Source organism: Erythrolamprus reginae, chromosome 1, assembly GCF_031021105.1.
Source record: "Erythrolamprus reginae isolate rEryReg1 chromosome 1, rEryReg1.hap1, whole genome shotgun sequence".
NCBI lineage: Eukaryota > Metazoa > Chordata > Lepidosauria > Squamata > Dipsadidae > Erythrolamprus > Erythrolamprus reginae.
The window spans coordinates 186,519,666-186,590,143 of NC_091950.1; the positions used below are offsets into that span (position 1 = coordinate 186,519,666).

The 70,478-nt window shown below is 41.0% G+C and overlaps 1 protein-coding gene across 1 annotated transcript; it reads left to right on the top strand.

Moving 5' to 3' along the window:
- The first annotated feature begins 1,289 nt into the window (after positions 1-1,289).
- On the top strand, positions 1,290-53,050 carry CSRNP3 (cysteine and serine rich nuclear protein 3). Its single transcript, XM_070737212.1, has 5 exons — positions 1,290-1,321; positions 22,955-23,125; positions 39,350-39,609; positions 47,233-47,529; positions 51,895-53,050. Exons 2-5 carry the CDS (start codon positions 22,978-22,980, stop codon positions 52,990-52,992), a joined length of 1,803 nt encoding a protein of 600 aa, XP_070593313.1. The 5' UTR covers positions 1,290-1,321; positions 22,955-22,977; the 3' UTR covers positions 52,993-53,050.
- Positions 53,051-70,478: the final 17,428 nt, after the last annotated feature.

Genomic DNA, 70,478 nt, shown 5'->3' on the forward strand with positions numbered 1-70,478 from the left:
TATACACACACATATATATATGTATATATGTGTGTATATGTATGTGTAAATACATATATATATATGTGTGTGTGTGTGTGTGTGTGTGTGTGTGTAACATGTGATGCATATATACAAATCCAAATAATAAATAAATAATAATAAATATATATATGTCTGTCTGTCTGTCTCTCTATCCATCCGGAGAGGGGCGGCATACAAATCTAAATAATAAATAAATAAATCCCGTTGAAAGATTAGCCTTCTCAAACCAAACGTTCAGCAGATTAAAGGTACCTGGTCACTTCCGAATATCTTTTCCAATTTTGATGGATGCAAAATGGTTAATTTTTAATATCTGCTATGGTAGGTGAGCAGAATCTTTGAACACAGCTGATATTTCTTGCCAGAAGCAAAATGGGAATAAGCGGGGAATCAACAACCTTACTACACCCCCCTCTCCAAATTAAAGCACCCAGTTCCAGATGCAACATTTGACACAATTAATCAGTAACACATTTGGCGCTTCAATCCTCTCCGCGCATCCTGTTGCACATCACGCAGGTTCACGGAGGGTTTGCCGTGCTATTCACGATCTGTTATTTTCCTGAACGTGAAAATAAAGAGGCACGCGTTTTCCTTTTCGTTTGGATCTCTTTCACCCCTTTTCTCACCCTCACTGGCTAATGCCAGGGGAGCCTACAAAACGTAAAGACAGGTTTGGGGGGGGGGGTTTGGGGGTTTTTTGGAAACGAAACGAGGCTCTCCTTTGGGGGGAAAAAAAAGACCGGCTTTAGCTGTTTTTGCATTTACACCAGCCCAGACCGAGGGTCGAGGCGGGTGCCCCCCCCCACGCATCTCCCCCCCCCGGTGTGTATATAGGAGGTTTGACTAGTTGGATGGTCACCTAGGCAACCACCCCCCAGAAACCAGAGTTGGAGTAGGTTGCTGCCCCGCTCGGACGGCGGGGAGCCCGCGGGCCTTTCCCCTGTGGGCCTTGCGGCTCTTTCGCCTCGCGGGAGATCCGCGGATTCCGAGGGAAATCGCGGCGCGCCTCAGCTCTCCTCCTCCTCCCCCCGGCGCGGCGCTGCTTGACAGGCCTTCGCCAGCCTTATGCAAATAAAGACGGGCAGAGCCGCTTTGCCTGCAGAGGGACGGCGAAGAGGAACCAGTTCAAAGGTCACCCAGCTAGTGGGAGGCTGTGTAAGACTTGAGGGGGAGGTGTGAGGAGAAGTGGAGGGGGGGGAGATACACCCAGGCTACTGCAGTGAGTACAACGCGGTTTTGTTTCCTATTGTGGGAAGAGCGTGCAGCAAACCGGAACAGGACTCTCATCCTATAGGTACGGTGCCAGAGACCGACTTTGCTTCATTGCAGAAAATGCAGGGTGGTCCATGTATATTTGTAGCGGGTGTCCTTATTCCACTCGAGGTACGGTTCCTTTTCTTGCAAATTGCAGCCGCGCTGTGAATTCTTTGCAACGAGGAGGCTGACTCTCTTAGTGGGTGGCTTTTTTTTTTCTTTTTCATTTTGCAAAATGTCACGGGAAGGTTTCAAACGCGTAATGATGGGAGAGTTGGCGCTGCATTTGGAGAGGCGGGATGAGTGGCTTATTGTGGAAGCGGTGGATTTTTATTTTTTTAAAGAGCGACAGACCTAAATATGGGAGTGCGTCGAGCACTGGCTGGTATAGATGGTCGCCTGCAGCTCGCAAGCTTTCCAGTGCAGCATTGGGCTTGAGGTGTAAAACTCCATTGAAATGTGTTTGAATATTAGTATTTAAACTCCGTCATGGGCAGGTTTTTACAGGAGCGATCACCTGCCAGCCTCTGTTGTAAGAGGTGTGCACGTGAACTACAAAAAATCCAGATTCAGATTCATTTCTATTCTTGCAGGCTAACTGTGTAACCTTGTATCATCCACATTATCCTTTAAAATGAAAACCCAGCAGCATCGAATCCAGTTACTTTGTAAGCTTTGTTCTAGCTTTTTACATGGTTACAATCTTAAGTAATAGTTGAGAATAGTGAGTAAATCTCTCGTGTATTTTTACACTTCTGATTGGTATTGACACTTTCTAATTATCTCAAAAGTGTTTTCAATAATGTTTGTGACATCACAGTTTACAAGTATTGAAATAGGCAAACTAAGAGTAAAAAAATTGTTCTCCCTTCTGTGTGGTATTGTATGTTGCTCTGATTAATTAGGGTTTGTTTTAAATATAAAAATGTTTAAACTGGCATATTATTGAAATTAGGCATTTAGGTTGTTATTTTGGCATTGACGTGCTCTTTCAAACAGTATTACTTCAATATATTTAACAACACTCTGAGTATGTGATGTAAAATAATGTTAAAAGTGTATAAAATTCAAAATTGTCAATACCTTCTAGTAAAAAAATAAACCCCACTGAGAATGTTTCAACATTAAAGACTTCCATTGAACCAGAAGATATTTAAAGGTTATATGATGGGATCACAAGAGTAATTTAGAAATGCATACATTATTTGTCTATTGAAAGTGTTTTTTTTTCTACAAAAGCTACTTTGCTGGGATTCTATATTAATCCTTTAAAATCAGAGACCAGAAACTGGAATGGAAATCCAGAATGGAATTAATGTAACAATATGTTTATGCAACCATTTATAACAGGAGTCAAATATTTGTACTAAAAATTGATCAGCTTTCAGTAATCATCTACCAAATGTTTTAAACAGATTTTTGGGTTTTGGTTATCCTGCCACTTCTATAGAGTTACCATGATGTACTGTAGATTAGATTATACATTAATCATATTCCGCGTAACAGATAAAGAATAGAGATGTAAATAAACAACATTCATTTACAGGTTATCTAATCTTACTAGGTTACATTTGCATCCTGAGCCTTTCCATACAATAGAAAATAATAGTATTATGCAGTTATAACTTCAGAAAAATATTTCAGGCAAATACCATTCAGATTTTCTTTAAAATCTGAATGGTATTTGCCTGAAATATTCCAAATCAGTTACTTTTGGAGTTGTTATTTCCATTGGAACTTCTCTAGGGAAAGGGGCTAACAAGGACTATGCCTCTAGAAAATTTATGTTTTGAATCAAATGTGAACATTATATAATAATTTTGCAAAGTACTGTATATAGGGAATGAATAACATGCCATTAACCATTTTGATAACCATGCTATTGGAGAATGTAAATGGAAATTTTAAAAGCACAGAAATGATGGATAAGATTGTTAGAATATTGTAGGAGAATGTCATTTCATTATTATTCATTGTCTCTTCTTTGGATTCTCTTTATTTTAAACCTTGTGCTTATGTTTACTGCTTTGAGACCATAAATAAAGACATTCCAGCCTAAGGAAAAGTATGGCAAAGACTAGTGTCTTAGGAACATACAAATCCATTTTTAAAGTTTAGTAGTCACTGAGTACAGATTTTCACCCTGTTTTTCATTACAGGAGGTTCAGGAACACCCATTCACCCACACACAAATGTAATCAAAGCCTCTAAAGGGTATGTGATGAGCCCCACTTATACTGGTTAGCTGTAATTTTAAATGGGGAGGGGCATAATTTTGAAAGTCAACAAAGCTAATTTTCCATTCAATAAATGGAGGTCTTTCCCCCCTGCCTACTATCCAAGTGATAAAAAACTGGCAGACTGCCTACACTTTCATTTTATTAAAGTTTAGCTAATAATTAGAGTCTCAGGAAGATTTTAGCAGGGGTTGGGCAAATTTTGTGGCATCAAGGACTCTAGTTGCTTGGTTACATGCCAAGGATGACACATATGTTACATATACTTGTGAATACACTACACATTCAGACTCAAACATATTGCACACTACCCTTCTCTAGCAGTTCTGTTCTGTATTGTTGAGTATCAAGGTTAATGGCGGTGGAAATCCACAAATTTTGATCATAATGTGGGCCTTTGTTCAATGAGCCCATCCTTTCCTTGAAGACCCAATGCAGATCATACAATTGTCTGGTTTCATAGAGCCATTAAGAATGGGCAACCGACAGTTTGCTGACATTGAGAGTAAGAGGAAAGCAGTAGCTTCCTTCTATTAACAGGGACTCCTCTGTAGATAGTATTTTCATGCACCCATTAGCAGCCAATAACTCATGTATTTTTCCTGGCAAGCGAATCACATTGATTTCCCCAATCATTAAGGAGGTCAGCAAGGGACTCCATGACTTTGAATTGCAGATGATCCATCATATTTCAGTAGTATTCCCAGTTCCTGCCTCGCCTAACAAAAGGATTAACAAATGTTTAATCCCAATAGATCGTCATGGCAATTAGGAGCAGTAATCTCAGAATACGTTTTTCTGATTGGCTTTTTCATGATTTCTGCCTTGAATCGTGTTTTTCTAAGACCATCTGATTGTATCAAGAAGGGGAGAATATAGATACAGGTAGTCCTCAATTTACAACAATTTGGTTAGTGACCATTCAAAATTACAGAAGCACTGAAACGTGACTTTACGACTGTTTTCATAGTTATGACCTTTTGCAGCATCCTCATGATCACGTGATCAAAACTCAGATGCTAGGCGACTGGTTCATAGTTATGACCTTTGCTTTGTCCTAGGATCACGTGGTCACCTTTTGCAACCTTCTGACAAGCAAAGTCCATTGGGAAGCCAGATTCACTTAACAGCCAGGCCACTCACTTATTAACTACAGTGATTCACTTAACAACAGTGGCAAGAAAAGTTGTAAAATGGGGCAAACCTCACTAAAAAAATGCCTTTCACTTAGCACATAAATTTTGGACTCAACTGTGATCTTAAGTCAAGGGCCATCTGAAACACTTTATTCAATTCCAGAGGTTGAATTTTTGAAAACAAGGAGGATTGGAGGATGTTTCCAATACTGTATATCTTTCCTTTTTGGATTTTTTTAAAATGCCAGTTTGGATTAACTCCAAATTGGTGCTGATCTTGAACCATAGCCATCTTGGAAACTGGAATGATCTGAACAAGATGTTTGAAGCATTATGACTGAGATTTAAGTAGTTAGAGTTATAGTAGTTAGCATTTTGAAGCAAATATTAGCGGTGATTTACTTGGAAGATCATATGGAGACAAAGGAGGCAGCAAGAATTAGCTAAGATATATATAAAATAATATAAGATTTTTATATGTCTGTTAAGATGTAATTAAGGTTTCTGATGTTATATGTATGTTTTTATGGTGGGAAAAAATATTTTAAAAAATTTTGAGCAAATGGATCAATAAAGCAGATAGGTCCATCTCTGCACAATCACAGGGCAAAGAAAAATGATACCCTGTTTTCCCCAAAATAAGACATCCCCTCCTTGATAATAAGCCCAATTGGGCTTATGAATACATGGCAGTAAGGCCAAGTGCTTATTTCAGGTTTAAAAAAAGACAGGGTCTTATTTTCAGGGAAACACGGTATTCATTAATTAGATGAAGAAAATTATTTTTCCTGTTATCTTTTCTTTCCATATGATTTCTTACAAATAAATATTTTTATCTAGTGAGGTAAATTGCTTCTCAGTTTGAATTCTGAGTACATCACCATAAAAGATATAGTCTGGTTTTATCTGAGAAATTCAGACAGCACACATGCCTAGAGGGATAAAAGAAAGATAGCCATACACATTCTGATGCTGATTGCTGTTCTTAAGTTTTTCAACTAGGGAAACTTTAGTTTATGTGAATCTAAGGAATTGGTAGAAGCACATTTTTCATCCAGTTTTTTTCTCCAGAAACATTTTCTCTGTATTTCACCTTTTTGTGTTTTAACTGGCTCCAATCTCTGTAGATTGGGAGGAATCAATGCGGCTATTTTTTTATGCAGGTGAACCAGCTGTGAAATGTAGGTTTGATTTGCAAGATGATATTGGAATCAAGAAAGAGGTGAAGTAGATTGGGCCATTCATGCTAGAAGCTTTCTAGAAGCCCACAGCCAGGTTTCTCTTCCTCTTTCCATTCTGGAATTTTCCTTGTCTCTGAAATTGACTGGTAGGATATTTGGGTTTGTACAGCAATCACACATGTAGTGCAATCTCCATTAACCTGCATTGGGTCCTTTAAAAGCCATTACACCTGATATCCAGAACAGCTGTTGGTATTGCTGGTTCTAAAATTATGTATTCTGTAATTTTCCAAGAAACAAACATTTACATGTTTGGAATATAGGAGCTAATAATTGGTTAAATCTGCTGCATTTAAAACAGAAGTAAAAGTATCTATATATTAAATAATCCAGTGTATGGATTTTGCTATTGAAATGCAATTTCTCGTTTACATTTCATGTTTTGTTAAGCTTGCCTTATGTCTGTAATGGGAAATCTGGAGCACCTGCCAATACAAGTATCAAAGGTTGCCCAGGTTTGCTGCCATCTAGTGGATATGTGGAATTTTGCAGCTTAGAAAGAGTAGCTGTGATAATAATTTGTCAGCCAGAAAAATTATGAACTTTATTTCATATTTGATTTGAGTAGAATGGGGTGTTACCTCAATTTCCTGTCTGTTGTTGAGTAGAATTATATTCTCTGTTTTGTACAGGTACTCAGAGTGATTATTATAAAGTCCCTTTTCATTTTATCTTAATGCTATGTGACAGGTCGGCCCGAGTCACCCAGTAAATTTTTGAGGCTCAGAATGGACTTGAATGTGAATATTCCCAGGTCCAATCCAATGATTTAATCTCTATAGTAGATCTTGAATGAAAGTCTTTAATGCCCATTGTCCTAGCAGTTCAAACAGGTTTTTTCTGTGACCTATTGTTAGAATCAACTTTAGTACCCAGAAATAGTTGCTGTGTGTTTTCAGTAAATATCCATATAAATTGAGGAAGAGATGCGTGAAATATTTACAAGGTCATGGATTCATTAAATTGTGACTGCACCAGTTTGGAATCTTCTGGCCTAGATGATATGAAAACAATTTTAAAGGAGGGAAAAGCTACAGAATAACATCAGAATAATAGAAGAAGTTCTTTTATTATTTTACAATTAAAACTAACTGCTCTATCTTAAAAAAAACCTTTTTCACAGAACGAAAATAACCAGTGGCAAGCCTCTGCATAACTACTAGTAGTACTTACTTAATTATCTATCAATCAATCCATCAATCAACCAATAATGTAGATTTCAGCCTAAAATATATATTAGCTTGTTAAATTCTCATAATAAAAGCATACTTCAGTGGTCCTACTGTTAGAAGAGCATTACACTACAAGAGCTAGATGTTGCTACTGTCAGTGGATCATAGTAAGAAGCATAATCAAATGCATAGGGGTTGTGGGAGTGAACGATTTTGAGGTTGAAAATGACTCTTTAGATATGCAGCTTATTTATCCACAGATTTGTGGTAGAATCTGTAAGTGAAAAGTTGAAAGGTATTTGGCGAAATTGGGAAGAATGGCTAATGCAAAACAGATTGCAATATTAATTCTGCCTTTCCTTTTTATGTTCATCTAGTTGCTAAATGAATGGCGCCTCATAGGCTCTCCGGGTAAAATAAAAAATAGATTTATTCTGATTCAGGGACACATCTATTTGCTGACAATAACAACACTCAGCTCTCAATAGATACTTAGAGGAGTCAGTTCTTTTGAAAGCTTCTCCCAAGGAAGGAGCAGATGGCTGCGTGTAGTTCATGAAACAGGTGTAATCTGTTTGGAGATCAAGACAGGTCTCTAGAAAAAAGAGATTTGTTTGCTGTTTGTCAGCTGTCAGTCTTTGTCTTTGCTCAAACTCAATTATAAAGCAGAGGAAAATTACATTATAAGGATGGTACTAAAGCAGGGTGAAAAAATACATACATTTTATGAAAGTTGTTTAGTTTAACATTTCCAGTATAGGTGGATTAGTTTTTTAAAGATATCTGGGAACCTTGATTTCTTCTAAGCTATAGAACTATTATTTATCAACGAAATAATAATTTCCTTTTTTGTTAGCCACCATATACTGTCTTTGCAATTTAACCTGATTGTAATATTCTGGCATTTGTTTTGCTGACCCTAACTGAATAAAGCTGCAGTCTATTAATTTATGTTGATAATTTTTACATTAATTTTTAAAATCATTTTTAAAATGTTTTTGGCTTCTTGTATATGTTCCATGGGATATATTTTTATATTCTTTTTGTTTTGTTGATTTGCTCCATTTTTTTTTAAATGGAACTCTACAAATGAATAAAGTAGAACAAAAAACCATAATAATTTCCCTTTTTTTCTACCTCAATATAGCCAGATATGAGAGCCTGTTTGATGTAGTGGTTAAGACAGAGGTCTCCAAACTAGGCAACTTTAAAACTTGTGGACTTCAGCTGGCTGGAGAATTCTGAGAGTTGAAGTCCACAAGTCTTAAAGTTGCCTAGTTTGGGGACCCCTGGGTTAAGGCATCAGGCTGGAAACTGGGAGGCAGTGAGTTCTAGGGCACAAAGTCAGCTGGGTGACTTTATGTCGATGTCTTTTTCTCAGCCCTGGGAAAGAGGCAATAGTAAACTACTCCTGAAAAACTCTGCCAAGAAAACTACATGGACTTGCTTGGGTACTTTCTGAAAACCAGACATGATTCAATAGAGAAAAAAAGTTAGATACTATATAATACATGCACAAAAATTGTCCGAATTGGCAAGTTAATTTAGATTTAGGTGATATTATGAAACAGTCTTTGCTTTGTTATCCAGTAAAGAGCCATTTTAGGAGCAAGGGGATGGCTATTTATTATCTGTGCTCTTTAGTTTCTGCCATCTGAGGCACCTGCTTTAGCAAGTAATTAATACTAGAAAAAAGCCCCTAAGTTTTCAGAGCTATCAGTATAATTATCATAATCCATGGATCTGGATAAGGATGTGCACCACTGGGAATCAAACGAGACCAAATTTTCAAATGAACGGGAGCTCAGATTCAGAGAAGGTGGAGCTCTAATGTAATCAAATTGAAGTATTAGCTGTCAGTCATGAGGAGGAAATTAAATGAACCAGCTGCATTCCATTTTCTTCATTGGATCCAAGTATAAATGCATCCAATGGAATTTCAGCCACCCATGCTCTTATCGCCCTTGGATAGACTATTATAACTCTACATGGGCCAGTCCTTGAAGACTTTTTAGATGTTTCATCTGGCTTAGCATTTAATTATTAGTGCACCTATATAACACCATTGCTGCAGAAGCTGCATTAACTATGTCAACTTCCAGTGCAATTCAAGGTGCTGGTTATGGTGAAAGCCTTGTGCAGGAAATATAGATTTACAACTAGATTTGGGATCAGAATTTCCAATAGAAGAGGAAGAGGAAGAGGAATAGCCTAGCCTAGCCTAGCCTAGCCTAGCCTAGAATAGAATAGAATAGAATAGAATTCTTTATTGGCCAAGTGTGATTGGACACACAAGGAATTTGTCTTTGATGCGTATGCTTTCAGTGTACTTAAAAGAAAAGATACATTTGTCAAGAATCATGTCAATTGGACATTGAAAAAAACACATCCTATTTTCAGGTACTCCTCTGGAGAATTTGACATATCTTTAGCATGAAAGGCATTTCCAATTATGAAGGAACATTGATGATAACTCCTGCTGCCATCTTTGGTGCTCCCTTAAGATTTTGGAGTGCGTGCAGTTAATTCAATCTCAAGGCCATGTTGTCTTCCATCACTGTTACAGATTTATCCTGTTATAATAAAGTGTCCAGTAGAGGTTGGTGGGAGCTTGAGGAATTGTGCGTAAAATATTTGTGTTCTACCAGGAAGTTGCAACATATAATTATTATATAAAATGTTTTCCTCATTGCAATTAATTTGTCTACTGGGTAAAGATTTAGAGAGAGACTGAGTTGAGCATAATGTGAAACTTCAGATAAATTGGAAGGAAAACAGAGAGTGAAGGACAAATTCTTTAGTAGTAATAGACTTTAACCAGTGACAATATTAATTTATACTTTACCCTTCTCCTCCTTTCTCCAATCTTCTCTGTTGGTTTTATCTCTTGTTCCTACCCATATTCTTCTCCCATCCTCAACTTTGAAATAAGACATCCTGAAAACTATTCAGTTCAACTTTGTGGAAACATGTCCTGAGGACTTCTCAGTCCTTTAGCTCACCTAATTGTGAACACAAGAACAAGGGGACACAATCTGAAGTCAGTTGGGGGAAAGATCAAAAGCAACATGAGAAAATATTATTTTACTAAAAGGGTAGTAGATCCTTGGAATAAACCTCCAGCAGATGTGGTTGGTAAATCCACAGTAACTGAATTTAAACATGCCTGGGATAAACATATATCCATCCTAAGATAAAATACAGAAAATAGTATAAGGGCAGACTAGATGGACCATGAGGTCTTTTTCTGCCGTCAGACTTCTATGTTTCTATGTCTAATTCAGTTAGTTCCTCTTTACAAACATCTTAGGGTTTTGCTTTATTTCTGGCTCTATTTTAATTTTCCCTTTGGTCAAATAACTTCCAATGATGGCTATAGGTTGCCCAGTATAAAGCCTATTAAATATCTCTTTATTTGAGAAGCTGTTAAATATAAGCCTTTATTAAGTTACTAGAGAGGTTTTGTTTCAACATATTTCACATATATGATTGCAAGTAAGCTAAAATTATTGATATAATTGAATTGTAAATGAACTATATAGTAGTATCAGAAATCAAACAATATTTCTTAAAAGATATAGTTGAATAGAAGGTGTTTGTAATATCTGTTTTGTAAATGAGCAGCATTCTGGTACTTGGAAAACATACCAGATGGTTTCTGGTCTACCAGGTTTTATAGCAGGGTAGGACCAATCCTGTAGTTAGTTGAATTAAGGTAGCCACCTCAGACAGCAAAAAACGAAGGCCAGAAGCCCAACTCTCAGTTGTTCGTCCTAGCATGAATGATGTGTCTCTGTCTTGTATCTCTTAAATGAATGGGTGGATTCCAAGAATGATGGCACCAACTGGAGGGGTTGGTAGTGGGAGGCACCATAATACGGTGGTTCTCCTCCTACCTCTCCAGTCAGTTGCAGTTGGTTTTGACAGGGGTTCCTCTGTGGGGTTCCTCGGGGGGTCTGTCCTCTGCCCCCTGCTGTTTAATATCTACATGAAACCTCTGGGTGAGATCATCCGATGACACGGAATGATGGAAGCCACTACCAAATGTTAAGTACAATCAGTTGGCAGTTCTGAGGAGAAACTGCATTTTGCTCTACCTTTCAAGCAGTGAAGTGTTTATAGAGGCAGCTTTGCAAACAAGGAAGCTGAAAATTTGGAATGGTGTTCAGCTCCAATGGTTGCCATTCTAAGTGCTTAATGTAAACCAACCTGACGTTGCATAATAGCATGTGTGCAAAATAGGAAAAAGCTTGTATTTAAGCTCCCTCCTGAGCGTAACCTGAAGATCAGCCTGTGTCTCCTTCCACTAGTCTGAGCAGAGGATTTCTGACCCTGTCATCATCCTTCACTGCCATCCTGGTTGAATAATTTTACATAAATGATTTTACCATCCCTGGAGAAGCTCATACCGGCATGCTTCCTTAAACTAATAAATGTTAATGTAGGTGATACATTAATAGTGATACTGATTGATTGGCAGAGCCTTGGAAAAAGAAAGGAGAAAGCAAATTCTTTAAACAGTCTGAGTTTAGAAAGTCTAGAAATTTAATACATTCAGGTGCAGTCTTGGCTTGTGAACTCTTCTTTGTCTTCTCTGTGTGTGTGTCTGCTGTGCTATGAATCACAGGGGTGTGCGATGACTCAGTGGTTAAAGACACTGAGCGTATCAGCTTACCTGGGTTTGAGACCTGAGCGTGACGGGTTGAGCTCCCATTACTTGCCCTAGCTCCTGCCCGCTTAGCAGTTCGAAAGCATGCAAATGCGAGTAGATAAGTAGGTACTACTTTGCTAGGAAGCTAACAGTGTTCCATGCGCCTTGGTGTATAATGCACCACAGAACATTTCTTTGGACAAGAGTGGCTTCCTTGGCTAAGAAACGAAGATGAACACTGCCCCCTAGAGTTGGAAATAAGCGTAGAGGGAAAACCTTTATAAACCACAGTGAAATGTTTCTTCTCTCTCTCTCATTCTCACCTCATATATTGCTTCTCCCATTGTATCTCTCACCACCACTCTATTCTATCAGGAGGATATGTTTTTATATTTACCGGAAGTCAGAAAAAATACTAGGGTTCATGGTCAACTTAATGCTCAACCATGGATTCAGGTTTCCGGCTATTGATTTGGAATGTCATCTTGATTTATGCACAAGGAACCTTGAGTGTTATGCCTCTAACAGGGAAGCCTTGCCTTGCCATAATGATCTGTAGATGATGGTGATTGGAGGGTGAGGAATGCCAGCGATAAAATGTGCAATCACATTGCGATTCAATTCTGTGATGTTTTGTGCTTATATTGCATGCACTTATGGGATAGAGCTTGTGTCATGATGTCACAATAGACACTTCATCATTTAATAGTTTGACAGATCCCATCTTCCCTACCCCCATCCTCTTCTTTCCCTCACCATTGTTTAATTTGGGGCTTAGTAAAACACTTTATAAACACTTTACAGTGTTTTATTGATGTCTTTTGTATCGTTTTTATCTTTTTAAGATTGTAAGCCACCCAGAATTTCCCTTTGGTAAGATGGATGGCAAGTAAATAAATCTATAATGCCAGAAGAAAAATACAGTTAAAGACTTGCTTTTCCTTTTACAAATAATTTTAGCCCTAAACATAGACTATTTTAAAATTTCCATGCCATGTTTTGATTTGGACCTACCGGGTTTTGTTGTTCCTGGGTGGTATTGAGAATGACATGGATGAATAGATTTTTGAGCTCTTATCTTTTAAATGTGAAATGGATTTTTAAATGACAGTGTTCATTTAGTGTTTATCGTAGAGCATCCTCAGCTTACAATACATTTTATACCTTCTGCAAAATACCAGAATAAAATATGAACTAATGAAATAACCTTTCACTTTATTTCCGTAGACTGTTAGCAGTTAATAATGCTAATAGCAATGCTGAATATGCTATAATAGGATAATGAAGAATTCTTTTAATACTCTGAAATCGAGATATGAAGCAGCTAATGACCTTAAAATGTCCTCCCGTCTCTCATACTTCTGTTTATAATTTACTACGTGAAGATTCCTCTCAATGTTTGACTAGAAAGGATTATTCCAAATTTGTTATTACAGAATGTTCATTATAGAAATAAAATGAACATTTTAATCTATAAGCAAATGCTTTATATAAGGTTTGGGTTGGTTGGTTATTGTATATTTTTGAGACAACTGTAGGGGAAGGAGTAGCAGAACCTGGAGACAAAATTAAAAGAGGGATCAGCCTAGAATCTCTACTTAGCCACAAGCAAACTAAGTCCATCCTTCCTTGAATTCCATTGACCCATATCTAATGCCTAACAGGTGTTAACTGTTAGTTGAGAATATTCCTCTGCATAGACTGAGCAATAATAAATCAGTTTAATTGGATTTTCATGTGTGGCTTGATCTTCCACACCTGACAAAACCCAGTATTGTTAGAATTCAAATATTGAAGACTTAAAATTCAGTCATGAACTTAAGGTTAGAGGGAAAGAAGTGGAGCGGGAGAATGGGAAAGGGAGAGAGAGAGAACTTATTCTGTTCAGTCACCATTAAGTCCAGTGCCACCTAGTGGATATGCAGTAAAATGTTGTTATCCACATAGATTGTGCCACTCATGATTTGGCCACTCATGATCTGCATACAATGTATTAAAAGAGCTGCAATTTTTCCACATTGCATTGCTTTTTTTAAATTAGAAGTTTGATATCTCTTATCTAGTACAGTAACTTTTATTCACGTGGAAACATGGCCATTCCAATTTTAATCATGATCCAGACAATTATAGCTTGGATGGTATTCAATGTTATAATATATAAATTATATTCATATTTATTGACATATATGTTAAAGATAATGTTTATATGATGGCACAAACATATCCATGCAGTTTTTTTGGCAACAGCATGGAATTTTGCCTTCTTCCATGTATTTGATTAGACTTGAGTTGATAAGAGAAAGGCAGAATTTATAGATATAGCAATAGCACTTAGACTTATATACTGCCCCATAGTGCTTTACAGCTCTAAGTTGTTTACAAAATCCTTATTTTATCAACATTGGAAGGATGAAAAGCTGAGTCAGCCTTTAGCCGATGAGCATTGAACTGATGGCGGTCAGCAGAATCAACCTGCAATGGCTCTTATATTATGCCCAAACAGTTTTTATCTTGCCAGTAATCCACCTGGTTATGTTTTACCTCTGTGGAAGTGAATACTAATTAATTTCCTTATCTTTTTCTGAAGAAGCTGACCTAGTCATGATCCAATATACAATTTAAGGATATTGTGATCTATCATTGTTACTGGATTCTGGGTAAAATTATCTTCACAGAACATCTGGATCGACTTTGAATGCAAAGTTGATCCAGAAAGTATTTACTACTACCAATTCATTTCCAGATACAATTTAAAATGCGCTCTACATGGGGCTACCTTTGAAAAGTGTTCAGAAACTTCAGTTAGTCCAGAATGCAACCGCAAGAGCCGTTGTGTGTGTACCTAGGTACACCCACACCACACCTACACTCTATGTGCTGCACTGGCTACCAATTGGTCTCCAGTCACAATTCAAGGTGTTGGCTATTACCTATAAAGCCCTACATGGCTTAGGACCAGACTATTTACGGGACCATCTCCTGCCACATATCTCCCAGTGACAGATTAGAGCCCACAGAATCGGCCTTCTCTGGGTCCCGTCGACGAAGCAATGTCGGTTGGTGGGCCCATGGGGAATAGCCTTCTCTTTGGCAGCCCCAGCTCTTTGGAATCAACTACCCCGTCCCTGAGGTCCGTACTAACACACACACGACTTTCTGTAAGGCCCTAAAGACCTGGCTTTGTTGGCAGGCCTGGGACCCGTGAGATTGACACTTTATTCCAGCCAAGATACAATTCGATTTGGGATGTTTGATAGTATGATTACAGTGGGTTAATTTAGGGTTTTAAAGTACTTTTAATCATTATATTTTAATTATTTAATTGTTTTTTATTTCAGCTGTAAGCCACCCGGAGTTCCATGGGACTAGGCGGCATATTATTAAATATTAAATAAATAAATAAATAAATAAAGTAAATAAGTAAGTAAGTAAGTGCTTGAGGTTACCTATAAAAGGCCACCTATCCTGCTTGTACATATGGTCAGGGGAAGGCCTTCGGCCTGATCTACTAATATTTCCAACCTGAAGGCAAAGAAAAGAAGAGCATAATGTGCAGTCCCAAAATTTGGAACTCTGAGTGCGTTCATCCAGTTTGTTTGTTTGTTTGTTTGTTTGTTTGTTTGTTTATGAAGATTTTAGGGCTGGGGTCCTTTAATTTTCAAGATATTTCACCTGTTCTTTATAGCTGATGGTTGTTGTTTTGGCTGTTTTGGAAGGAAAGACTTGCTTGCTTATAATCTTTAATCTAACATGGCCAATTTAATCCCTTTTTCTGGGCTTGTGAATGGACTCACTAAATATAAACGGGGCATATCTGTACAGTAGGCTGCCTGACAAGATGATGGCACAGATGGCTGACTTCTAAGGATGTTCTGCTGGGAACTCTAGTCCTTTTACAGCTTCAAAATCCTACAAACAGTGCAGGCTCTCTGTGGGTATCATTAAATCAAAACACTAGCAAGCAGCTGGCCTATAGACTTATTCCTGAGAGCTAGCTGGCTAGCTAGTTCACAGTTTGTCTTCTCTGCTCAAAAAAATAAAGGGAACACTCAAATAACACATCCTAGATCTGAATGAATGAAATACTGTATTCTCATTGAATACTTTGCACAACAGCATGTCAATCAGTGTTGCTTCCTAAGTGGACAGTTTGATTTACTTGGAATTATATTGTGTTGTTTAAGTGCTCCCTTTATATTTTTGAGCAGTTGTATAAAGCGGGGAGGGATATATGGAAAACTCACTTCGACATAACATATAGAATTTTCTCTTAAATCCATTTCTCTCCTGTCCACCCATAAGAAAAAATGTATCAATTCCCGTATTCAACTCTGAACATCAGAGAAAATGCTACTATTTGCAGCTCTTACTTCTGGAGGCATGACCATCTCCAATGCATGCCTATTTTAAGGCGCTATCATTTTTACTTCATTCTCAAACAACTGAAAATTTTAGTTAGGCTGCATATTGTCTACAACATGCTTCCTGGGCATCATCCCTAATTTACTTCTACTTTGCAGTTGACGTGCAGAAAGTCTCATGTCCTAATAACAAATGTGATCTAGTGGGCTTTATTTATTTTTATGCTGTCTTTTCTGTGGCTTAATGCTTTTCAACTATGTATGGAATATAGGGTTTGAGGACTGATCAGTTGTAGTGAATGTAGCCTTTATTCCTAGGAGAGAGGGGCTGCATTCCAGATGGCAAAGAAGCAGGAAGGTTTGGAATAGTTTAGCTGCAAAAAAGAGAATCAAGAGGGCTCCTCTCTAACAATTCCCAGAGCATATCTATAGTAGTGCAAATAGTTGCCTTAGTTTGGCAAGATTCTGTCTACAGGCAAGGAACAATAAAAGAGGCTACTCAGAAGTAACTCCTCATGTCCTTCCTTGGTTTGGGGCAGGCTGACATCAATTTTCTATATAAGTAAATTAAGGAAGATTTTATTTTAGTTTTATTGGACATTATTATTTGTTCAAAATTGAAGTCTTCACCATATAGCAGAGTCCCCCCCCCCCCAGGACAAACTATATAGAGACAAGTAAAATAAAATCTGTGTGGCAATGTACAGTATTTTTATCTGGCACATCACTCCTTGCTTATGCAACATTCAAATCATTTTAGGTAAAGTCAAATTGTCATTGAATAAACCTAGCCAAGGAAACGGGCACCTTAGCTTCCAAGTTCAAGTGAGGTAGTAGTCAAGGATTCTTCTCTAAGAAAAAAAAGTATGATTGCTTTGCTTTCATGCTCATGTTGTTTATAAACGGTTTAATAGAAATGGATGTTAGAATAGGAAAACTCCTGCTTGAGAATAAATATGCTCACCCAGTTATGACCTGAGCCAGCTTCTTGTGACATCATAATGTTGCCTGCATTGATGGGACTCATTTTTCACTTTTGACTACAGACTTTGCTTGTGTGCAATACAGTATTGAGCATGAATAGAGGAGCCTCATGGGTAAAGCTATGTAATTGGGACAAGCAAGGTAAGGGAACGGAGCAAGAGATTCCCAAAGCTGCCTGCTGGAAGGCATAGTTGCGGAAATAAATCAATGAAGCAGAAGTGGCTTTTATAAAATGGGGTTCTATCGGAATCATTAGGGGCTGAATAAGAGGCATTCCCTTGCTGAAAATATTCATTCATGAATGTGGGGTTTTTTTAATCCTATAAATGTCTTGCCTTTCTATTGTAATAGTCTCTGTTACTCACAAGTTTTTTTTTCTCAAGAGTCTATTTGATTATCTGCATCAAATGACAACAAAAAAAGATAATGCACACTAATTGCTGCCCTGTTTAGCATTTTTTAAACTGTTCCTTACTCTCTCAACAGTTATTGAGTTCAAATTCCTGTTCTGTCACTGATTTGGTTTGACCTTGGTGGGGAAACCCTGCAGTTGTCTTTTAAGACATGTTTGGTGCCTACGGCATGAACAAATTGATTTCATTGTTTCTCACAGGATTGAAAAGGGGGAAAAAAGACAATTTCATGAATATTTATAACTGTTTTACTTTAAACATAGAGGTATAACCCAACAACTTCCAGACCACAAGAACTTTAGTTTAATTCATCACAATTTGAAGGTCAGCTTACCACAATGAATGTAGTAATGTGTAAACACATAGAAATGTGGGCTGGGAAATGTAAAGCAGGAACCAAATTTACAGCCTTAAATTTCTGCAAAGAGAAAAACAGGAGAGGAGGCCATTGATGGATGATCTCTGGCGGGCCCGGGACAGGGGTTTATCCTCTGTCCTGGTGCTCCTCGACCTCTCAGCGGCTTTCGATACCATCGACCATGGTATCCTTCTGCACCGGCTGGAGGGGTTGGGGGTGGGAGGCACTGTTCTTCAGTGGTTCTCCTTCTACCTCTCTGGCCGGTTGCAGTCGGTGTTAGTGGGGGGTCAGAGGTCGGCTCCGAGGTCTCTCCCTTGTGGGGTGCCTCAGGGGTCGGTCCTCTCCCCCCTACTATTCAACATCTACATGAAACCGCTGGGTGAGATCATCCAAGGACATGGGGTGAGGTATCATCAATATGCTGATGATACCCAGCTTTACATCTCCACCCCATGCCCAGTCAACGAAGCGGTGGAAGTGATGTGCCGGTGCCTGGAGGCTGTTGGGGCCTGGATGGGTGTCAACAGACTCAAACTCAACCCGGATAAGACGGAGTGGCTGTGGGTTTTGCCTCCCAAGGACAATCCCACCTGTCCGTCCATTACCCTGGGGGGGAGGAATTATTGACCCCCTCAGAGAGGGTCCGCAACTTAGGCGTCCTCCTCGATCCACAGCTCACATTAGAAAACCATCTCTCAGCTGTGGTGAGGGGGGCGTTTGCCCAGGTTCGCCTGGTGCACCAGTTGCGGCCCTATCTGGACCGGGACTCATTGCTCACAGTCACTCATGCCCTCATCACCTCGAGGTTCGACTACTGTAATGCTCTCTACATGGGGCTACCTTTGAAAAGTGTTCGGAAACTTCAGATCGTGCAAAATGCAGCTGCGAGAGCAGTCATGGGCTTACCTAGGTATGCCCATGTTTCACCATCACTCCGCAGTCTGCATTGGCTGCCGATCAATTTCCGGTCACAATTCAAAGTGTTGGTTATGACCTTTAAAGCCCTTCATGGCATTGGACCAGAATATCTCCAAGACCGCCTCCTGCCGCACGAATCCCAGCGACCGATTAGGTCCCACAGAGTGGGCCTTCTCCGGGTCCCGTCAACTAAACAATGTCGGTTGGCGGGCCCCAGGGGAAGAGCCTTCTCTGTGGCGGCACCGGCTCTCTGGAACCAACTCCCCCCGGAGATTAGAACTGCCCCTACTCTCCTTGCCTTCCGTAAACTCCTTAAAACCCACCTTTGCCGTCAGGCATGGGGGAATTGAAACATCTCCCCCTGGGCATGTTTAATTTATACATGGTATGCTTGTGTGTGTGTCTGTTAGTTTATGGGTTTTTAAAAATTTCTAAATATTTTAATTAATTGCGTTATTTATGATTTGTTTCACTTGTTGTGAGCCGCCCCGAGTATTCGGAGAGGGGCGGCATACAAATCCAAATAATAAAATAAATAAATAAATAAATAGATATAGTGCTGAAGGAGTGGCAAGGGAGAATCATTAAAATTGCCTGCCCTTTGTGATAATACAGGTATCTTCCAAACAGGGCCAATTTGAGTCGATTTAAATCAAGTCGATTTAAATCATGATTTAAATCATTAGTAAAAGGCTTGATTTAAATCAACTTGATTTAAAGTATAATTTTTAAAGGGCAACTATCTCTGTCCCGCAGCGGCTCCTGCTCTGACCCGCTGTTGACTCATTGACAGTCCCTTGATTTTAATGCGATGGCTGGTGATACAGCAGTGACACAACAAGGTGAGGGACGTGGCAGGCAGCAAGTGAGTGGATGCCCGCTAACAGATCCTGCCATGATGGATCTGAAATGACAGGTGCTCTTCAATATTATATTTATAAGCTGCTTAGAAGGTTTCATTTTCATTTTTACTGCTTGCCCTTCCTCCTCAGACTAGAGTCTGGTGGTATACATGCATTTTGTAGTGTATACATAGATTTGCAACACAATGCGATAAAGGAATATTCCTGAACTTTGCTTTATAATCTATCTCATGGTTACTGTGAAATTGTGTGAATGTATCAATGCAGTGCATGTTATCTCAGCTTGCAGAGCTTGGATTCATCGAATTAGTTTACCAAACATGTAAATATTGCCGATGATGATGATGATGATGATGATGATAATAATAATATAAAATAAAAAAACCAACAACAACAACAACAATAACAATTTATTAGACCTGTATGCTGCCCCTCTCTGAAGACTAGGTGTGGCTCACAACAACAATAAAACAGTACAATACAAATCTAATGATTAAAACTACAGTATAACTAAAAAACCTTCTATCTTAAAAAAATCAATACTAAACAACCACACATAACTCTTAATGGTCAGAGAAAGGGATACATTAGTTGTCCCATGCCTGGCGACATAGATAGGTCTTCAGGGTCTTGCAGAAAGCAAGGAGAGTGGGGGCAGTTCGAGTCTCCGGGGGGAGTTGATTCCAGAGGGCCGGGGCCACCACAGAGAAGGCTCTTCCACTAGGCCCCGCCAGATGACATTGTTTAGTCGATGGGACCTGGAGAAGGCCAACTCTGCGGGACCTAATCGGCTGCTGGGATTCATGCGGCAGAAGGCAGTTCCATATGTATTCTGGTCCGATGCCATGCAAGGCTTTATAGGTCATCACCAACACTTTGAATTGTGTCCGGAAACTAATCGGCAACCAGTGCAGGCTGCGGAGTGTTGACGAAACATGGGCGTATCTGGGAAGACCCATGACTGCTCGCACGGCTGCATTCTGCACGATCTGAAGTTTCCGAACACTCTTCAGAGGTAGCCCCATGTTACATAACTAACCTCCATTTTATGCTGAATAAACTAAATTATTAATGTATCTTAAATAGAAATCATCTTTAGATAGATTTTCTTAAAGTTTGTTGCAAAAACCAAAACCAGAAGTGCACGCAGATAACTGATCCAGCTGGATTCAATAATTTCTTTATAAACATAACAACAGATAAATTTACAATACCATTAGCAGAGTTATTTCTTCATATAAACACAAGTAGGAGAGTTAGTTTCATTTCAGCAGAGCAGACAAGCAAGGAGAGTGCAGAGTGGACCTGGAGCCATGCCCAGCCTTAAGCTTAAATTCCAGTTTCGATTCTCTGCATAAACTCAGAAGTGTTTAGGTGGGTGACTTAATTGCTATGCCTATTCATTGGCTCTCCCAGTTCATGAATATTTTGACAAGATTTTTACTCTAAAAGCATTTTATTAAAATAAATTTGATTTTTTTTAAAAATCCAATTTAATTTTTTAATTGATTTTTTTTATTTTTAAAAAACAAATAATCAATTTTTATCCACCCTGCTTCCAAAAATAAAACACAAATGAAAACAAAGTCAAAACAGATGCTTATCAAAGTGTCTTTCCTTTCTCTTAGAGAATTTAAAATATTCTGAATGATAATATTAGGGATGTTTGCTAAAGCATTGTCAGTATTTTACGCTAAAGCGTTGAAAAAATAATTTCCAAATTGCAGCTTTGCTTTTATATATATACCGTATTAACCACATGAAAGAATCAAGTGCATGAATCAGAATCAGTCTGGGGAGGATGACATTTTGCTCCTCTGAAGTTTGAAAGAGTGGCTGGAACTTAGTGGTTATGTTTCAGTTCCCAGAACTGGCTCTTTTCAATATTGAGAATCTCTGAATATTTTACAACCCTGGTGACAGAAGGGGAATACTTAGATTAACTATTAAACAGAATTAAATTAATTACCTCCCATTGTGACAATGGGAGGTTTTTTTTCCCTTTTATGCAAAAGAACAGAATATAGGTACTCCTCGGGTGGATTGCCATTATCGCTGCTACCAGTGCACTGCGTACGCAGCTTTGATTCTTTTGCATACGGTAAGTGTGTGCGTGCGTCCCCGCATATTTTTGCTTCTGTGCATGCGCAGGAAGAAAAAAACGCACTGAAATCTTGTGAGGGGATGCACACATGCGTGAGATTTCAGATATTTTTTGCTTCTGCACATGCATATGCATCCCCTTGCAATATTTGCTTCTGCACATTTGCACAAAGCAAAAATATGGTGGGATGCACACACACAAAAAAGAAACAAAGCTGTGTGCGGTGCGTACCGTTCGCTGCTGGTGCTCCATCCTCTACCATACCAGTAGCAACCCACAACTGGTACTCCTCATCTATGATCTCAGTTGAGCCCAGAATTTATTATGTTAAGTGAAACATTTTGTTAAATGAGGTGTTTTTTTCCATTTTACGATCTTTTTTTGCCACAGGTGTTAAGTGAATCACTACAGTTGTTAAATTACTAACACGGTTGTTAAGTGAATCTGGCTTCCCCATTGACTTTGCTTGTCAGAAGGTTGCAAAAGGGAATTGCATGACTCTGGGACACTGCAACAGTCATAAGTATGAACCAGTTGTCAAATATCCAAACGTAAATCACGTGACCATGGGGATGCTGCAATGCCAGTATGAAAAGTATGAAAAATGGTCATACGTCACTCTTTTCACTGCCATTGTAACTTTTAACAGTCACTAAATGAACTATTGTAAGTCGAGGACTAACTGAACAAGAAGAATGCAGCTCTTTCTTTTCTTTTTACATTGCAATAGGCTGTTTTGATAATTCAGAAGTATTTCATTTCAGAACCTTTGAACTATTTGAAATAATCAACAAAGCCTGTTTTGTACATGGAAAAAAAATAATCTGAACTCAAACCAAAACCTTTCAAACTTAAACTATTGGGACATACACACAACCATCTACATTGATTCAAGGATTAATTTTGCATGAAGCTAATCTTAGTGAATCACCATGGGAATGGCATTGGGTATTTTAATTTAGATATATGTTTAAGATATAGCTTTTACAGCAATTATTTCAGAAGTCAGAGTTTACACTCTTAAAATTAAAAGGAGGGGAAAGCGCTGTTACGTTTTTTTGGTCCAAATATTCATGTTTGAAGGTTGTGTTTTTTTAATAAAAAATAGTAGTAGTGTCCTTGGTCCACATACCTTAATGCTACTGACAATTCACTGAGGATCATTCTCAAGACCTTAATTGCTTAGTCTGCAGTCAAAATTTCCTTGGCTTTCATTGCGTTTGTTCCCATTGCAGGTACATGTGACAGTACTGCAGCAATGAGTGGAATTTTAAAGAGGAAGTTTGAAGAAGTCGATGGCTCCTCGCCCTGTTCTTCCATGCGGGAATCAGATGATGACATCTCTAGCAGCGAAAGTGCTGAGAGTGGGGATAGTGTCAACCCTTCCACTTCAAATCATTTTACCCGTAAGTACTACAGTTACATTGCAAGGGGTCTTTCCTCATTACAGACCATGAATGGCAGTGCCTATGGTTTCCTCCATATGCACCCAGTTTTATTTATTTATTTATTTATTTTTATTTATTTATTCGATTTTTATGCCGCCCTTCTCCTTAGACTCAGGGCGGCTTACAACATGTTAGCAATAGCACTTTTTTTAACAGAGCTAGGCTATTGCCCCCACAATTCGGGTCCTCATTTTACCCACTTCGGAAGGATGGAAGGCTGAGTCAACCTTGAGCCGGTGATGAGATTTGAACCGCTGACCTTCAGATCTACAAGTCAGCTTCAGTGGCCTGCAGCACAGCACTCTACCTGCTGCGCCACCCCGGCTCATTTTCTTCTCTACTAGAAATAGATTGAGTATCAGAGCTGACAACTTATAACTGGAGCAGTTGGGAGGTGCTCTCCATCATAGGGAGCAGATTGTTCATATGGACTGGGTTTTAGATTTTTAAGATTGCAAGAGTCAGAGCCATGCATGCGAAGAAGTGAAAATGTCAGATCATCAAGGAGGTATGCTATCTATCAAATTTGTGGCAGGCCAACATGAGCAGCAAGGTTGTTTCATAATATTTAGACCAGTGTTTTCCAACCTTGGCAACTTGAAGATATTTGGACTTCAACTCCCAGAATTACCCAGCCAGCGTTGCCACGGTGGACATAGCGAGTCTCAAAACACCCATTCCCAGAAGGCAAGTTGGTAAGAGTGTTCCTTCCACACAATACATCCAACCTCCATCCTAGCATGTTCCCAAGACCTTCAGCTAACTTCGCCTTTTTGGGAGGCAAGTGGGTACACCTTCAAAATGACAGTATCCTCCATCCAGCCACTATTTTTATTTACGGACAATTTTTCTAAGATCTGTGTAGTATCAGGAGTCACTGTTGGGGATACATTTCAGGTACTTTCATTTACAACATGTTTATTTCTATTTTTTTTTTAAAAAAGAAACATAACTTGGTCAGGGAGTTTAGCAGACACTGAGGAAGATGATGACAGGCACATTGATGTCCACAGATGTTAAAACTGGTGAAACAAGGTCTAAACTGTAAAACCAGCCTCCAAGATGGTTTTTGTGAAGTTGCATCCAAACTTGCCTTTTAGATGTTTGTTCAGCTGTTTCATTTATCATTTGGTTGTCTGATCCACAGAAAGCATGATCTGCAAAGAATGTTGTAGGATGCTTTTCTTGAAGTCTTATGTATGCTTTAATCTCGTGGATATTTCTAGTTTAAGTAATTCGTATTTTAGATTATTCTGTCTCACTGGATGATGTGAATACTGTATTCTGATTAGAAAAAACAGGTAGAATTCATGAAACTAGGTTAGTAAAAGACCTTGGACCCAAGTGCAGCCCCCTAGTAATAATTTATCTACATTTGTTTATGTTAAAATGTTTAATTTTCTTATTCACTATTTTCATCTGTGTTTATAATTTAAATAATTAATAATAATCTAAACCTATATTGTTATATGGTAGTGTTAATAGGTTGAGTGAGGGCGAGAGATCTGTCCTTGTATAACCTTTGTATTATAAATTGTAATCAAATGCTAAGCACAAAGTTTGTACAAATGAACTTGGCTCTGCAAAATCTAAGAAAGCCAACTTATTAGTCCAGTCATCTGAACCTTACTCATGTCGTCTCATTTCTATAAATCATGATTATGGTTTCTGCTTATGAGACTAATCTAATAATTAAAGATTGATCGAACCGTAGGTATACTTAAGTATGAAAGCATTGGAGACCAAATGTCAATTCTGATGGCTTCCTGGCAAGAAAGAAAATGATGAAATTTTCTAGTGTTGTGAATATAAATGAGAAAAAGAGGAGAGGGAGACAGTGCTGCAGCAGCTGTTTGTGTGGAATTTCCTCTTAGAATAGAGCCCTGTCTGAAATCATAGAGAGACACTACCAGTAGGGTAGAGTCTCTCTGGCCTTCCAAATACTGCTATAATTTACGTTCTGTTGTCCTTGGCTATCTACTATGTTGAGTATGGTGGTTACGTTTGAGATACAGTGTAACTAACTACTCCTTGATTGAAGAAGAGGAACCAAAGGTCTGATTTGTTACATGATTATTTCTTCTGTTCTTTTGATGAGGAATAGAAAGGAGTGGCAAGACGATAGCCATCCGTGAAACATTAGGGATAAGTGGCGTATTTTTGGTAAGAAGCTGTACAATGAAATATACTGGCAAAACAACTGGGAAAGAAGGAAGAACACAATGTGATGAGCTACAGTATAAACGGAGAAACAGAATTTTAAACATGCTTAGCTATGTTCAGCTATAGATTATGACAGTGTCACTTCAGTTGGGCTGCAGCTGAGTTAAGTTGTTGAGTTGAGTTGCAGAAGGACCTTGACTTGGTAACTACAGTAGACAGCACTATTTGCCAGGGAGGAAGGGAGAAGGCAAAATGACTATCTGAATCTCCGAATTTCACTGATTTTATTTTTAATTTTCCTTTCATATCTGATCCCTTAAAAAATCCCTCTGTCCATTGCTTGATATCATAGCATCACCAGTTACATCTCATGTGACCCTAAAACCCATCAGATTAAAATGTAACCCCATTGCTACAAGTTACAAACTACTGTCCTCTAATTTAATCTGGATTTTATATGAGCATGAATTTCTACAGCAAATTATGTCTAAAAATACCTTATTTACCAGCCTTGACTGATTTGCTGCCATGTTTACCATTTGAGCATCTAAAATAAGATTTTAGTGTAATGGCAAGCACAATCAATCATGTTTGTTCAAGATGAAACCAAGTCTTCTCTAAGCATCCCCAAACGCTGAATTGCCAACTATTATAAAATTGTCCTTTCTTTAAATGAAATTTCACTTCATTCACCTCAAGCCTATTAGGGATTCCAAGAATCACTTCGGGATTTCTTTATTTGATTTTAAGGCTGCCCATTTGCTGTCACAGAGAAAAAGAGCTGGCTGTCAAGAGAATTCTGATGCCACTGTATTTCAGCCTTCTGAATGGCAGCTAATAATTCCATGCAGGTATATATTAAGATAAGGGGACAAATACCTTCCTGTTTGAATACATTTCCCTGCGCCATCAATTGGAATCTGTCAACTAAGCAAGAATGTCACTATTGTAAAAAATGGTCGTATATCCCTTGTCTGGATAGACAAACCAGCACAGTCCTGTAATCATTGATATTGGATGCCATTCAGAGAGTCGAAAGCCTTCTCCTCTCCTCTGCTTCTCCTTGATTTGCATTGCACACAGTATTTATTTACATAAGACCTATAGAATAGGTCTTTGTTTATGAATCTTGCATGTTAACTGAATCCAATATGTGCTTCATCTTAGGAAATGACCCTCTCTAGCACATGAAATAAACACATTTAGGGTAAGGGCGTAATATGAAACTGATTGAGATACAGATGATAAAGATTGCTATGGAGGAAATAATATCTATAGAATTAAAATCAATTCAGCTAGGATTACTTTTAGGGATTAAGCCTCTGGGATGCCAGTACAGTTCCTGAATAAAATGTTAATGCTTGGTCATCCTCAGAAGCATAGATAAATAGATGGTTACAATTGTGAAACAACTAGAATTAACAACGGAGTACCAAGGTACCATAAATATCAGGAATATATTTATATGGTACCTTGATACTTACCATTAATGGATTCTGGAAGGTTTGATAAGTACCAAGAATGATGAGTACCAAACCAATGTTTTCTATAAGGAATAGTGTAGTAAGTTACATATTGTTTCATTATTGTTGTTAGCCGCCGCGAGTCTACGGAGAGGGGCGGCATACAAATATAATAAATAAATAAGTCCCAATGCAACTGTCACTGAGAAGTTGTAGCTTGTGCATTGAGTACCAAACAAATAATGAGTACCCGGACAATTTTTTTAATGTCAAAATGTGTTGAGTACCAAATTTGATAAGCTTCAAAGCAGTTTAGTACCAAGATACTACTATATCTAATGATAAAAATATTTAATTAAGGCCACCATATCTGGGTTACAAAAATTGGGAGGATCTAGGCAGCAACAAATACTTTTGTTATGTTTGCTTTTTCTTTTCTTAATCCAATCTGTTTTATCCTGCTCTCCTGCAGATATTTTGAGATCATGGCTCCAAAAATTATTTGCTAGTCTGTTGACTGGGAATTCTGGGAATGTATTATTTATTTGTGTATCTTTTTAACATTTTGCCCTGGGCCACTCATTTGAGTGGCTTGCAAACGTCAAAGCTGTATAAACTAAAGTATGAAAAATTAATGATGTAAACAACAAATGATGGGTCACTAAACAGGCATAGATTTTGTTCCCCAATGCCTTCCCATTTCTTTTACAACATTTTTCAGATACAACATGGGATGTTTCAGATATCTAGATGTTTGCTGAAATGTGGAGTCATAATTGAGAACAGTCACAAGATCCCTGTACATCACATTCATTCAGATTTGGGGTTCTTGGTAAGGCTTCCCTACTGATCTCTCTGAATGGGCAGATATCTAAGGAGCCTTAGATATATCTACGTCCTAAGGCAGTGATGGTGAACCTTTCTTCCCTCAGGTGGCGAAAGAGCATGTGTGTGTGCTGTTGTGCATGTGTGAGTGCCCACACCCATAATTCAATGCCTGGAGAGGGCGAAAACAGCTTTCCCCACCCTCCGGAGGCCGGAAACAGCCTGTATCCCAATTTCTGGTAGGCCCAGTAGGCTCGGGTCTCACCCTCTCCAGACTCCAAAGGCTTCCCTGGAGCAGGGGGAGGGTAAAAACACCCTCTCCCATCCAAAAACTCCCTCCGAGACCCTCTGTGAGAGCCAAAAATTAACTGGCTGGCACACACATGCACGTTGGAGCTGAGCTAGGGCAACAGCTTGCGTGCCAACAGATATGGCTCCATGTGCCACCTGTGGCAACCGTGCCATAGGTTCAACATTACTGTACTAAGGCATGCCAATAGTCTTCAACTTACAACCATGAGCCTCGGTGGTGCAGTGCTAAGAGTGTAGTGCCGCAGGCTAGTTCTGCTGATCACCGGCTGCCAGTAGGCTCAAAATTAACTCAGCCTTCCACCCTTCCAAGGTCGGTAAAATGAGGACCCAGATTGTTGGGGGCAATATGCTTACTCTCTGTAAACTGCTTAGAGAGAGCTGTAAAGCACTGTGAAGCGGTATAGAAGTCTAATTGCTAAATGCTATTGCAGTTTGTTTACTGACCATTTAACAACCACTTTGCCTAATAGTGGAAATTCTGATCCCAGATCTAGTTGTAAGTCTATATTACCTACATAAGGCTTTGACCATACCCAGCACCTTGAATTGCACAGGAAGCATCTGCATTAGTGGTGTTATACAGCTGCACTAATTAAATGCTAAACCAGATGAAACACCCAAAAGGTCTTCAAGGACTGGCCTATGTAGAGTTATAGTAGTCTATCCAAGGGCGATAAGAGCATGTGTGACTCTTGGAGCAAAGCTTCCTGTTCCAGAACTGGCACACACAAAATACTTATGGAAGGCCCTTTATGGTTCAGCTCTTCTGGAGTGCAGCAGGTTGAGGAAGACTTGACTGAACCAATGTCACATATATTGTCACATACATGTCCCAATGTCACACACATATCCCAGGACTCTGGGAATCCCTTTCATGAAATTGAGTCAAAAGAGTTATTATTCATGGAATACACTAATATATCTTTGGAAAAAAAAATAATGCTGTAGTTAAAAGAATGTTTAAAGTCCATTCGGATTTGAAATTGTAGAGATTCTCAGTCATCCAGGTCATGGTTGTCCCAAATGTGGTTTTTTTTCCCAGGAGGCCATTGGACTTTCTTGGTTTTTTTCTTTTGAAGATGTTTTGCTTTTCATCCAACAAGCTTCTTCAGCTCTGGAGGAATCAGGAGCACTGTTCAGATAAACCTCCAAGTGCTTCAAAGACCCTCTAAAAGGATTCAGATTACAGTTGACTACAAGAAATATAAATCCTTCCATTCCTCACTACTGTCAAAGCTGAAGAAGTTTCTTGGATGAGAAGTGAAACCTTTGGGACATTTGGATTTGAGTTTGCAGATATCAGCATAGAAGGTCTGCTGTCCACATACAGTTCGGTTCAATAATATTGCCCTTGTAATGCAGGTATAAAAACCACACATTCAGCTCCTTGTGATTTTGAATTAGTGGTCCTGAGGGGTCAGATTCTTTTAACGGAGCTCTTACAGACTTCCCATCAATCATAGCTGTCTAACTGTATTAAGGCATCTCTTACATAAAAAAGGCAAAAAACATTTTTGGAATAAGATACAAGTCCACATCTGAATTTGGTAGAAGTGCCATTGTTGGATTTGATTCCCCGGCCCCCAACTACCAAATTTTCAAACTATAAGACGCACCGGAGTATAAACAGACTTAGATTTTAGAAGTTGAAAACAAGGGAAAAAAGTATTGGGTCATTTGCAGCCTTATTTGAAAAGAAACCACCACAAAAACAACATATGTGATAGAAAAAAATATGCTCTGTTTTCTCATCTTCAATCATTTTTATTATAAAGAGCACCTTTTTTCTATCCCTCCCTGTTTTCTCACCTTCAATCATTTCATTTTTATCTCATTAGAAAGAGCACGTTTTTTTCTATCATATACTGTTGTTTTTGTGATGGTTTCTTTTCAAATAAGGCTTCAATTTCACCTGGTCCACTTGACAAAGAATGACCCTATTCTGAACCAAATGCTGTAGCAATGTATTATTTAATAAAATACCAGTGTAGCAGAATATTTTACAAACATGTACACTTTTTGCAAACTTCAAACTTGATAGCACTAAGACTAGTGGACTTCAACTCCTAGAATTGAATTCCTCCTCCTGTCATGTTAGATGGGGCAATTAGGAGGCAAAAATATTAATATTATTGCCAAATATTATTGCCAAAAAAAAATTATTTTTCCCCTCAAAAATGGGGTGGGCAAAGGATCTGGGAAGCCTGCAGAGAACTCCTGGGTGCTGGGGGATGGCAAGAATGCCTCAATTTTCCTGAAAACAGGCTGTTCTCTGCCCATTTTTTCACAAAAATGGGGGCATTTTTACCTTTCCCCAGTTCCCAGGAGCTCTCTGCAGGCTTCCCAGAACCTCTGTCCACCCCATTTTTGTGAAAAACAGGCCCACATTTTGCAAAAAATGGGGTGCAGGGGCAGAGCTTTGGGACCAGCAAAAATGCCTGTATTTTTCGGAGTATAAGATGCACCTTTTCCTTCTTAAAAGAGGGTTGGAAATTTCAGTGCGTCTTATACACATAAGATGCACTGAAATTTCCACCCCCTTTTAAGAGGGGGGAAGGTGCATTTTATACTCCGAAAAATACGGTATATGTGTTTAAGATGATAGTAATCTTTTATCCAGGTAAATGTTCCTGGGACTGTTATCCCGAAGGCCCTTTTGAAAACGTGAGATTCTCACTAAAAGTTTCCATCTCATTAAAGCTGCTGTGACACTTTTATTGTGCCAGCTGTGCTGCTTGCTGGATCATTTGCAACCAAATTTAAACCCTTAGTTTTAATCTTTAAAACCTTATGCCTCTTTGAGCTACGTTAGGTGAAAAATGATATTCAGCCCACGAGGCCCTTAAAATCTTTAATAGATATACTTCCTCCTGGTTTGCCTTATAGGGCAGACAAGTTAATGAGTAGCATAAAGAGGAACTTATCTTAAGTAGCCTGATAATGCTTTTTTCATGGAAGTTACAAAGTTTATTTATTCGTTTGTTATTGGATTTTTATCCCACCTTTATTGTTTTATAAGTAACTCAAGGCAACAAACATACCTAATACTCTCTTCTCTTTTTATTTTCCCCACAACAACAACCCTATGAGGCTGGTTGGGCTGAGAGAGGCTGCCTGGTCCAAAGTCATTCCTCCTTTTCCCACGACCATATTTTATGCGACTGCACCTTTTTCTGACTTGAACTGAATGAAATGTCAGTTTTTTTCTTGTTACTGGCTTTTATTAATTTTGTTATCATTTTTCTGCTTTTTTAGAGACCTTTTATTATTTTATCTGTGAACGATCTTCTAGGGCAGCGAGACACGGCCAGGTGTGCCGCGAAAGCTGGTGCCGACCTGGAGCTCCCGCTCGCAGCTGTCCCCCGGCTCCTGCTTGATGCCGCGGTTTTCGGCGCTCTCCTGCTGGGCCCCAAAGAAGGAAGGCAGGAAGAAGGAGAGCTTCATTCTTCGCGCCTTTTTCTCGCCTTCCTTCTTTGGGGCCCAGCAGGAGAGCACCAGAAACCGCGGCATCAAGCAGGAGCCGAGGGACAGCTGCGAGTGGAAGCCCCAGATCGGAGGCACTGGCAGCGCCCCGCCCAGCTGGAGCTTCTCTGGCGTCGGCGGCAAGTGTCCTTTGGGGCCGGCGGGAGGGCATTGGCGGTGGGAGTGGGGGGGGTGGCTGCAGCGGCTGCAGGGAGTCGCGGGGAGATGGCGGCGGCGAGAGGGAGTTCCAGGCGGCAGCGAGAGGGAGCTCTCTCTCTCTCTCTCAGCTGACTGCAAGCGGGAGCCCTGACGGTGGCGGTTGGATGTGCTGCTGGACGCCGTACATGGTGGCGCTGCGGGCCTGGCATATACGGCGTCCAGCAGCACGTCCAGCTGCCACTGTCATGGCTCCCGCTTGCAGTCAGCTGAGAGAGAGAGAGAGAGAAAGAAAGAGAGACATATAAGAGAGGCAGAGAGAGAGAGAGAGAAACAGAGACATAGCAAGAGAGGCAGAGCGAGAAAGAGAGACAGCAAGAGAGGCAGAGAAAGAGAAACAGAGCAAGAAAGAGAGACAGCAAGAGAGGCAGAGAAAGAGAGAGAGAGAAAGAGAGACATAGCAAGAGAGGCAGAGAGAGAGAAAAAGAAAGAGAGACATAGCAAGAGAAAAAGAGAGACAGCAAGAGAGGCAGAGAGAGAAAGAGAAAGAAAGAGAGACATAGTAAGAGAGAGAGAAAGAGAGAGAAAGAAAGAGAGATAGCAAGAGAGGCAAAGAGAAAGAGAGACATATAGCAAGAGACAGTGAAAGAGAGAGAGAGAGCAAGAAAGAGAGAAAAAAGCAAGAAAGAGATAGCAAGAGACACAGAGAGAGAAGGAGAGAGAAAGACATAGAGGAAGGGAAGGAGGGAGAGAGAAAGAGCAAAAAAGAGAGGAAGAAAGAAAGAGGGATGGAGAGAGAGAAAGAAGGGAAGGAAGGAAAAGAGAGAAAGAGGGAGAAATAGAGCGAAAGGGAGGAAGAGAGAGGGTTTTTTGTCCAAACTTTTCTTTAGCCCGCCCCCCCGCCCCGCCCCCTTTCAATGTTCCCCAGGATTTTGAAAATATGAATAATGTGCCGCGGCTCAAAAAAGGTTGGGAAACACTGTTCTAGAGCTTTGCACTTTGTAAAACAACCTATTCTAAATAAATAAATAAATTACAAAATACAGGTAGTCCTTAACTTACAACAGTCTCATTTAGTGACCGTTCAAAGTCAGAACAGCACTGAAAAAAGTGACACATGACCGTTTTTCATCACTTCATATCTTCATACCTTTCTGTTCTCGCAAACATTCTTTCTTCTACCACATTCGTAACTTGTTTCACGGTTGGTTATTTTTCTTTACATTTGTCGCTTCCCACATTTTGAGAATTTCATCCACAAGCCCATCTGAACATAATTTTCTTGGTTTTTCTTTTCACATTTCAACGTGTTAAACAGGTGGTATTTCACTTTCAACCATTCATTCAGTGACTGTTCCAAGTTAAAACAGCACTGAAAAAAATGACTTATGACCATTTTTCGCATTTATAACTGTTGCAGGATCCCTGTGTCATATGATCAAAATTTGGGTGGTTGACAAATGGCTGGTATTTATGATGGGTTGCAGGGGATCACACAATCACTTTTTGTGATCTTCTGACAAGCAATGTCAATGGGGAAGGCAGATTCACTTAACAGTTGTGTTACTAGTTTAACAACTATAGTGATTCAGTGGACAACTGTGTCAAGAAAGATTGCAAAATGGGGTAAAACACAACAATTGTCTCACTTAGCAACATAAATTTTGGACTTAATTGTGGTTGCATGGCAAGGGTTACCTGTATTCTGCGTTTTTAGTCTTTTCAGGCTCAAGATTATATTTCTTCTTAAATTGTCAGCCTCAGGTTGAAAACCTGCCAACTTTGTTGAGAAGCCCTACGGCTTACATTTATTATAACATGCTTTTGACATCAAGGAAATAGTTGGAACTGGGGAGGGAAGTGTTCACACTTTGGATCTCAGCCAGGCAAACCTCAATTTATTTATGCTTAGTAACTGAGTAACTTCTTTTTACAGTTAAAAATAGGTGTTTGAAAAAGTTCAAAAGGTTTGACAGTCATTCACACAAAGATTTGCACAAATGAGGCAATGCAGGATTTCCCTTCCTACCATAGGTTTATTTTTAACCAGCCTTATACCAGGCATAGGTTCTAACTTACCTTGCCACTGATTCACTGCCTTCTGCACCATGGGTGTGTGCTTTGTGTGTGGGCGCATGCGCAGTTCCAAAACCCAAGTTTTTGCACATTTACAGAAGCCAAAAACAAAATGGCGGCGCCATAGGACCTGCCATTAGAGCCAGTTCAGGGGCGTGGCCAAATGGTGATCAATCCCGGTTCAGCAAGCAGGAGGAAATTCCCACTACCAGTTCTATAGAACTGGTCCAAACCAGAAGCAACCCACCTCTGCCTTACACACACACACACACACACACACACACTTTTCCCTCCTCCCTACCCATTTTCCGGCACACTCTGGAATTCCCTGGGCTAATTTTGGGAAATCTGGATAGAATTTACCTGGTCTAGATGCATAAAGAACTACTTTATCTAAGAGGCACTGAAAGCCTGGGTGATTCCTGAAATGTCACATAGAACTTTTCTCTAGAACTAACCTAATCAATCTCAGAATAATATTCACAAGTCTTGCAGATTTTGTAATTTGGGGCATTCTTAATTTTTTTGTTTTTTCAAAAGAATTCTCATTTTTTTGTTGTTTACAAACATTGACAACCAGGGAACATCTTGTTACAGAGATGATGCTATGCAGAGGCACCTTGTTTTCAATGGATGGGATGGAAGTGTAGTTTCACACTTGGAAAGGGGACTTTTCACTAGCCTACCCTCACACCAAAAAAGTTCTTTATTTTGTTTGTGCTGCAAAGCAAGATTATTGGCTCATCTGTGACAAACGTAAGGTATGCAATGACTTGGGAAGGAAATTTCATAAAGATCCTCATCTCTATTTTATTCCAATATTTTTACAATAATCATTAATACATTCCCATTTGCAGTCAGACTGACTCCTACATTATATATGTGCCACTTCTGGCTCCTTAACATAATGAACTGTTTCAGGGAAATTGAAAGCTTGGCACAGCTTTTTTTTTTGAGGGTGGGATTATACAGGATATATTAGCAAGTTTGCTCAATGATGGATTTGGGTTCCATTATCCAACTTTGTCAAGACAGAATTTTGTATAGAACTTGTATTCCTATGACCAAGTTTGCAAAGAGTGTTGCAAAACAAGACAGAACATCTGGGATTTTGATAGCTGTGTGAAAGAGGTTACAGCTGATATTGCTTCCATGGTAGGGAATACCTGTTACAGTTCCTGCTGAGGCTCAAATGTTAATACTCCAGGAATTTCATTCACTTTTGCATCTAGCCACCTAAGATTGGGGACATTATTGTGGTCGTATGCTATAGGTCACTATATGAATGTGTGAATCTCATCCTTTCCACCAGATTTTGTAAGTGGCAAGAATTTCAAGCTGAATGTGTTTTAGTACAGAGGTCCCCAACCTCTGGTAGAAGGCATGCCAGAAACTGGGGCTTACAAACAAGTGAAACCCCATCTGCAGTACAGTGGTACCTTGTCTTACAAACTTAATTGGTTCCGGGACGCGGTTCTTAAGGTGAAAAGTTTGTAAGACGAAACAATGTTTCCCATAGGAATCAATGGAAAAGCGATTAATGCGTGCAAGCCCAAAATTCACCCCCTTTGCCGGCCAAAGCACCATTTTTGCGCTGCTGGGATTCCCCTGAGGCTCCCCTCCATGGAAAACCCCACCTCCGGACCTCTGTGTTTTTGCGATGCTGCAATTTCACTGAGGCTCCCCTTGCTTTGAAACCCCACCTCCGAACTTTCGTTGCCAGCGAAGCACCCGTTTTTGAGCTGCTGGGATTCTCCTGCAGCATCACAAAAACACGGAAGTCCAGAGACGGAGTTCCCCATGGAGGGGAGCCTCAGGGCAATCCCAGCAGCGCAAAAACGGGTGCTTCACTGGCAACGGAAGTCTGGAGGTGGGGCATCCCAGCGGCGGTGGTGGGTTTGTAAGGTGAAAATAGTTTGTAAGAAGAGGCAAAAAAATCTTAAACCCCGGGTTTGTATCTCAAAAAGTTTGTATGACGCGTTTGTAAGACGAGGTATCACTGTATACACACATATATATGCGTATATATTTCTTTTCATACTTTCATGTTGTAAAGCAATGCATAGTGACATTGTATATTCACAGAAGTCCACCTTTTACCCCATGAGTGACCTTGCTGAGTTGGAGTGAAAATGCAACGAGGTGTTCAAGGTTACAGTTCAGAGCAGAAGAAGCATTACAACAATAGTTGTAAAAATAATATAGAACTTCTGTGGCATTGGGCTGAATTATTTACGAAGCTAATGGAATGTGCTTTTGGAGATATAAATGAAACCTGTGTATTGAAAACAAAAATCTATTTCCTGGAGTAGGAAAAGATTGTACCGTAATAAATGTATGGCTTAGGAAAGTATTTTAGTTCACAAAAGACCAGAGCTTTAACTTCAATAAGATTAAAAAGTAATACGAGAGCTGTTTTCTTCACTACTTTTCCCATAGCAGGAAAATATTATATTACATTAGAATGATGTCTCAGGAAAGTATTTTGGGTTTCTTTAGAAAATGCCAGCTTTAGCTACTTTGAAAGGCTAAAAGTAACAAGGCAACTTCTCCTTTTTGATATTAATTTTCTAGAGAAGTAGTACTCATGCTATCAGCATCTTTCTTTGATCAATTTTACTGATCAGATCACTTGAAACTATTTCACCTTGAAACTAAGTCTTGATAGCTTAATTTTAACCTGATTAGCATGAAGCTGTGGTCAAATAGATTGAAGAAGAGAAACTAGCTTTTTTTATTTTTTCTGATCTGTAAAAAAATGTTACAGATTTGTGTGCATGATTTTGTCTCTGTCTTGATGCTTGGTGTTGCCTGGCATAGTCCCTGTAGTTTTTAGAAGGGTTTGCCACTGCCTTCTTCCTAAGTTTGAGAAAGAACGATCATCCAGCTGTACAGTCTCCTGATTTCTAGCTTAGTGCTTAGCTACACCCCTGTATCTCAGAAATAGATTAAGTCAGTTGGATAGTAGAAATTACGAATGCTTCTTGGGGAATGAAATCTTCATCAGAGCACAATTTGAAAGTTGATGCATTGTTCTCTCTCATTTAAAAAATAAATAAATATGATTCATTCTGGTTATGAAACTCTTCCTCCCTTGACAATAAAGATCTTATAAACATCTGAAACCCAAGTTTAAAAGTCCTGCAGCATTCTTGATTGATGAAAGACTGCAAAGCCAAAAGACTTAATTTCCTGAAGCTGTTTTAACTAGCTTCGTGCTTCTGGCTATGGTTGTTAAAATATATAGCTTCACATTACAAAGGCTGTTAGCGTGTTTTATGATCCTTTTAGTTCCAACCTCTTCACTATTACATTTTCCCTATCATACCTGTGCCTGAATTACATAGATATGATTTATCATCCCACACCCCCAATGTTGTTTTGCCCACCCCGGCTGCATCAGGCAGAAGCGTCAAGCAGCTTTTGCAATTGCACTTTATATTTTTTATTATGGGCTAAATGCTGGTCATGTTTCTATCGAGATTTATGAGAGATGTGGCTAAGTCATGGTATAAAGTTAACAAGGTTTAAGTGGAGATTTTTTTAAAAGTAAGGGGCACTGTTTCAAAATTTATGCACATTACTTAATTAGCTGCTTGTTAATTTTGTAAGGAAAGGAAGGAATACTCATTTGTTAAGAGACGTCTGGAAATATTGTAGCCCTAATTATTTATTTCTGATATAATAATTGCACTGAATGGTTTACTCATTCTCATATAAGACCTAAAATGATCCAGAGATTAAATTGGCAAAATCTTACAAGATTAAAGAAATTCTGAGATTTCTAATGATGAGGATGATTTATGCAGCCCTACCTTGAAAATGTTGCCAAATTGGAAACATTAGTGTTTCAAGAATAAGCATTAAAAAAACCCACCTGGATTTAAAGATAGACAAAAAAGTTTATCCATCCCTCTATCATAGTAACTGTATATGAAATGTTGAACATGTGAAAATTTGATTAAGACACTAGGCCATTCTTTTAGAGATGCATGCTTTCCTAAATGGAGAAGCAGAATGACCTCAGGCAGACAAAAGGATCAATGAGAGCAGGGACGAGTTCCAACTTCCTGCAGGCTTCCCCATTGACAAGGTTTGTGGGAAGCTGGCAGAGAGCTTGGAAATTACTCCTCCTGCTCCTAGGCTGGCCTGCAAAACTGCCTGCCACTTTTCTGAGGAGAGGGGGGGGGACAAAAGGAGCTGTGAACTGTGAAGAAAACAGCACCGCCTCCCGTGTCTTCATTTCCCTCATTCCCCTCATTCCCTTAAGTCTGATGCAAGAATAAAACAATTACTTCACCAGTAACCTAACTAACTAATTCGGTGGTTCTCAATCTTTCTAATGCTGTAACCCCTTAATACAGTTCCTCGTGTTGTGGTGACCTCCCCCCTACCATAAGTCTTAATGCCAATTCTCCCAACAGATCTTTAAGCTGATTGGCAGGAAGGTCAGAGGGACACCCCCACTGTAAACACATGATTGGTCAGATTTTAAAAATATGATACAAGGCACCAGAATAGAAGCTTTAATCCCTAGCACAGCGGTCCCCAAACTACAGCCCGCGGGATGGATGCGGCCCGTTGTGGCCATTTATCCGGCCCGTGGCAGCACACAAGATTTTACCAATTGAATCTCCCGTCTACTTAGTGCTGAGCATCTGGCAGCAGCGAGGAGAGGTGGAGAGCCAAGGGGCAGAGAGGAAAGCAGGCCTGCAATTGGCCCCTTTCTTTCCCACCTTTAGGGAGAGGAACTGTTTCTGCCCTATGGCAGAGCAAACTCGGCAAGGAGTTGGGGACTTGCTCCACCTCCTCCCCCTCCCCCACAAGGTTTTTTTTATAATCCGGCCCTCCAACAGTCCAACAGTCTGAGGGACAGTGAACTGGCCCCCTGTGTAAAAAGTTTGGGAACCCATGCCCTAGCACCATGGGAAATTTGTCTTTTCCCATGGCCTTAGGCAATTCCTGTGAAATGCTCATTCAACCCCCCAAAGGGGACCCGACCGCCAGATTGAGAACAACTGAGTTAATGGATTGGACACCATCAGTAATGGTAGGTGGGAAAGATCTTGGAGAACAGGCCAACACAAAACATTTAAGGAACAATTAGATAAGACAGATTACACAGAACATATATCCCCCAGCTGGACTGTGGGCAGGACAAGAGGCTCACAAGTGACCCTCCCTTGTTTCTTGAGCTGTAAAAGAGACAGCGGGTGATGTGGACTCTCAGGCTTGCCAGATTCTGTTTATGCAGCTTGACAATAAGGGAGCAAATAGACCATCTGGTTATGTTTCCTGTCTGATCTACCTGGGAAGGGTGAGTCATAAAAATGAACATGACATGCAAAATTAAGCTTGTATGCTGCTTTTAGGAGGCGCAGTAAGATAGCTGCTGTTTTGTACAAGTGGTTAAAGGAGGTAACCAAGCAGAGAACATCATTTTGTCTGGCATTTTTTAGACATGCTTCCAGAGGCATCTGGAGCAAGACACCATTTCTGTGTTGTGATGTTATTTACAACACAAGTTCCACCTCTTAGGTGCTTAACCTCACACCTTTGTGTCACGACTAGTACAAAAGGAGCAAGTGTTCCCATTGCAGAATCAACCCCTCTGTTGCATGCTTCCCACCCCCGTCGGTTTTAGCCAAGTGGATTGCTAGCGTTGAGAGTCGAAGAGATGGATAAGCAGGGCTTGATTTAAACTTGTCCTTTGTTTCTGTTCCAGCATCTTCAATTCTGAAGAGTGAGAAAAGGAAGAGGACAAAAAATGTTCATTTCAATTGTGTTACGGTATACTACTTCACCCGGAGGCAAGGCTTCACGAGCGTTCCCAGCCAAGGAGGCAGCACTTTGGGCATGTCCACCCGTCACAACAGTGTACGCCAATACACCCTTGGGGAATTTGCCATGGAGCAAGAACGGCTTCATCGAGAGATGTTAAGAGAACATCTCAGGGAGGAAAAGCTGAACTCCTTAAAACTTAAGGTAAAAAAGGGGGAGGGGGGACCCTGGATCCTTTCTCCCCTGCCTCTGACATACGGACACAAAACATTAACAGTGGGCTTGGCACTTGATTTCCTTGGCCAGGTTTCAGTTCCACTTCTTAAATGGCTGCAGTTCAATCACTTCCAGCAAGCTGGCATTAACCCTGTCTCTCTTATTAACTCATCAGATTTTTTTTTTAATAGGCTTCCACCTGGGCTCTTTAAGATGATCGTTTTCTTCCTGCTAGGCAGATACGATGACAATTCGTTCCACCCCATCAAAGTTCCGGCTTTGATCGGGATGCAAATATAGTTAAGCCAGCTGCTAGGTGTGGGTTGTTCTGCACAAAAGAGATTTTGAACTGATATTCAGGAAGGTTTTTTCTCTTTGAATCATAGGATGGGTTGCTGGGAAAATTGCAACAGCCAACTGTGCTTACTCTGTGTGATATCCAGTTGCACAAAACACTGAAACCCATATCTTTTGGTTTATTCTGGAGCTTATTTTGATTCCCTAGAAAGTGGTTCTGCATAGTGAACACATCTGCCAGGGATAGGTCTGATATTGCTCACCTGGATATGTATTATTGTATGCAAGCTCCTTGATGCATCCCCCCCTTTTTAAGATATCCTATGCAAAAAAACAACTAGGGCTGTGTAAAATATTTAAAATAGCTGTTTTGTAAAGTTCATTAACACAAAACATTTATTTTTAAAGTATTAGTGTCTCTTTAACGATGCTGATACAGCTGCTTCCAAACTGTCTTTAGTAAGAGATGCACAAAACTAATTTCTCTTGGACTATCAGCAGAGGGAAACAGCTGGGCAGAGAGACATATTTCAAAGCAGCTATGCAAGCTTTGCAAAAGATAACTGCAAAAAGATGTGCTTAGCTCATGCTAAGGGTTTTTGCAGAGCATCTGCCTGAACATTTCCCCAATCCTATAAGGTATTCCAGTGGTGCCTGCAAGGGATGGTCAAAATCAGCAAGATGTGCAGGTGGAGCTTCACAATATAAGCCCCGAACCATGTGTAACATATACCTTCAAAAAGAGCAGGAGAAAATATAGTGGCATTCCCCAGAATAAGGTTGATGGGACTATGAAGAGCACCATAAAAATAAAGCTGATTATGTGTTATCCTAAACCACTGCTTCTCCGTACTGAAGGAGCGGGTCCAGCAGTCACATGGGTTGCTCATGTCCAATCCGGTGGAACTGAGCCTAGTATTAAAAAAGCTTGCCGGATCCGCCCCTTCCCCAGAATTCGCTCAGTTCGCATATCCTGCGGTTGTATTGTGATAGCTCGTTCAACATTCTAACACCTTCCCTTCGATCTTTTCCTTCAAAAGTAGTAAGATTTATTTATCTTTATTTGTTTACTTGCACTATTAGCGCCAGCCGTTTGAGGCTCGGCTTTTTTCTTTGGGAGAAGTTGCGGTTTCGTTTTCCCCCGGCTGTTTTTGCCGGTTACGATCCCCGCTGCCGCTTGTGGATTCTTTTAATCCTTTGGCCTGGAGGTCTTGGTGCAAGTATTGATTCATTGATAAAAAAATAAAATCCTTATTGTATTATTGTTAAAGGGCTTAAAAAATACCTCCTGCGGAGTGAGACGCTTCTTATAGTCTCCTGGACTTAGTCGATCGCTTCCCCTTTAAGAATTTTATTACGGAGCGAATTTTCGGCGCGAAGGCCTTCGCGCCCTTTTTAAATTTAGGCCTCTCGTGTTGGCCTCCTGCCAGCCGCGTAGGCCTCAGTCCACCGCGTGGATCCCGGAGTGGGCTTTGGGACGCTCAGGCTTAATTCTCCACCGGCTAAACCTCCAACCAGAGTGCCTTGGTTTACTTTAATTTAAGTTTAGGGAGGCTGGCCACGCTGGATTTGGGGACACGAACTCTGGGTTTGCCCAGATTGCCCTCAAGTCTCAGCAGCTCCGAGGCCTCGGAGCAGGATCCATTCCTCTTGGGAAAGCTTTGAAATTCTTCTCCCTAAATATTCAGTTTTTGTTGGCTCAGCCTGGTCTTCTGTTAATTGTCAGACTATGGCTTCTTTTCCCAAGAGAGGCACAACTAAAGGTCCCAGAGAGGCCAGGCCTACAGGCGATGAGATTACCAGTATCCCCCAGGCCTCGACCTCCTCTTCTTCTGGGGCCCGCCCCTCGACCAAGGTCACCAGGGCTGAGAAGAGAAGGGACCTAGCCCTACAAAGAATCCATGACAAATCAGCAAAGCGTTTGAAAGTACAGGCCCAAGTTCTCAGTAGTCAAGACCCCCCAGAGGCTTCTAGTCTGCCTCCTTCTGGGGTCCCTGTGTTATCTCTGGATGAGCCAAACCTAGACAGACCCCAGCCTAACCTATGGGGAATAGGTCCAGAGGAACCAGATATTATTGAAGATTCCCCCCAGCCAGGATCCTCCCAGGCCTTCAGGGATTCTTCTGCCATTCCTGCTGATATTTCTAGTTTACCTCCTGAATTCCAATCTATTTTTTCTGTGTTGTCCAAGGCCATTGATGCTAAACTCTCCACCATCAATGAGCTTCCCGTACCTCCTCCACCTCCTCGTCCCTCCCGCCCCTTGGGTTCTTCCCCAGCGGTTAGAGCTCCTATTCAGGATGATTCAGATTCCTCTCAGGACGAATATGAGGATATGGAGGAGGATGAGGACCCCTTTCAAGGCCTCTCAGATGATGAGGAATCCCAAATAAAGGTTCCTTCTCCAATTACTATTTTTCCTTCTCAATTGTTCAAATCTCTCCTCCTCAAAGCTAGAATTTCTACGGGATTGGCGGCCCAGGAGAAACAGGCCTCCACATCCACTGATCCCCCGGAGGAAAATTTACCTTACTTCACAGAGGAACAGGAGGATAACGAGGTAATTCCTATGCCTAAATTGTTTAAAGATGCCTTACTTAAGCAGTGGGATTTCCCAGCCTCTGGGCTTAATCCCTCAACCAAGGACAGAAAATTGTACAAACTTTCCTCTTCCTATGAAGAGCTCCTATCCTTTCCTAAACCGGATGAACCTGTCAAGATCCTTCACTCGGCGGCTGCTGTGCCAGGCGAAGCAGAGGAAGTCCTCCGCCCAGAGGACAAGCGGATGGAACAAATGCTCAAAAGAGGATTCACCGCAGATTCCTGGGCCATTAAAAGTTCTGCAGCGGCTTCCTTTTTCTCCAGAGCCATGCTTCTGTGGCTTCGCCAACTGCAACAGCATATTCCTCCCGATGACTTGAGAGGTCAACAAGACTTCAACAAGGTCTTTGCAGCTGCCCAGTACGTGGCTGATGCCACTTTACAATCTACTAGATTTTCTGCTAAGTCTATTGCAGCCTCTACAACGGCAAGAAGACTCCTATGGATTCGCCCTTGGCAAGCGGGAGTACGCCAGAAGTGGCAGTTATCCCTGGGACCCTTAAAGCGCGACCTTCTTTTCGGTGATCTTCTGGATCCACTCCTCACGGAAACCACGGACAAGAAGAAAGTTTTGGGTCCAACCACCAAAAAGGCTGCCAAAACGCAGTCCTTTCGTCGCCCAGGGCGTCAGCAAGACCAAGCGGCTTCCTATCAGAGATCTCCAGGTCAGTATTCCCCCCGCTTTCGTCCCCAAGGTAGGAACTCCAGGGGCAGAGGTTTTCGCTTCCAAAGGGGAGCGTCCTCTAACAGGGCTTCAAAGAAACCTAGATGGTAACCTTTCCTCAATTCCCATAGGTGGTCGCCTTGCCCATTTCGCCTCTAATTGGCGTCTCACCTCCAAGGACCCCTGGGTCATTGACACTGTTCAAACAGGTCTTCTTTTAGAATTTATTTCTCCCCCCCCCGAAACGTTTTATTTCCTGCCCTTCTCCCAGGTCCTCCTCAGATTGTAACCGTATGGAGGAGGCCATTTCTCACTTATTGTCCATCAGGGCCATTCAACCGGTTCCCTCCGGTCAGAAGGGTCTAGGGTTTTATTCCATCCTATTTATGGTTCCAAAATCCTCCGGAGGTTGGAGAGCTATTTTGGATTTAAAGAAGCTGAACCTATTCATCAAATATAGGAAGTTTAAGATGCACTCCTTATCATCTATTTTGGCCGCCATCCACACGGGAGATTTCATGGTCTCTTTAGACCTCACTGAGGCCTACCTCCACATTCCTATAGCCAAATGTCACAGAAAATTTTTACGTTTTTCCTTTCAAGGCAGGCATTTCCAGTACAGGGCGATGCCATTTGGCCTTTCCTCGGCCCCTCGGGTCTTTACAAAGCTCTTGGGGTCCCTGGCGGCCTATATCCGGGCGTCTCCCATCCACATTTTATGTTATCTTGATGATATTTTCATTCATGGGAACTCCCTAGAGAAAGTGAAAACAGACCTTTCTATCACCATGTCAGTCCTTCAGGACCATGGATTTTCCATCAACTTTGATAAAAGTCATCTCCAACCTTCCACATCCATCTTACACCTGGGATCCATTATTAATTCAGTATCCTCCCAGGTTTTTCTCTCTCCTGAGAGAAAATTCAGTATAAGGGAGTTAATTTCTTGCATTTTAGCAAAACCTTCAGTATCCATAGTAACCCTGTCTTCCCTCTTGGGGAAGATGGTGTCATGCATAGGCATCATTCCCTGGGCTCGCCTTCATGCTAGGGAACTTCAGTGGCTCCTATTACCCTTTCAGAGATCGGGGCACAGCAACTCAAATCGTCGCATTGTCATCCCACCAATTGTTCGCAGATCCTTCAAGTGGTGGAAGTCTCCGGCCATGGACAAAGGATCCCCGTTCAGGTGCCCGGATCAATTTGTCATCACCACAGATGCCAGTCTATCGGGATGGGGCGCCCACGCCCAGGGGATGATAGCCCAGGGCACGTGGTCCCCGGAGGAAGCTTCCAAGCCAATCAATTGGCTAGAGCTAAGAGCCGTATCCCTGGCTCTGAAGCATTTCTCTCCTCGCATTCCCAATCGGCACGTTCTCATTCTCACCGACAACATTGCCACAAAAAGCCATATCTGCAGACAGGGGGGCACGAGATCCAAGGCCCTCATGAGGGAGGCCCTCAAGTTAGGCCTTTGGGCGGAAAAACATCTTCGGTCGCTCCTAGCCGACCACATCTCGGGGAGCCTCAACGTCCAGGCGGATTGGCTATCTCGAGCAACGATAGACCCAGGAGAGTGGACTCTCCATCAAGACCTGTTCCATCAAATCAGCCTCAGATTCGGCCTACCAATTCTGGATCTCTTCGCGACCAATGCGAACGCCCAGCTCCCTCGCTTCTTTTCCAGATTTCCATCCCCGGGAGCGGAAGCAATCAATGCCCTCCGGAGCCCATGGCCTCCAGGCCTACTTTACGCATTCCCTCCAATTCCAATTCTCCCGGACGTGATTCACAAGGTCCTCACCGAGAGGGCCCGAGTAATCTTAATCGCCCCTCATTGGCCCCGCCGGCCCTGGTTCGCGGATCTCCAACAGTTGTCCGTCCAGGACCCTTGGCGACTCCCCGTTTCGGGGGATATGCTGCGGCAGGGGGCCTCATTCCATCCAGACCCGGAGTGGTTCCACCTCACCGCCTGGCTGTTATCAGGAGAGACTTAGAGCTGCGTGGTCACGACCCTGATACAGTGGAAGTCATTTTAAAGGCCAGAAGGGGTTCGACCAATCGAATCTATGACCACACGTGGTCCAAGTTCCACCAGTGGTGTCTACAGGAAGGCCTATCTCCCCTGTGCATTCCCATACACAGAATCATTTCCTTCCTTATGCAAGGTTTCCATAAAGGACTTTCCACCAGCACCCTCCGGTGGCATCTGGCAGCCATTTCATCTGTCCTAGGGGGCCCCCGCAGACAGCCTCTCCGATCCTTCCCAGAAGTTCAGGAATTCCTCAAGGGCATAGCCAACCTCAGACCTTCCAAGGTCCACAGGTATCCATCCTGGGATTTGCCACGGGTTCTCCATTCCCTCACGCAGGCACCATACGAACCCCTAAAATCGGCGTCCCTCAGGTACCTATCCTTTAAAGTGGCATTTCTGGTGGCTATTACCTCTGCCCGATGCATTTCGGAGCTGGCTGCCCTCTCAATCAGGCAGGACCTTTGTCAATTTCATCAGGACAAGGTAGTCTTGCGACTGGACCCCACCTTCTTACCCAAGGTCAGTTCCATGTTTCACAGAACTCAGGATATTGTTCTACCTTCCTTTTGCCTCCAACGAGACCATCCCTTGGCAATTAGATGGCACTCCCTGGATCTCATTAGAGCGCTGAGAATCTATATCCAACGCACAGGACCCTTTCGGAGGTCAGAAGCACTTTTTATAGCCTATCACCCCAGAGTCATGGGTGCCAAAGTGTCTTCTACAGTAATAGGCCGTTGGATCAGAGGGACTATATCTAAAGCCTATGAGTCGGCTTCCCTCTCAGTTCCAAGGAACATCACAGCGCATTCCACCAGGAGCGCAGCCACCTCGGCCGCTTGGGCGACTCAAGCCCCGTTGGAGGAGGTCTGCAAAGCAGCCACTTGGGCCTCGCCAAATTCCTTCATCAGGCACTACAAGATTGATTCTTACGCTTCAGCGGACGCTGCCTTCGGCAGAAGGGTACTCCAATCCGTTATCTCTCACGATAGCAATCTAATCCCACCCTAGGGACCATCTATTGGGTATGTCCCATGTGACTGCTGGACCCGCTCCTTCAGTACGGAGAATAGGCGTTGATTGCTTACCTGAACGCCTCTTCTCGTACGGTGAGCGGGTACAGCAGTCACTTCCCGCCCTTGTATGTGTCTTCTTTATCTTCCTATAACCTTTCTTCCTCTAACAATAAGAGTTGAACACTACAGAGCTTCACAGCTGAGCCTAGTCTATGGATTCGCGAATTCTGGGGAAGGGGCGGATCCGGCAAGCTTTTTTAATACTAGGCTCAGTTCCACCGGATTGGACATGAGCAACCCATGTGACTGCTGTACCCGCTCACCGTACGAGAAGAGGCGTTCAGGTAAGCAATCAACGCCTATTCTCAAACTTGGCAACTTTAAGTTAAGTGGACTTCAATCCCCAGAATTCCCCAGTGAGCATATTGTGCTGGGGAATGCTGGGAGTTGAAGTCTACATACCTTAAAAGTTGCCAAGTTTGAGATATTTTGTCCTAAATCCCTTGATTCAAAAGTCTATTGGGAGAAAAATGCATACTTTAAAACAGAGTACTCATTCAATCCAAATGGGATTTTATGCATGCACACAGCATTTTATACACTCTATGCATATGTAACATAGGAACAAGATGTTAACACATATGTATTGTATGTACATGCAATGTGGCAAATAATATGTTGCATAAGTACAGGAGCATAGAGTCCATAGAGAGGACTTGCATCTGGGATTCCTTGCACCTGGGATCTGCTAAACACAATTGTTGCGCTGAGGATTTAGCTTGGTCTGTGGTGTAGGCTGTTTATAAACACTTCAAAGCATCTTTGGTTGTTCGCTTAATAATAAGAACCCTGAAAACAAAGGAGAGATACTTAAAAGACGGTGTAGTGCTCATAAATCAATTCCACACTCTTGCCTAACGAAGCTTATGCTACGTAAATGGTTTCCTTTGAACATTCCGTTCAGTGGAGCTGTGACACATCTTTTAATGTTACTACAGATGACTAATAATGGCACGATGGAATCCGAGGAAGCGAACACTTTAACGCTGGAGGACATTTCTGATGATGATATAGATCTGGACAACACCGAAGTAGACGAGTACTTCTTTCTACAGCCTCTGCCGACAAAGAAACGAAGGGCACTCCTGCGAGCCTCTGGAGTCAAGAAGATTGATGTGGAAGAAAAACATGAGCTGCGAGCCATCCGTCTCTCAAGAGAGGACTGTGGTTGCGATTGTCGAATCTTCTGCGACCCGGAAACTTGTACTTGTTGCCTTGCAGGCATAAAATGCCAGGTGAGAGGGCTTCACTTAAGGCATTTTTCACCAAAAGGCAGCTCCCAGTGTTTTATTTATAAAAATGAAGGATATCCTGCCCATTCACGCTCATCTAGGTGTTCTAAAGAGAGACACTGCCCTTATTATCCCAGCTAGGGATAATAGGTTTCAGCTATAGTTGAAACCTAAGGAGACAGGCGAGTCATTTTGTCCCTCCAGGTATTGCTGAAATACAGTTGAAAGCATGTCCGCTATTGAGGGATCCAAAGAGTAATTTAGTATAATCTGAAGAAACATGGATTCTGTGTGCAACTATATATGGCAAAATATAATAAAGAAGATATAGCATAGCCATAGAACAGATAGCCCGGGTTTTGGTTCAGTTTCCCTACCCTGTTTTCCCAAAAATAAGTCAAGTTTCAAGTTTCAAGTTTTATTGGATTTATATGCCGCGCCTCTCCGAAAACTTGGGGCGGCTAACAACAATCATGAACAATATACAGTAGAACCCCGACTTACGAGACTAATTGGTTCCGGAAGGAGGCTCGTAAGTCAGAACGCTCGTATGACGAAACATTGTTTCCCATAGGAAACAATGTAAAGTCAATTAATCCGTGCAACAACAAAAAAACCCGCTGCCGCCGAACACGGAAGTTAGCGTTCAGAGACAGCTGCGAAGCAGCGCGCGTGTTTTAAAATGTGGCAGCCGGCCTGGGGGGCTCGGGGGGAAGCCCCCGAGCCCCCCAGGCCGGCTGCAACCATTTAAAACACGCGCGCCGCTTCGCAGCTCTCTGCTGAATCCGGAACGCTAACTTCCGCGTTCGGATTCAGCAGACAGCTGCGAAGCAGCACGCGTGTTTTAAAACGTGGCAGCCGGCCTGGGGGGTTCGGGGGGAAGCCCCCGAGCCCCCCAGGCCAGCTGTGACGTTTTAAAACACGCGCGCTGCTTCGCAGCTCTCTGCTGAATCCGGAACGCTAACTTCCGCGTTCGGATTCAGCAGACAGCTGCAAAGCAGCGCGCGTGTTTTAAAAGGGTGCAGCCGGCCTGGGGGGCTCGGGGGGAAGCCCCCGAGCCCCCCAGGCCGGCTGTGACATTTTAAAACACGCGCGCTGCTTCGCAGCTCTCTGCTGAATCCGGAACGCTAACTTCCGCGTTCGGATTCAGCAGACAGCTGCGAAGCAGCGCGCGTGTTTTAAAAGGTTGCAGCCGGCCTGGGGGGCTCGGGGGGAAGCCCCCGAGCCCCCCAGGCCGGCTGTGACGTAAAACACGCGCGCTGCTTCGCAGCTCTCTGCTGAATCCGGAACGCTAACTTCCGCGTTCGGATTCAGCAGACAGCCGGCTGCCACGTTTTAAAACACGCGCGCTGCTTCGCAGCTGTCTGCTGAATCCGAACGCGGAAGTTAGCATTCCGGATTCAGCAGAGAGCTGCGAAGCGGCGCGCGTGTTTTAAAAGGTTGCAGCCGGCCTGGGGGGCTTGCCAGCACCCCCCCGAGCCCCCCAGGCCGGCTGCAACCTTTTAAAACACGCGGGATACGAGCGCCAAGGAGCTGTCTCCTGAAGCCGAAAGCGGAAGTTAGTGTTCGGCTTCAGGAGACAGCTCCTTGGCGCTCGTATCCCGAATGTGAGCTCGGGAGGGGAACAAAAATTTCGCTCCCCTCCCAGCTCTTATCTCGAGTAGCTCGTAAGTAGAGCTGCTCGTATGTCGAGGTTCCACTGTACAATAAAATCCAATACTAAAAGTAAATTAAAACCCCTTAATATATAAAAACCAAACATACATACAAACATACCATGTATACAGTTGTAACGGCCTAGGGGGAGAAGAAGTCTTAATTCCCCCATGCCTGGCGGCAGAGGTAGGTTTTAAGTAGCTTACGAAAGGCAAGGAGGGTGGGGGCAATTCTAATCTCTGAAGGGAGTTGGTTCCAGAGGGTCGGGGCCGCCACAGAGAAGGCTCTTCCCCTGGGTCCCGTCAAGTGGCATTGTTTAGTTGACGGGACCCGGAGAAGACCCACTCTGTGGGACCTAACTGGCCGCTGGGATTCGTGCGGCAGAAGGCAGTCCCTGAGATAATCTGGTCCGGTGCCATGAAGGGCTTTATAGGTCATAACCAACACTTTGAATTGTGACCAGAAACTGATCGGCAACCAATGCAGACTGTGGAGTGTTGGTGTGACATGGGCATATTAAGTCACTCTCAAAAGTAAGACATAGGAGAGGTGTCGTAAAATTGCCTAATATAAGGCATCCCCTGAAAGTAAGATGTAGGAGACATTTCATTTCACAGCATTCCCGAACAGAACATAGATAACACTGCTGTCCATAAATTACATCCCAAAACACTGCACCAATCAGATTTAAAACACATCCAACACACAGCCAACATGTGGCTACGTGTTTGGATGCATTTTTGCTGCAGCAGGATGCAGGATACAATTCATAGGGGAAAAAATATGACGTCCCCTGAAAAGAAGACGTAGCACATCTTTGGGAACAAAAATTAATATAAGACGCTGTCTTATTTTCGGGGAAACACGGTAAGAGCTGTATTTTTCAACCAGATGGTCGTCTTGATAAATTGGGTCTAAAACTCTCAGAATTCCCATAAGCCCAGTAACATTCCATCACAACTTAAGAGCATCAGGTTGGGGAAAGTTAACTTAAAGATTTAGAGCACCATTTTTATAAGCATTAGCTGGAAAGTGCTGTGATCACATGTACAATCCAGGAAGTTCCGATGGAATATAAGCTTTCTGAGCCATGGTGGCGCAATGGTTAGATTGCAGTATTGCAGGCTACTTTTTCTGACTGCTGGCCGACTGCAGTTTGGCAGTTCGAATCCCACCAGGCTCAAGGTTGATTCAACCTTCCATCCAGTAAAATGAGCACTCAGATTGTTGGCCATATGCTGACTCTGTAAACCGCTCAGAGAGGGCTGTGTAAAAGCACTGTGAAACAGTATATAAGTCTAAATGCTATTGCTATCCTGGAGAATAGTTGCATTCTGTTTCCAGGTTTAAAAAGGTTTAAAGAGATTTTGATTGTCCATCTTATAAACATTATAATGGAAATAAAACCAGCTTTCTCCCTGCCTTTGCATGAGGGCTAAAAAAAAAAAGATGACGACTCACCATGAGATTTCATTTGAGGCTGTTGTTTATACTGTTTCAAGATCTATTTGGAGTGAAATATCCAAATTCACCCCTGCCAATCAATGGTGAGCAAAGTGGAGATCCGCAAGTAGGATTCCTACTTCCCTAACGTCTGGAGTATAACTTCATCTCACTCAATGAATGCATTTTTTTCTTCCAGTTAACTGAAATGCCCCATCACCCTGAATATTTGAAAAAAGAATCAACTTCTGCAATTTAGCAGTCACCTGGATTAATCCTTAATGTTGGCATAACCATTAGAAGCCATTAGACCAGCAGAATAAGGAGGGGGCAGTGATGCTAGAACAGAACAAAGGGACAGGGGGTCCCATGGCACATTTGTCATTGCTTAACCAGAGCAAGCTGTCATTTGTCTCACAGCCACCTTGTCTTCCGTAACTGAATTCACTGTCTGCAGGGAGCCATAATGTAGTTTGTGTGTTGTTGGCTCAGTGTGATGCGTGCAAGCCATTCTCATTTATAAATTATAATTTCTAATGAAGTATGAAATATAGTTCCATTTAAAAACAAACAAACAAACAAGGGCTCTCTTTCCAATACAGTGATACCTTGTCTTAATTGGTTCCAGGGCGAGGTTCGTAAGGTGAAAAGTTCGTAAGATGAAACAATGTTTCCCATAGGAATCAATGGAAAAGCGATTAATGCATGCAAGCTCAAAACTCACCCCTTTTGCCAGCCAAAGCGCCCGTTTTTGCACTGCTGGGATTCCCATGAGGCTCCTCTCCATGGGAAACCCCACCTCCGGACTTCCACCTTTTTGCGATGCTACAGGGGAATCCCAGCATTGCAAAAATGGATGCTTCACTGGCAATGGAAGTCTGGAGGTGGGGTTTCCCAATGAGGGGAGCCTTCACCTGGCAACGGAAGTCCAGAGGAGGGGCATCCCAGCGGCAGCGATGGGTTCATAAGGTGAAAATGGTTCGGAAGAAGAGGCAAAAAATCTTAAACCCCAGGTTCGTATCTCGAAAAGTTCGTATGACGAGGGGTTCGTAAGACAAGGCATCACTGTATCTCTTGTCTGGATTTTTTTTTCCAACCAGAAAGAAAATTTTGTAAAAGCAGGTGATTAATTTATCTCATATATCAATCCTCCACGAGGTTTCCCAGGCAATTTTCTTTGATGAAGTTTCTTGTGTGGCTAAAAGTTTGAGCCTCAGGGTCGATATTGCCCAACAGAACAGCTAATTCATCCTTTTTTGCCTCCCTAAGGTGGACCGTATGTCTTTCCCGTGTGGTTGCACTAAAGAAGGATGCAGCAATACAGCTGGCAGAATTGAATTTAATCCCATCAGGGTTCGAACTCACTTTTTGCACACTATAATGAAACTTGAATTGGAGAAAAACAGAGAGCAGCAAGTTCCCGCGCTGAATGGCTGCCACGCCGAGTTCAATGCTCACAGCAGTGCAATGGGTCCCACCTCCCACCCTCTGGAGTTTTCAGTCCCAGAGAACTTTGAATTAGAGACCGAACCCAGAGCTGCAGTGATGCATTTGCAGCCGGCAGACGACTTGGATTGTGCTGGAGAGGAAGAGGAGGAGGAGGAGGAGGAAGATGAAGAGGAAGAAGACGCAAGTAGCTTTTGTAGTGGAGTTACAGATTCCAGCACACAGAGTTTAGCGCCCAGTGAAACAGATGACGATGAGGAGGAAGATGAGGAGGACGATGATGACGAAGAGGAGGAAGACGAGGAGGAGGAAGAGGAGGAAGAAAAACTAGATGAATGTCTGGAAGGCTTGGGTGTTCATGCTGATGCAGGCCAAGTCCTCCCTTCTGTCCTTTGCTATTCAGACAGCACTGTCATGCATGAAAACCAGCCAAAGGCACTTTCCTACTACCCGAGCTCCACATCCTTGTATTACCAAATAGAGAATCACAGCCCTGGCACTCCTAGCCAGATTCGGGAGACTTACTCTGAAAGAGAGACTGTTAAAAACGGGAATCTTTCTCTGGTGCCTTATAACCCAACTTCGGAACAGTTTGTGGACTACACACGGCCCTCTGAGGAAAATTATGGCAGCTCCTTGTATCCCTCTTCAAACCCATCTGTCATTGTTTGCTGCTCTTCATCCGAAAGCGATAATGTCGTTCCATGTAGCAGTTTATACACTGAACATCGGCCAAGGCATTCCCAAGTGGATTTTCCTTCATACTTGAAAAGTCCTTCACAAGATGGATTTGTATCTGCTTTGAATGGTGGCACTCACCTCCCCGAGCATCCCACTGAGAATTCACTCGTCCTTTCAGAAAAGAGCAGACTGCACGAAGAGTGTATCAAATCTCCTGTCATGGAAACAGTACCTGTTTAAATTTATTTTGGGACCGAAATTGCTCTAGATTTCAAAATGCATTCTATTTTAATTGGATTTCCCTGGAAGCATTCTTTTTCTCTCTCTCTCTCTCTGTTTCAGCAGTGGAGGTAAGGGGGAAGACTGATTAACGTTTTGATTTTCTTTTTCATTGTTGTTTATCAGTAAAGCTCTCTTGGCTGCGGCCATTGCACAAAAACAGTTTGTGTAAAAAAGTAAACTTTTATAAAAAAATAGAATGGTCCTTTGATAGAAAATACCCAGATTTTAAAATAACCCACACAGATATGTACATATATATATATATATATAAATCTATATGTATATATAGATTTTATGTATGTATAAAATCTCCACATCCACATGCATATAGTATGAAAATGGCCCACATGTTGAATTTATGTGGGGCTCTCCAACTTAAAACTTCTTATTCTATTGTCGGGTTTGTGCAAGATAATAAAAACGTTACTTTGGGTTCTTTATATTAAGGGTATTAAAATATCGCTCCTATTTGAGGGTGATGACTTTTTAAATATAAATGTGACTGCAAACAAACAAAAAACCTGAATTATTCAGTAATGTATTTGTTTATTTATTGTAGCTTAGTACTCATTAACGATAAAAACGAACCGTTTGCTCTTTGGAGCAGAACAGCACAATGAGATTTCATGAGGCAAATTGCCTTTGTGAGGGTATTACATTTGATCACACACCCAGTTCTCTGATCTGCACTAGGGACTATTCATATTTGTAACTTAGGAATGTAGGGAGAACATACCACTTAAGTCATTTTGGTGACACTGGTGTGGAGTCTGTGTTGCGATTGCAGATTTTTCTAAATTGCAGCTAATGGCAGCTACATTTTTTTAAAATGTGTAATGTAGGACAATCCTTAGATTTTCAGGGGTCAAGAGAAGAAAGCGTTAGCATTATAAGGAAATTGGGTTGTGTTTTGTCATTCAATGGTCTCTCTCCATTCTTTTCAATCCATAAACTATTCTGGATGAATGCAGAATATTAAATAGGGACAATACCCAGCCAGACTTCTTCAGCTCTTGCCATCATTCCCCTCCCACTCCAATCACTGGCCATTTTTCCTTCAACCAATATACTTTACCTTAATGGCAACCCATCACATTTGTGAAGATCTTCGCTTGTCAGAAAATGGTGGCTCTACATGATGGCTTGGGCCTTCTATTAAACAAGAGCATTGCTGCAGTCTTTCCATGATTATTTCTTCATGTAAAGTCAGAATGCTATATTTTTATTTCATATTTATCATCCCGATGTATAAAGTGCTCAGAGTGATCTTCACAATAGCTTAAGAAATAATACAGAGTGAATGAATTAATTAATTTCTAACTTGGGGCTCTGTGACCAGCATGGATTCGATATGGGTTTACATAGTGTACAGAAGTGGGGTGTCTTTTCATCTCCTTCAAACTCTTGATTTTTGTCTCTCCGCTAGCCCTGTAACTGTTTCCTCCCCCTGCATACAATAATGGTGTGTGAAGAGTCACATGAAAACATGGAAGCACAGTGCTAATGGAAACAATCCAGAGATGTCAAAAGGGAATTCCTTCAGTGGAATGTCACATTCCACTGCTCTTGGTGGCACTTTCTTGCAATTAACTTTTAATGGGCTGTGTGCTTTGTGCTCACAGCCCAGGGCAGCTTTTGTGTAAGTATATTTTTTGTTCTTAAACTAACATACTTTGGTGTAGCGGCTATGAGTAATCTTAAAAGACACCACATCTATTTCTTTTTAAAAAATAATCCTATGGATAAACCAGGCAAGAATTTTCAGCAGTTCTCAGAAAGAACTTTACTCTGAATTTCTTTAGCCAAATAAAGTAATTAGGAAAAGAATGGCATTGTGTGGTTTGTGGAGAAATGCCACGAGCTCTTAAAAAAGAGAGACGAATCTGTAGGGATGGAGTTTCTCATTTGAGTGTGATTTGACTCACAATAATCTCTAAATAGGAAAGAATTTAGGCTTGACTGGAATCAGTAGGCATATTTCAGCCATTGTTCTCTCTTGTTTTAGCAAAAGCATTGGGATTTGAGCCGCTTGGACGAGAGAGCGTCCCAGGAAACTGAGTTCGCCAGTTCAGGGTCAGTGAGGGTTTCTGCCAGCTCAAAAATCTGTGTGCCACAGTAATTGAGGAAAAGGGCACGCTTGCGGTCGCTGTTGGCGTCTTTCATGCCGTTCGCTTCCAAAAATATTTCAAACTTCACCATGTAGGCTGTCCAGGTCATTCTTTCTGGGTCGAAGAATTCAGGTGGCTGGACTACCGACGGAGTAGCCATGAGAGCACACGGAGGGTCGGTCTCCTCGTCACCAATGTAATAACTCTCAAAGAAAGGTTGAATCAAGCAAGGTTTATTTCGCTAACAGGACAAGGAAGTCAATTCAGTCAAGAAGCAATGGAGTATTGAGAGCTCTATACAATGACAGTTCTCACTATTTATACAATCTCGCCCAGCAACAGGGCAGTTTTAGAAAGATACATTTTTAGCGCCAAAAGAAGGCAACCAATCAACATGCAATAGACAAACCTGAACTTTTGACTTTTACCCTGTCTTGGTAGGTCACCCGGGCAAATATCTAACACATTCCTCCAGAGCTTTTCTATCACTAGTGTATGCAATTCACAAGTGTTTCTTCACTGTAGTGAATTAGGGAACATTGTAGGCATGGCAACTCTGTGAAACTATTAGAGCTCAAGTGTTCCCGCCACACTACCCCATTAGGCTTTACAGATTAACAGAGTTGGAAGGGACCTTTTAGGTCATCTGGTCCAGCCCCCTGCCCAAGCAGAAGACCCTAAACCATTTCTGACAGGTGGCAGTCCTGTCTCTTCTTGAAAACTTCCAGTGATGAAGCTCCCATAACCATTGAAGGTAATTTGTTCCATTGCTTGATTGCTCTCACTGTTAGAAAATTTCTCATTTCCAGGTTGAATCTCCTTGTTCAGCTGCTATCCATTATTCCTTGTCTGGCCTTCGGCTGCTTTGGAAAATAGCTTGACCCAAGGGTGAAATTCAAAACTTTTCCCTACCGGTTCTGTGGCATGGCTTGGTAGGCATGGCAAGGGAAGGAAACTGCAAAATCCCCATTCCCTCCCCACTCCTGGGTGGAAGATATTGAAAAATCTCCATTCCCACCCCACTCTAGGGCCAGCCAGAGGTGGTATTTGCCAGTTCTCCAAACTACTCAAAATTTCTGCCACCGGTTCTCCAGAACCTGTTGAATTTCACCCGTAGCTTGACCCCTTCCTTTCTGTGGTAGCCCCTCAAATATTGGAACACTGCTATCATGTCTCCCCTGGTCCTTCTATTCACTAGATGAGCCATGCCCAGTTTCTGCAACTGTTCTTCATATGTTTTAGCCTTCAGTCTCCTAATCATCCTTGTTGCTCTTCTCTGCACTCTTTCTAGAGTCTCAGCATCTTTTTTATGGTGTGGTGACCAAAACTGGATGCAGTATTCTTGGTGTGGTCTTACTAAGGCTTTATAGAGTGGCATTAGTACCTCACTTGATTGATTGTATCCTACTGTTAATGCGATTTAGGATTGCATTGGCTTTTTTGGCTGCCGCTGCACCCTGTTAGCTCATATTTAATTGCTTGTCCACTAAGACTCCAAGATTCCTCTCACAGCCCCTGCCATAAAGCCTGTTTTCTCCCAGTCTATATGTGTACTGTTGATTTTTCTTGCCTAAGTTTAAGACTATACTTTTCTCTATAGTGATTTTCATTTTGTTAGACAGCCTCTAACAGCCTAAATTGATCCAAATGATAAATATCCACTTGTGGCTCTTTTCTAGATTTCGAGAACAATATTTATGAATGTAACCTGGATCACAAAAGCCTACCTTCAAGATACTCAAAAGTGAATGAACTAGTTATTCTTGTACATAGTGGCAAAGTAGGAAGTTTTAACTCTAGATTTCTCCTCCTTGGATAATTTTGTTCAAAAACACAACGGTGGAGGAAGTGCCTTTGCATGCTTAGTTCAAGAAGATCCCAACTGTATCAAAATATATTTTTTATCTCACTGCAGTGTTCAGACAGACTTTACTATTGATCTCAGCAGAAACATTATTTCTAGACATTTCCCACTCCTAGGAATGTTCCTGGTAGCAACAGCCAGCTGATTCTTTAATTTCCTTGTAGCAAATGTGCTACATCTAAATTACTTTCATGGGCTGGGTTAATCCTTGGTGGTTCTTAAATCTTCTATTTCCTCATTCTACAAAAATTAGGCTTTATTCCATATTCCTGGCATGTGCTTACTGCAGGTGATCTTTGAGCTTGAGTGTTCATTCCTACCTTCTGTATTATTTTCTTGATCTTATCCTTTCTCATTACAGTGGTACCTCATCTTACGAACGCCTCTTCTAACGAACTTTTCAAGATACGAACCCGGTGTTTAAGATTTTTTTGCCTCTTCTTCCGAACTATTTTCACCTTACGAACCCAAGCAGCTGCTGCTGGGATGAAGGGGTTTCTTTTCCCCCACTTTTTTGAAGAAAGAAAAGGGAGGGGCAGCTTGGAGGAGTAAAGAGTTTGCATGCTTGCAAAAGCACTGAAACGGTGTCTTTTTAAGAAAGAAAAGGGAGGGGCAGCTTGGAGGAGTAAAGATTTTGCATGCTTGCAAAAGCACTGAAACGGTGTCTTTTTAAGAAAGAAAACGGAGGGGCAGCTTGCAGGAGTAAAGATTTTGCATGCTTGCAAAGGCACTGAAACTGTGTCTTTTGAAAAAAGAAAAGGGAGGGGCGCCCCCTTGCCTTTCTTCCTTCCCACTCACCCTTTAGCCTAGCCTTGCTTCTTCCACCCGCCCCCTTTAGCTGTTCCTCCCTACCCTCTGTTCGCCTCCCTCCTAAAGTTTGGGATTTTCCTGAAGGATTTGCACGCATTATTTGCTTTTACATTGATTCCTATGGGAAACATTGTTTCATCTTACGAACTTTTCACCTTCGAACCTCCTCCTGGAACCAATTAAGTTTGTATGATGAGGTACCACTGTATTTTTAAACATACCAGCCACCTGGTCAGCATGGGCTGCATAGCAGCAAATAGATGACACTTGGATGTCCAAAGGGATTAGTTTTGCTGACTTCTGATCCATAAAATCAGTTATTATTTTGAATCTTACTTTTGTATTCTTCCTCTTTGGCCATATAGAGCAAGGAAGGTGGACTAAATTATTAGTTTGGCACATTGTGCTTTAATTTTTGCAGCAGCTTCCTCAATTGCTTTGATACTGACAATAATTCCGAAGAATTTGCATGAGATTCTTGATGTTTGTCAGAGGCTAGTTGGAACACATCGTTGCAAAACACTCTCTGTACTCAGCTAATGCATTATTGTAAATTACTTCGTGGAATCAGGCTGGCAAGTCAGAAAGATGACAACTGAAAACCCTGTCCCAATGAGTTAAATCTCACCTAGATACCATGCTGGGACCCAAACCACATGATTATGATTCAAAAATAAAGGGTATTAGAATGTACTATATTCTAATCAATTCTCCCAATTCTCGCCACTACCACCACCAAAATCTGGAAATGTTCCTGCAAAAATCATGCCTTTATCACGCATTTAATGCTGGATCACTGCAAGAATGGGAGCCCTACAAGACCATACTTCAGGCCTTCTCCTACCCCTTCAGTGATGCAGCCTCATGTTGTGTTGTGTTGTGGTTTGTTGGGTTTTTGGGACTTTTTGGGGATCCCTACAAAATTGTGGCAGAATCCTGCCAGATATGCTTCCACATTGTTTGGGCAAGGCCAGGCAGAGTGGACCCAAGTTTTAGTAGTAAAGTCTTTCTTCTTTATGTTTAAGTCTGCAAAATCTGTAACCCTTCGATTTGCAAAGGCCACTCAGTAGGTCATGACCCACATTTTGAACAGCCTCACTGCAGTGGCCCCTGAAAACCTAGGTAGGTTACAGTCTTGTTGCAGCATCCAGTCTGGGTTGGTCATTGGGGCCAGAATTTTTGTCTTCTGGGCTTTTGGACTGGTGCTGGAGGCCATCCTCAAGGAACTTCAGGGATGGACTTAAGCACAAGTCCAAAAATTTGGCAGACTAAACCTCTAGTCCCAATGACTGGACCAGATTGGATCCTGCAACATTAATATGGGACACGTATACTTCATTCGATGCTATTTTGTCTCGTTGATTCAATAGGATCAGAGTCAAAGTTGAGTTCATAGTTCTCACATCCCATATCATCTGCTAATTATTTATATTTGTTTAAATAAGAAAATGCAAAATTTGTAAGTCATTGGGGGTACAAGGGAGTGACTTGGATAAATGATTAGTTTGGGACAAACTTTGCTTACCCCCAGGCATAAGATTTGTAAAACATCAGATGTTGATTACAGAGTTATAAATACTATTTTTGTGCCATTGAGTTTAGTACCTAGGCATATAATTTACCACCATAATAAATGATCAATATTTTCTGAACTCTGATCCAGTAGGACCCAGGACCCTTCTACATCAGGCCCATTTACAAATGGGTGAAGTGTAAGTGTGAAAACTGGAGATGGATTTAATTTTCGTCACATTCATCCATCTGCCAGCAGGCCTCAAAATGAAAAGGAACGGTATACAAATTGTTCTTTGTGGCTGAGACCGACTCAGTTCATCTGGAATCACACAAGCAACCTCTGCATGTTTGGAAAGTCACACTGTTTTTAGTACGGGAATGAACACATTTTGGCTGTATTTCATCACTTTGACTTTATCCACTGTTAATTTCCGAAGGGAACTATAGATGCTTAATGTGATGTAAAGAATATAAATAACGCGGCTAGAAGCTACAACCTTATTTGTAATCTGAACAATGCTGCTGCAAAGTTTGATGATACATAAACTTTGCTAGTGGTTTCTCGCATGATTACTGCCAACATCCATATATCGTGAAGCTAAACAATGTAGCTTCACAAAATACATGTCCATTACTGTATAAAGTATTAAACCAGAGTCAGGCAACCTGATATACACAAATCCAATGTATCCAACTGTTCCCTGGTAACTTTGAGGCTACTGAAATGACTTTTGCTTTTCTTATAATGAAATAATAATAAACACATAGGTACCCAGATTGTATAGTGCAAAGTAATGACTGGGGCCTGACACCCTCCCCCCTCTTTTTTTAACAAAAATATCTTTGTGTTTCATGGATGTCTCAGTTGGATGATGTAAGAGTTTCTCTGGAAAACCTTGTTTTTTGATAAATAGTTTTCATGTGTCTAGACAGGCCCACCCATGGCAGTTAACTTTATGAGTTGCTTGCTATATACTCTTAAACTTCCAGCCTTAAAAAGTTCCAATTTTTTACATTGCACTGCACTCTATGGGGAAAAAAATAAATGATCCACTCCAGGGGTGGGTTCCTACCAGTATGCTAGGGTGCGCCATTCTGTTAGTGGCCTGCAGATCGTGCAATTTGTGCACGACCATTCTAGTGCCGTCTTCACTGATCCATCGGGTGGTGCCATCTCTTTTTAAAAAAATTTGGTCCTTTTTTGCTTCCTGCGCATGCGCAGAAGCAAAAATCTCGCAAGGAGATGCTCGTGTGCACGAGATTTTGGTGATTTTTTGCTTCTGCTCATGAGTAGAAGCAAAAAACTGCAAAATCTCACGCATGCGAGCATCCTCTTGTGAGATCTTGGCACTTTTTTTGCTTCCTGCACATGCATGGAAGCATAATCGCATTCGAGGGGGCAAACACGCGAGTGCCCAAATCGCCAGGATGTGCACATGTTGCACCAGTATGCTGGTAAGTGTAACTCACCTTTGATCTACACAGTCTAGAGAGTGCTAGATTGAGGAAGGTTGCCCTCTATATGTAATATAGAGCCGGTTTGGTCTAGTAGTCAAGGCCCTGGGCTAGAAAGTGAGAGACTATGAGTTCAAGTTCTGCCTTAAGCCTGAAAGCTAAATGGATGACTTTAATCTAGTCACTTTCTCTCAACTTAGCCCACCTTGAAAGGTTGATGGGACAATAAGAGGAAGAAAGTGTGTTCACTGCTTTGAGTTATTTGCAAAAATAATAAAGGCGGACTATAGCAACAGCACTTAGACTTATATGCCATCCCATAGTACTCCACACCACTCTCTGAGTGGTTTACAGAGTCAGCATATTGCCCCCAACTACGTGTTATCTTCATTTTACAGACCTTGAAAGGATGGAAGGCTCAGTCAACCTTGAGCTGATCAGGATCCAACTCCTGGCAGAGGGCAGAGTTGGTCTGCAGTTTCAGTCTAACCACTGTGCCACCAGAATTAAAATATAAATTAATATCAAGCAGAAAGGTGCAAGGTGCCAAATACAGATGTGTCCACAAGGGACTTTTGACAAAAGCCTTAGTTCCTAAAATAATCTTTGAGTGAAAACTTACATTTTTTTCAGATCTTTTCTAAGCAGTCCCAAAGTCACATTTCCATCTGTGGCAATAACACAAATGAAGAAGAAAACAGCAAAAGATTTTCGGATAGGGGCGGCATACAAATCTAATAAACTATAAACTATAATTCTTTGTCAAGTAAATTGCTGGAGGTGCCCATATATTTAAAAAGTGTCAAGCATGATTTAAGAGAGTCTGTTTTTTCTTTTACTTTTATATATTATATATTAGGCTTTACATATAGCACAAGACTGGTATCAGATAATAATTGAATAAAATAAAACAAAATAAAATAAAATGTATGGAAAATTTAATTACAATAGTGAAAGCAAATATAAATTAAAACTCACAAAGTGAGAAAGAGAATAAAAAATGCAAAAAAAGGAAAAATAGTAAGAATGAAAAAAAATTAAAGAAATGATTTCCAATCTTCATCACAAGCATAAACAAGGTAAATCATCAATTTTTCACAGCGGCAGCAAAAAGGGTTAGCAGAACTTTATTTAAAAAGTCATTTTACCTTGGTCAAACAAACCAATTTTATAGTCTTTCCTTTTGCTTCTAACAATCTTCATTTTTAATTCATTCAGATGTTGACATAAAATTGGATTTCATTCCATTTTTTCCATCCAAAAGATTTCTTGAAGACTAACAAACATTTTGTAAATACAATAAAAAAAAGCATTATCAAGATTGTTCTCTTGATTTCTTGACTATATTTCTGCTTTAATATGCTGCTTTCATATATCCAGTAAAAAGTTCCTTCTGGATCGTTTTCTTCGCTCGTTTTTTTTGTTTTTCTGCTTTAGCTACCTCTGTCTTATAATCCAAACTTCTAAAATGATCTAATATTTCTGGTTCTGATATTTCTACATCAGGTAAAATTTGTTCCCATCCATCAATTTCTTCATTAATATCTTTTGGACAGAGTATAGTCATGGAATCAGATATCATTGCTGTTATTGTAGCTGCTAATTTCTGACCTCATTGTTCAAATGTCTCATATAGGGTTAATCAATGTTTTATATCATTTTGTAAATCCCTTTGCTAACCAAAAACAAACTGGAAGGTTGCCCTCGCTCCCTCTTTTGCTTTTCTGCCTGGGATGTGTAATCCCTTCAGATGCCCTATCTTTGACATCATACAATCATCTCAAAATTTCATCCGACTTAAGATAGCTAAAACATTTTCTTCCCATGAAAGTCTGTTTATTTATATAATTATTTCCAAGCTTTTAGTAAAAGTTTTAATACTCTAAATTCATCTGGATCCTTAACTCATTTATAACTTTCTTTGGTCAAAAACCTGTTTAGCTTTTCGCCATTTATATTTCTAGCTCTTCAAATTCTTAAGCTTGCAGTTAATATTTGTTTTGTTTTGTTCAGGAATGAAGTTAAACTCACCAGGTGGCTTTTTGAGCTTCTTGTTCTGAAGCTCCAATAGCCTTTAGTTAATAAGGCAATTTCCAAAAGTTTAGTGAACCTAGTATCTTTTAAAAGGCTGTGCCAGTTGTGAGAATAATGGCTATTCCCTTCAATTCCTGGCACTGAAAGCCACAGAAGACAACTGTCCTGTGGGTCTCCTCCTGAGGAGCAGCCAATGGTAATCTCCCCTTTTCTCATCTGAAGAAGTTCTACAGAAGTAGTGTATTCATCAGTTTCTTGGTCTTTTCCACAGTTGCCTCTGCTTTCTCAGGGATGACTAGTTCACCATGCTTCTCCATAAGTTTCCTCGACAAGAATATATCTTCATATTCTGGAGGTTATTTTGCCACTATATAGTTTTTAAAATTCTGTGTTAGCCTTGCCAGAAGAATACAATGTCAGCCTCATTTCTTGCAAGCTGCCATTATCATTATCCTCAACAACCTTTGGGTCTCAAATGTGGACATGCAGGTTAGATCAGAAATGAGAAACGTGTCCAGTTGAATGCTCCTCCTTTCTTGTTTCATTTCCTGCAGTGAAAGTTATTTACCTGGCTCTGAGTAGGCAAAGAAAACCATAGGATTGGAAAAGAAGGTCAGCAGATTTAATTTAAGAGGTTAAAACTGAACACTGTTGGGAGGGGGGTTGCAGTTCTTTCTGGGGGGGGGAATCCTCTGCAAATCCAACATTTATTTATTTATTTGTTTGTTATTTAGATTTGTATGCCACCCCTCTCCGCAGACTCGGGGCGGTTCACAACAAACCTATGTACATAGTCTGTACATAGGTTTAATCAAGAAAAGATTTCAGCTTTTTCTCTAAAGGCAAGTTCCTAGGCAACACAAACTTCGGAGAAGGGCGGCATACAAATCTAATAAATAATAAAATAGTAAAAATAATAATAACTTCGCCTGTTCAAAGCCACAAGTCACAGTAACATAGGAACTTCAATTTAAATATTTTATTATTTCAGTCTCTTTATTTCCCAGGACTGCCACAGTGGTGGACTGCTCCCAGTTCAGCCTGGTTCGGTGAACCGGTAGCGATGGGATTTAGGAACCCACTACTGGACTGCCACATTAATTTAACTCTGCAGAGTAAATTTCAGCTGAAATGACATATGCCTCTACTGCCACATGTATGCCATGCAGCTTGCAAAAATGCAAGTGAAATGTTTTACATTCTTTGCAAGAATTTTTATAATTATCGATGGCTATTTTTTTTTTAAATTAAAGTTTCGTTCAAGGGCCAGAGTTTACTATTGTGAAGTCAACTTGTTCCTCTTCTACAATGTGGTTTTTTTTGGGGGGGGGGGGGGGGCGTTGATAGCTGTTAAAAATGAAGGCATTCTTGGGAGAATAGGTGCTACTAACCCACATATTTAAACTAGGCACTTTGCAAGAATGACAGTTGATGCTGAATCACTCTACAAGTGATTCAATTCTAAAGTTATGACCTACAAAGTGTTGGGGCAATTGAGCCCAAAATTTCTGCTGCTGAGACAATTAAATGAGCCTTATCCCATTTTATGACTTTTCTTGTTATAGTTAATCTCTGCAGTTGTTAAGTTAGTAACACAATTGTTACTAACTCTGGCTTCCCAACCTTGATTTTGCTTTTCAAAAGTTACTGTGATCACACGACCCAGGGACATGGCGACTGTTTTAAACATGAATCAACTGCCAAGCATCCAAATTCTGAGCACGTGATATGGAGATCAAGGGTGGGTTACTGCCCAGACGGACAGGGGGATGCAGTGGGGAGCGAAAATGTAGCTCCACCCCCAAACAACCAATTTGCACTGAAAGATGTTGAAAGAAAATGCATAAGCCACGCCCACAGTGTGGTAGTAAAATTTTTGGTAGCCCTTCACTGACGGAGATGCTTCAATGTATGGGGGGAAAGGTCATAAATAACTTGTTTCAGTGCCATTGTAACTTCAAAGGATAACTTTGGTTGTAAGTAAAGGACTAGCTTTATATACACTAGCTAAGGAAAATGTTCATCAAAGTCATATTGGTAGTAGTGATATATCATTGGCAAACTATGACATGGATTATTTGCTTTACGTCCTTTTTAATTCAGATGCATGGCACATATATAAAATTCATCTCTTGAAATGCTTTCAAGTATAAAGGGAGATGGTAGCAGGTCCAAGAACACTGTGGATCTAGTATAAAGGGAGATGGTAGCAGGTCCAAGAACACTGTGGATCTAACGGAGGCAGTCCTTGTCTAGTGAGTGCCTTGTTTAGCAATTGTTGGTGATTAAAAAAAATAATTTTATGACCATTCTCACATTTAAGGTCTGTAAAGCAAAGGAAAGCTAAAGTAAGATCATAAGCTGGTTGTGGTTCCACTGAGTGACTGCTTTGTTGACTAAACCAAATTGTGAATCCTAATCGTAATTGCTAAATGAGGACTACCTCTAGAACTTTGTTTTGCTTTCAGGAAAGAGAAGAAATTGAAGTTTTAAGACAGGGATGCAACTTACTTGAAAATTAAAAATAAAGTTAGTAGTTTTCAATTAATAAATTTCACAGCAGATCAGAATGACTGTGGGATTCCTAGGTCACCTTTTCAGAGCTTCACTTTCTGCCAAAGGTTCTAACAGAGCTATACTGTCCAAAATTCCTCCCCCCTTCCAAAGACATTTATAGCATGGTACTAGAACATGAACAAACCCAGAACATACATACAAGCTATAATTGGCATTATAGTGCAACTTTCACAGGCTGATTTCATTTGCATTATCATTTGCAACTTCACAGATACAAAAGGGTTAGTGTAGGTGGCAAAAACCTCAAACTATACCTTATGCTACAAACTTTATTTTATGCTGTATTCCTTCTGTATTTATATTTTCGGTATTTATGATGAATGATCTGTAATTTGATGTATTTAATGTGGCTTATTCTGCAATGTATATATTAAAAATAAGCATTTATAAGTCTTAAAATTAGGTTATTTTTTTTCTTAGTGGCATTCGTACTATGCTGTATTTTTATTATATATTGTACAATATATATATTTATTGTCCATTTGTTTGCAACAAAGTAAATCAGGTTTATACGTTACATCAGCTATGTCTCTTTTGTACTGGAAGGGTCTGATAAGCTTTATCTCAAATTAAATCATTGTGTTTGAGAGGGTGGAAAACGTAACTAGGGTTCATCCAGATAATACAGCCTCGAAATCTAGAAAATGTTTTTATCCTGACTGAAGTAGCCTCCTTTGCAAAGCTGTAAAACCATGAAAGGAAAAAGGTAGTTGGGCAATGTGTGATGTATTTTTGTTCTATTAGGCTGCCTATAGTCTACCAATTAGTTTTACATTTGTAAAGCAAGCATGCCTATTCAGGTTTTCTTACATATGCAGTCTACGTTATTGTGGTTATGGTAAGTATTCTACTCTTAAGTATCATCTACACAAGATGTCTGTCATAAGACAAATCAGTGGCCAAGTAGGCTATACTGCTAGCAAGAAAGTCACAACTATCATGGAAACATAGAAGATAAGATCAGGAAGTGAACTTGCAATACCTCACCACTGTCTCAACCTGCCCAATGCAGACATCTGCTTCTATAGCGTCCCTGAAAAATGACCTTATCCAATAAAGGAGTTCACAATCAGCCATTCTGTTCCATTGTTGAATAGCTTTTAAACATTGAGAAATGTTTCCTGAAGTCCACCTGAAATCAATTTTCTGGTAATTTAATTTTCTATAATTTCCTGCCCCCCTTCCCCCCCTGAACAACTATGAAGAGAAATGGAACAAACCAGGCATATTTTGCCTTCAGAAAAGTCACGTGAAGCCTGACCTCTGCAGGGAATGGAAGGACAAATGACAACACTTGCAAGATGATGTAATTCCATCATCATGCCACCTATCCCTTTAGCATCTTTGCAGTTTGCTGGACAAAGGAAATCTAAATGGCAATCTCAAACACCTTGTCTCTCTTGTTCAAGTGGATAGTACATGGAATAATAGACTTAAATTCCAGGAAGCAATTAAAACGGGAAAATAACTTTTCTAACTATGATCAGTTTCCACACTATTCCTCCCTATTCCACACAATTCCTATTCTATTCTATCCCTAATCTTCCCTATTCCACTATTCCACCCTATTCCTCCCTATTCCTTAACAGTGGAAGCAATTCACCATTGCTGAAAATGTTTAAGCTGAGGCTTAGAGAGCCCTCTGTCTGGGATCCTTTAATTTGGGATCCTTTAATTTGGATTCTGTCTGAGATCCTTTAATTTGGATTCTTGTAGTGAACAGGAATTTGGACTCAGTGGTCCAAATGCTCCTTTCCATCTCTTTATTTTGAGATGACTTCTTATCCTTAATGTGAGATGGCATGAATTCCTTCTTTAAAATTAACCAAATACAGCTAATCTTTTTCTGCCGTATTAAAAGTTAGTTCATTGTTAACTGCTGGAATCATCAGGGAGCAGTTTCCCTACCATATAGGAGGAGAGTGACTTAAAGATAATTTTAAAAAGCATGTGATTATAATTTTAAAAAACCATTAAACTAAATGACCTAAAATGTACTACAAAATCCATTCCTCAAAGTGAGAAAAAATATCCAAGATGATGGCTGAAAATCCGATGGATAAAGGAAAATAAAATGAAATTAAGGGAATAGGTTCAACAGTCCATGATTATTTTGCCTCAAGAAGTATCAAACTACTAATAGAGGAGACACTTCAAAATAAAGGAAATTCCTTTTAAACCTCCTGAGTCTGCAGGCACCAACTACCGCACTATATTTTCTTCCTCTGACAGAAAATGCTTATCTCTACCCATATAGACCTCTGAAGTGCTTTGGAAATTGCCCTAGTGTTGCAGAACCTCAAATTTTATGGTTTTGAAGAAGCAGCTTGCTTTGATTTTTGGATTTTTGATAGATGTGATGCAATCAAAACTCTGTTCAATCCCTTTGTAGTTTCACACACCAGCAGTTGCTTCTTCCCTCATCTCTTCACCTTCTTTCTTCACAATCCACATTACTCTGGTCACCATTTTCAACCATCCTGCTCCAAAAGACTCCCCGTTACTCAGTTGAAGATGATACAAAAAAATGGTACTTGGCCAGTGACTGGCATTGCTTAAACTAATAGATATTCCAGCATAGTCTGAGGGAAACTGTTGGTATGTCTCGGTATAGCTAGGCTATGAGACCTTTGACATACACTGAGCAGAGAATTTTAACAGAGTGTGGATGTGTGGTAAAGCCAAAGAAAAAGACACAGACTTAGTTATGCTTAATAAGTACTATTTACATATATACAAAATAGAAACAATCCATAACAAGCACTAAGCAAATACACTCCCCCCTCAAGGCAAAGCAAAAGTGAATGAGCATCAAAGCATCATTGAGGGAAGGAGTACTGGCGCCCTCTTATGGTGAACCAGCCCAAAATATTTAAAGTGATAGTACAAGAGACTACAATAGGTAGTTTACAATGGCAAACCCTAACAACCATGTACTTTGTACTAACAGAAACTTTAAAAAAAGGGCTCCTTGCTTCTCTTCTTTATCAAAATTGGGGAGAAGTTGGAAGGAGATAATTGAACCAGAATAAACAACTGATGGTTTATCCTGCATGACCTTTTTGCATAGAGCTAGATAATGTAGAACTACTATAACAGTGATGGCAAACCTTTTTTTCCTCAGGTGCCGAAAGAATGTGAGTGCACACTATCACGCTTGCGTGAGTGCCCACACCAATATTTCAATGCTTGGAGAGAGCGAAACAGCTTTCCCCACCCCCTGAAGGCTGGAAACGGCCTTTTTCCCAACTTCTGGTGGCCTCAGTAAGCTCGTGTTTCACACTCCCCAGGCTCCAATGGTTTCCCTGGAGTGGGGAAGGTAATAACACCCTCCCCCAACCCCCAGGAGCTCTCTGGAAGCCAAAAATGCCCTCCAAGAACCTCTGTGTGAGTCCAAAATCAGGTGGCTGGCACACACATGCAGATTGGAGCTGAGCTGGGGCAACAGCTCATGTGCCAGCAGATATGGCTCCGTGTGCCACCTGTGGCACCTATACCATAGGTTTGCCATCACTATACCATATTTTTCAGAATATAAGGCACACCTTCCCCCCCACAGAAGAGCGTGAAAATGTGGGGGCATCTTATACACTGAAGGTAGCCCTGGCCAGCTTCTCAAATAGAAGTTTCAGAGGTTGAAAACGGCCTGTGTAATCTCCATTTCAGAGGGGGGGGGGTTCAGCTTCTGAAATCTTTGTTTGAGAGGCTAGGTGGGACTACAATAGGTTTCACAGGCTGGAAAAATGCTGCAGAAATGGAGGTTTCACAGGCTGGAAAAGCAAAGCACAGCTCACAACCAACAAATCTGTTGCTAAAGTTCCCCTCTAGGAACTGCTGATTGAGGGTATTCAGGGAGGCCTATTCACCCACTCCACCCCATCCGCTTTTTTAAATTTTCCTCCACTAAAACTAAGCTGCGTCTTATACTCCACTGCATCTTATAGTCCCAAAAATACAGTAGTTATTTTTATTTTATTGATTTTTTAAAACATCTTTCTTACACCTTTATTATGGAGCTTTATTATGGAGCCATGTTAGCAACAGGCAACCTGTGCCCTTTCAGGCATCCCAGAAACAAGCTTGGAAATCTGAGGCTAGAAACTGCAGTACTTATACAATCCTCCAAAATAAATGCTCGACAGGCTAAATAAACCTCAGTGGCAATGTTTTTGGCCAATTATTTTCCACTTTATCTTGTTCAAACTGGTTCCATGTGGCATTATGCAGGCATCACCAAAGGTTTTTATGTTGATAGAAACCCAAAAAAACTCCCTCAAAGTCCTCAAAAAGTGGATAGAAAGAGAGAGAAAGCTAAGGAGAATAAAGAGAGGCGAGGAGAAAAGTTTGGAAAAGGTGGATGCTTCTGGATGTCATTGGATTCTGAAATTGGAAAACAGTGAGTAAAAGACATATGGCAGAGGGCGGAGACAAGCCGGGCATGGAAGGGAAGATAGATAAATTGCTATAGATGTTTTGCTCTACGGAGGAGAAATTTAAAGTGATGGAAAGTGCATTTGGAGGTTTTGTTAATGATGTACAAGAGCTTAAAAAGGGCACTTGAGAGCAAAAAGAGAAAATACAATCAATTGAAAGGGAGATGAAAGCCCAAGCCAGAAAGGCTAGTGATATAAACTGTGGTTCCACATTTCCATCAAGAAAGATAACTAGGGCCCATTTCACAAAAGGGGAAAGCTCAGATAATCATCAGATCCTAATGAGAATTTTATTATGCAGCATGCATAGATTAGAAGCCATGAACAGACACTGCTGGAAATAATTCTGCAACAGCATCCTCTACTGGCTAATTAATTGAGTAAACATTTAGAATAACTTCTTTTTAAAAAGCAAGCAACAATATTGCCAAGCAGCTGCTTAATACTGCAAAAGTTGAAAACTTTGATGCTGTCTTCCAAGAACTAGTTTATCAGTTATTCTGTAACCATTGCTTTTCTTGCAAGTTGATTGAATCTGAAATAGTACTAAAATAAAAGTTTGTGGCTGAGAAACGATAGTGAACAAAATGTTATATTTAATAAGCACTATGTCCGATATGCTTTTCTCAAAATTATTCAAAAGAAAGT

Excerpts from the sequence above, each read along its gene's own strand:
- CSRNP3 (XM_070737212.1), top strand. The coding sequence starts at position 22,978 with ATGAGTGGAATTTTAAAGAGGAAGTTTGAAGAAGTCGATGGCTCCTCG. Across the intron at positions 39,610-47,232 it reads TGAACTCCTTAAAACTTAAG|ATGACTAATAATGGCACGAT; the intron begins GTAAAAAAGGGG and ends ATGTTACTACAG. Across the intron at positions 47,530-51,894 it reads TTGCAGGCATAAAATGCCAG|GTGGACCGTATGTCTTTCCC; the intron begins GTGAGAGGGCTT and ends TGCCTCCCTAAG.